This window comes from Phaethon lepturus, unplaced genomic scaffold (assembly GCF_000687285.1).
Source record: "Phaethon lepturus isolate BGI_N335 unplaced genomic scaffold, ASM68728v1 scaffold12551, whole genome shotgun sequence".
In the NCBI taxonomy this organism is placed as follows: Eukaryota; Metazoa; Chordata; class Aves; order Phaethontiformes; family Phaethontidae; genus Phaethon; species Phaethon lepturus.
The window spans coordinates 1-61,059 of record NW_010518491.1 but is presented as its reverse complement, the minus strand read 5'-3'; the positions used below and the strand labels follow the sequence as shown (position 1 = coordinate 61,059).

General features: G+C 37.9%; 1 protein-coding gene across 1 annotated transcript; it reads left to right on the top strand.

Annotated features, from left to right (window-relative positions):
- Positions 1-467: 467 nt before the first annotated feature.
- ATXN10 (ataxin 10) lies at positions 468-52,843 on the top strand (the record flags this gene model as incomplete). The annotated part of the gene is made up of 8 exons (XM_010296749.1): positions 468-655; positions 3,699-3,781; positions 23,702-23,798; positions 24,738-24,902; positions 38,212-38,292; positions 44,128-44,293; positions 49,271-49,379; positions 52,674-52,843. Coding segments are annotated over exons 1-8 (1,059 nt in total), but the record flags the coding sequence as incomplete, so codon positions are not given.
- Between the last annotated feature and the right edge of the window lie 8,216 nt (positions 52,844-61,059).

The window sequence follows — 61,059 nt, the reverse complement described above, 5'->3', positions numbered from 1 at the left end:
TGTCATGCTTCGTGACTCTTTCCCCTCTGCGGAAATTTGTGGCAGGCTATTTTATAACGGAGCTTCTGATACCTTCTTCTGAAACAACTAGTGCTAGACATCTAAACTGTGTTCATTAATTAAATCAATTCCGTATTCTTAAAACAATATGCAGCATCATGTGTAATCATGCTAGCTCTATGCATTAGGGAGACTTTTTGTTTGCTTGCTTTGTAGATTCCGAAGAGCTGTTGGAAAGCTGTAGGAATGCTAAGGCAACACAACTCCCTCACAGCCCCTTTTCTGAAAAGGCCGGTGGGACAATTGTGTGCATGTATTTTGGTTTTTCTACTGGAAAGGCCTTGTATACTAAGAATAGTTATGGATGGATGCAGGAACATTTTTGGGTTTACAATAAGAAATGTGTCATAATATGATGCTTTTTTCAGCACTTGTTTTTTTTTCCACTACAAATTTATTTCAGAGAAATGGCGGAAGAAAGTATATTTCGGAATCTCCTGGAAATTCTGATGAGTGCCTCAAGTGAAATTGAGCAGGCCTACAAGGACTCCTGTGAATTGGTAGATCTAGACACCTGCCTGCTGCTCATAGCAGAGTGTTTCAGATGTCTGAGGAATGCTTGTGTTGAGTGTGCCAAGAATCAGCATGTCATAAGGTACAGTTATGATCCATTTTAACCCATACAAAAATATAACCTTCTGATGTTTGTGTGGTTTTATATAGAGATTCTTATTTTACACCGCTGTGTTAGTTGATTTATTAACTGATATTTCCTGCTTGATCCAATCACTTGAAATGGAGTATTCAAAGAACAAAAATAGCTGGCCTATTTGTAGGTCAGAGTTTGGGGTACTGCTGAATAATAGAACAAAGCGTTTGTGTCCTTAGTATGAGTTGATTATGCAAACGATACAAGCCTTTTGGAAGTCTGACTGTAGAACTATCCTTTTTTCTTTTTCAGTTGTTTTAAGTTTTTGGATAACATAATGAATAAATAGTCTTAATTATCAGTTACAGGATTAGTATTTTTTTTTTAAGGTACATTTAGATCTGTCTGGAACTCATGGCAAAGTATAGCATGTAGAATTGTGCATATAAACCCTGATACATATACAGGTAAGCTGATACTAATTGATAATAAGAAGTCAGCCTGGCTCCTTAAGTTATTTAGCCTCTCTTTTTTTTTGCTTGTGTCTGTTGCAACGTTGAGGGGATGCTTGAGATAGGACCAGCTGTAGTTACTGAAAACCTGGTAGTCTACCTGCTGTTTACCCCCCCCCCAACCAAACAACAAAAAAAACCCCCAAAAATAACAAACACTCCTCCCCCCAAGAACCCAAACCCAACCAACCAAAAAAACCTCTCAAAAACCTGTTACAAGTTTGTTAGATCACGAAGAATTGTTGTGGAGTACAATTTTAAAATTTGATTTCTTGGGGCTTGTCAAATTTGGTTTATTGAACTAATTATAATTTTGAAATGGGACAAAGTCACAAATTCTGTGCTGGGGCAGAATTTTGTTAAGGCCAAAGGCAGGACTTTCTGTAGAAGGCATTTGTTTTAGAATAAGGTAAATCTAAGTTCAGCCTCTTACCTTTTTGTTCCTGGCAGTGCTAGCACTCATGATCATGTTGTGGGTCAAGGAACTGGTCTGACAGAAAATTTACATGCTTGTTTATAAGTTTTTTGCTGGGTGGATGTTCAGCCAGAGAACAAGGGTTCCTTGCTGTAACTTACTGTAGCTCCATAGTTACTCACGTTAACAAAACGGGGGGAACAGAATTGCGTGGCTGGGAGTTTGCAGGATTGCCCCTTTTTTTCAGTAGCATGACAAATACAACCTTGTTATAGGTATCTGAATATTTCTTTCTAATGGAATTCAAATACCCAGCCTGCTTCTGAACAAAAATGTGCTCTGCACTGGTTATACCTGTGCTGCGTAATTGCCCTCACCAGGCAGTTAGCATAACCTTGCTCATTTAGGAAGCTGGATGCTAATAATGGTACTTTCCTTTTAGACTGCAGGGGCGGGGGAGGCCTGTGTGTATAGAAAGTTCTGACCATGTTTGTGAGGACTCAGTGGGTCACTCATTGGACACTGTTTTGGCTTTGTAGCAGCGTAACAATTTTAGGTTCCTTTTAATACTGCTCCGGGTGCTTTGAGACAGCTGTATATTAGCCATATATCTGTGTTGTGCATTTGCAACCGTTTCAAATCAACTTCTTTAGGAATTAAATGTCCTGAATGATCAAAAGTTGTGAATGGTTTGAAGTGTGCAACATTCAGATATTAAAAAAAAACCCACCCCAAAATACGAATTATTTGATCAAACTTGAAGCTGATTTTTTCTAGGAAAGAATGCAAAAATTGTAAACACATGGATTGTGTAACAGCTTTTAAACTATTGGGGAATATGAAGCTTTGTTCCTTCCGGGCTCAGTTTTTCTGCTTTGTGTGCTGTGAAGAAATTTGGTGTCTGAAGGAATGGGAAATGTTTTGTTTTTAATAGATTGTATGTATACCAGTGTGCATGTGTGTATTATATATCTATAAATGTATCTTTGGCTTCTCTTCTGTGTTAGAACTTAATGGGAAAGAGCATATGTTTGTCTAGCAAACATCTGCAGAAGACAATTATTCAGCATTCATATGTGATGATGTATTTTCTAAGTAACTCATGCATGGGTGTGGAGGTTTGGTAGAGGTGATATTGCTGTGTTCTGAAGTTTCAGTCACTCTATCTTGGCCGATCTCTTCTTAAAAAGCTTCACTAGTACAAATGAGTTAAAAGCTGAAAAATTTATCTGTTTATACTGTATTTTTTGACTTTTTTACTCCTGTTGCGTGTGCATCCTGGCATGTATGTTGTCTACCTCCAGGACTGCCGATCTTTGTCTGTAGAATTATTTTTGTGTTTTTGATTCCAAATGGCTTCGCTTCACTGGTTTATATTCACTATCACCATGTTTTTCCATGTCTGGAAGTGTTCAAGGTCAGGTTGGATGGGGCTTTCAGCTGCCTGGTCTAGTGGAAGTGCTCCCTGCCCATGGCAGGGGGTTTGGACTAGATGATCTTTAAAGGTCCCTTCCAACTCAAACCATTCTGAGATTCTACCTATGATTCCTTTTCATGGGAGAAAGGATAAATGATTGCTTGACCATCCCTGCTTCCCTCTGAGAGTTTTGTATGTTTCCCTTTGAACTGGCCTTGTTTTTCATTTGATGGCCCTCACTAATCACTTTGTTGGTATTTAAAATCCTCAAAGTTTATTACTAAAGTAATGTACATTGACACTTTCCCTGAACACTTGAACTTCAAAAAAAGCGAAGTTTTTACACAAATAAACCAGTTTAAATTACAGGAATAATCTGCTAATACTTAACATCTGATTTAGAAGAATAGCAAACAGAGAGGAAAGGGTGCTTAGCTCTGGAGGTACTGTGTCCAAAATAATTAAAATGCAATTTTTTTTTACAGCTGATGCAGTAAACCTGTTGCTTTTGGTTCTGATGATAGTAGTGTGGCTACTGGTAGTTAGGTGCAGTTAAGTAGGAGAAACGGCTTTTTATTTCAGAGTTTCTGAAGGTATTAAAGACTTGCTGTTAACTTTAGTGAAAAACCTTTTCGCTTTATTTAAGTGAATTTCGTATCAAGTGATTTTTTTAATTTATTTTTTTTCCACCCAATTTAATAATAGGAGCTTGGATCTCATCTCTACATCTGTCCATTTGATCAAATTGCTTCATGGAATACAAATCAAAGAAGAATTGTCATTGACTGGTAAGGCTGTGGATTTTGTTAAATATATAGCCTGCACTACACTTCTTTATTTGGGAAGTCTTGTGGTGGTATAATGTCACCTTACTGATGCATTTTTTCATAAATAAGCTTAATTGTTTCTTGAATGCAGTTAAAAATTGGGGGGGCATTCTCTTAAGCTGCTTGAGAAAAGTCTTGGCCCCAAGCCTAGTCCAATTGTATTTTCCCTCAACTGTTCCCTGTAGATTGGTAAAGGAAAGATACATGGAAACTCCTTTAAAATTAGCCAGCATATTTGAATTGCAAAAAGGAAAAGTTCCTGTAATACCTCCATTCAAAATATGATCTGCTGCTTTACTGTCTTTTCATCTAATCTGCAAACATAGTGAAATGAAGAAATATGCCTATTTTTGTTTTGATGACACCTGAAATAATTTATCCGATTCCAGGAAACAAATTTTGGCTGTGACTTTTTAAAAATTATTTTTTAATTTTTATTTCTGTACTGTGGTTGCTAGCCAGTCAGGCTAGTATCTGCCAAGAAGTAAGCACTGGTTTGAGTAGTGTTCACATTTCCTTAATGGATGAGTTTTTTCTTTTCATGCAGTGAAGAAAAAAATCTGACTATAGTATCCTTCCGCCTTAATGGTAGTTATTGCTACTTATTTCTACCAAACTCATTTCACTGGATATTGAGGCATTTTCAGTAATTCTCTTCACAATCTGTGTTTCCTTGTGTGTGCATGTGGAGCTTGATACAGGGCATTGGACCCCAGTCTTTACCATCTGTGGTTGCAGAGAGTAGGGAACATTTGGTTTCTCTTGTTACTTTTATTTATTTTCATTTCCATTACTTGGATGAGGTTTTTACTGGGTTCCTGTTGCTGCTTTTCTATCACTTAGTGAAAGCAAGTGAAACTACTGTCATACAGTAACTTACCCTCAAACACCTTTATGAAGCTGGGAAAGAGCAGTGAAGTCCAGGATACTGTTTTTCCTTTTGCTGCTATACTTGGCTCAAAATGAAGCCTTTCAGGTGTGTGACAGTATTACACTTAAGCTATGTTCAATCCTTCACCGGTTACTGGAATCCTCATTCCAGGGAAGGATCAGTGATACTAGCACAGCCCTTTGGCACGGGAGGAACACAACTGTGGGTGGCAAAAAAGAGGGCTTGCTTAATGACCATAAAGAGGCAGAACTGATAACACATGGGAGTGACTCTCAAGCCGTGTCACAGGGTTGGACAGGGAGAACTGGGGAAAAAGCATGGAGGGCAAGAATGTCCTGCCCCACAGTTGTGAACCCCTTTGTAGACCAGTAAGAGAAAAGGAAAAGCGATGGAAACTAAAATGCGGGTTTTGTCCAGTCTGACATTGTCCCAACTAGGGTCCTTGACAGCAGTAAGCTCGAAAGGCTGTCCTGGGAAGGTGGACTTCCCACCCCTCTGCCTTATTCAAAGCATCAGGAGTTGCGGTGCGAGAATACCACCTTTCAATGGTGCCTCCCGGCATCTGCATGAGACTGAGCAGGATGTACCCCTTGTTGGTTACATGCATGGCCTGAAGTTTTCCCGTCAGTCTTGTGGCTGCTGACCCCTCCTTGATGGGTTATCATATGGATGTGTGCTGTTCTCCTGCTGCTGGGATCTGAGGAAGCAGCAGTGAATGTTACTCAGCAAAAAAGGAAGGAGGGGGTGGAAACCAGTAGTTTAATCGCTTCAGACTCCTTTTCCTAGCCAGAGGATGTTGTAAAATCTCTTTTTATCACCATTGAAAATCAAGGGGGAGCGACATTCATCAGAAAGTTTTTAACGGTATTTCAATAAAAAAATATTTTGTGACTGTTACTCTACATAGCTGTTCAACAAATGAGTTTGAGTTACAACCAAAATGTGATGTATTGACCCAGCATAGAGGGTTCACTTGATACTGTATGTAGTATTGATTTCATTGGGAAGCATCTGTGATGAGCATGGCTTAGGTATTCCGTTTGTGTTAGTACAACGAAAAAAAAATTATAGACAAGTAAGTGTTGCTAATTCCCTGCTGAGTGATCCAATGAACTTTGTTCTAAGTGAAAATTAAGCTAGTGCCTAGAGCACCAGCTCCTTCTACAGGGTATACCTCAGAAGTTAACAGTTACATTCAGCTGTGGATTATTGTATTTTAAAAAGTGAGGCAAATTGCTAAATTGGACTTGGATAGCAGTGTTGAAACAAGAAACCCATGAAATTAGGAAATGTTACTATGTTTATTAACTATATTTCTGCTTCATGATTCTCCTTATATTTCATGTTGGAAATTGGGTCACAAGGCTAGAGTAGCATGTGTATTTTGTTCTAGCAGATAATTAGGTGTTAAGTGGAATAATTCAAGTTGTTCATTTGGATATGTGCCCCTTTTTCTCCTTTAAATGGCTACTTGGATTTGATGATTCCACTCGGTGCCTGTTTATATCCTTAAGGTATTTTAAATACCTTCATGTTGCTTCCATGGAAACAAAATACAAGGATGAAGAGATAATGCCGTATTGCAGAATGAACAACGTTGAGTAACGTTTTGGTTCATGTCGCTGTGAGAAATTCCCAGAGCAAATCATTGTAGGCTAAAGATTTCTTTTCAAGTTCCAACACTATAGTATTTATGAAGCAGAGAGATTGAAAAGTCTTCATGCAGACTGAAAAAATATTTTAACCTGCTCTGTGGTGTGTTTTCACTCTTTTATCCATTGGTAACTGTTAAGACTGGTAAGTTTCTGAGTGTTGTGGTAATTTTTGTAGGAAAGTTCAGTGTAGTACAATTTAGAATGGATAAAACCAGAAATGAAATAAAAGTATAAAGCCACTCCTGTGACCAGTTTGGTGGCTGTAAGGGAGGGGACAAACTGCCTGTTCTAACAATACATTAGTGATCAAAGCAGCAAAAAAGGAAGTGCTGCGCACAGTGTTGTGATTAAAAACTGTTGCTAAGATTCATTCAATTTACTCCAGACCTGCTTTGCATCTTCTCTGCTAGGAGAAATACTCTTTTTAATAGTTTATTGTAGGCCCAACTGTTATATGCATAGGTAATTTGGCTGCTCGCTTCTGTATATTTACTGAAACAAATCTACCGCAAGTTTTCAGAATATCTCTGTGTTGTTGGTTTTTTTAATGCTATAAAAAGTTAGATTAATTCCTGTGTGCTTGTAATGTACTTTTACCCAGCCAGCTGTGGAAAAAGCTGTTGTTTCAAGTACATGATATGCCACTAAGGGAATGGGCCAGGAAAGCTGAAGATGAGTTAGTATGTCTGTCCTGGAATAGCTCTTTAAGGCTTTAGATAGGTTTAAAAATAACTGGTTAATTCATCCATATGGTGTATAAGGATTGTCCAACCCCACCTGCAAGCCAGCCATTCCTGTAATAATCTTTCTTTTTAATACATACGTTAAAAGAACATCTTTAGGCCTTTCCTTGTATGGTGTTGCTACAGATAGCTGTTAGTCCACACTCTTCCTCCCTTCTTACTTCCCAAATTAGTTGCACTCCATAGCCTAGTTTCTCTTCTTGTAACTGTTTACAATACGTTGTAGTAATTTGTCTTGAGCAATTAATATTTTGTAGTACTTAGAGCAGGGAGTTGCACAGTGAAAGCCAGCAGCTAGATGAGTGCAGGGGGTTGAACAATGATGCTGAACAAGTGTTTAACAATTTGTAGCTCTTCCGGGCATCGTCAAGACTGATCTGTGTGAGGTAAGTTGCACATACTTGTAAATGTGCTCTGTCGTCTTATTGCCCCAGCAGTCCTCCCTCCTTCTCTCTGCAAGAGAGAGAACTTCCTAGTTGAGTAGAGAAAAATGCAAGTGCTACGCTTCTTGGAAAATATTTGGAAACTTGACTTGTCCTCAGTGTTCTTAAAACTATGCACACTGAAAGTCTAGGAGGTGGCAGTTGTATAAGGAGGTACTTAACCTTTTAGATTACAGAGCTTGGATATTCCTGGTGGGAAGACAAACAAGATGACATGCTGCAGCCCTCTCCCCAGTTCAGAATTAATTTAATAGCTATTGAAGATATAGCAATTGTACCTACTCATGAGGAAATGTTGTGTGCAAGAGGCTCCATTACATTTCCGTATTAACTGATTTGAGACAACACAGTCTTCAACAAATAGGAAATAAGATACTCAAGTTTTTTACTTTGAGACTTAAGTCTCTGCAGAATATAGATTTAATAGAATTTTCATAGTATCCTTTCAACATCCATTTTGTTTTAGTTATTTTTTTTATTTTAAAAAAGCACCTCATCGTAACATGCTCTTTTTTTTCTGCTGTGGGTACAAAGACCAAGAACACTTGCCAGAGGAGCAGGCTGATGGAGTTGCCAGATGAACTTTAACTGAACTTAAAGCAGACCCAGATCTCTTAAGAGCTAAGAAGTAGTTCAGTATGTTAGGGATTGCAGCAGACATAGGAAATACCCTTGTCAGAAGCCCAAGGAGAAAATCTCTTTCACTTCATAGCATGTGTCTTGGTTTGGTTGGGAGGTGTTGAGTTTGGTGTTTTTTCCTTTTTCCTATGGCAAATCTTAAGCTTTGCAGCAGAATCTAGCAGACCTGTGGGAAGGTATGTTGAGGTTTGTAAAGATGATGGATCTTTAGATTCCAGAGTGTGAGATTTGGATTTAGGATTCATCTCTGAAATCTAGAAAAAACAGACAGCGTTGTTTTTCTTTGATAAATTGCAGCAAGGGCATGCCTGTTTTGAAGTAAGCTTATGTTCAATAGGCTGTCCCCCATCTGATCCTTTCATTGATTCCAACCCCCACACCATCCTGGACAGAAGGAGCTTTAATCTTTTTGTAAGTAGATCTTCTCAAACCTTTCACCGCTTCAAAATATTGCCGATGCTGAAGAATGTGCTTTGAATTCCAACATAATTGCTTAAAAAGTATTTATCTGCCAAAATACTTTTCTCTCCTCTAGGATGAAAAGGCATTGAATGCCTGATAGGTGCCCTGCGTGGGACAATTTGTTGTGCAACTTCTCTGAATGAGTTGATTGTCCTTTCTGGGCAGAACTGAGCGTAACTGCACTGTATCAGCAGCAGAGCAATACTGTGCTATTTGTGTGTGCCTGAGAGAGGTGCTCTGAATGCTCTGAACTCAGCATTCTGCAGTTCCAGGCTGCTGGTGGTACTCGAGCTAGCTTGAAACCAGGTAGCATGGGTATTGTTATTGTTATGCTGTGCTGATGCCATGCCTGTCCAGTTTTTAGGGTTTTTAACCAACCAGGGTAAGCTGCATAAACATGCATTAATGGGAGAATATTAACAGCATATGTTAATGGGTTCTCCTGGCGATCTCAGTCAAAATCAGGGTCCAGATGTGCTAGCTGTACAATACAAAGGTTTAGGTCGTTCGCTGCTCTTAATGTTATGAAGTCCAAAAACATTGGGTAAATTACAGTTCATGATAAGCTTCAATCCTTGAACAGGAATTTGAATTTGCTTCCAATTTTCTGAAAAGTGTTCAGGTGTAGTTAAACTGCTACAGATACCCTATTCAGAACAGAACTTAAAACATTCCTTTAAAAGCAGTGATGAAAGATGACTCTAGATTTTTTTAATACTGTGCTTAATATAGTAACTTGAGCATTTTCTGATAGGATATTCTGCAACATGAATATCATGTGTCTAACACCTGTTCACACCCACTTTCTTGAGGGAGCATGTGTGGGAAAATAGGGAATATCTTGTTTTAAACATTTTTAAAGTATTCCAAATGCCATGTACTTACAAGGGAGCTATCAAGAAATGTTTCTTGCTTTGAGCAGAAGAGGAGAAAGCGTGTGATGCTGTTCAGGTAAAGATGACCACAGTGAACGTGAAACTTCTTCCTCAGTGCTCTTTTTTTTTTTTTTTTTTCCTCCTCCTCTCCTTTCCTCTGCCTGCCATCAGCATTAATAATAACTCGGGTTCAGTTTTGGTCAGTTTTACTTTCTTCAAGTAGTCAAACTGGTTTGGACTTGATCAACTATCATGTGTATTTCCTTTTAGTTAATGAGAAAACAATTGCTCTTGACCCATTGCTGCCGTATGGGTTGATCGTGGTCTAGGAAGAAAATGTGTTGGAAAGTACTTTTCTGCATTGACAGATTAAGTACTCTGCAGAAGAATGGCAATAAGTAACCTTGGAGTTCAGAACTCTGTAAAACTGAAAACATCACCACTCCTTCAAAGAGATTAAACAAAAAAAGGCATAAGTGTGTGTGTGCTTCCTAAATAGGAGGCAAGGAACCTAGGCTAAATATAGTTTTCAGAGATACTATTTCTTGCAAAAGCCAGATGGGTTGGAATAATTTCATCTTTGATGAAATAACAAGAGAAAACCTTTCCCTTGAGGTCTACAGGGGAGGAACATCATAAGACTGAGCGAAGAAGGAGGATACTTGATTTCTTTGTAAACTCTTGAAGGTGAAGGCATGCTGTCTTAAAAAGTCACTGAATCATAAGCTGTAGGAGTTCACATAGTATTAGAAGATCATGTTGACATTTCATTATGAGAAATCGCTGAAGAGAAATGGGGAGGAGATCAGAAATGCCCAGGAGCTGCATCGGGTAGCTTATCCCTTCTAAAAAATTGTTAATTCAAAGTAATTTTCAAGGGCTTACAGAAAAGGAGATGTTTAATCAAATGTTTTTGTTTCTGTGAAGAAGAATCTGACTAAAAGAGTGAGCTTTGAGTTGTTATGTTTGCAAAAGTATTTCTGAAAACAAAAATGAATGAATACCAGTTAAGTGATTCAAGTGATTTCTACTTCCTCAAGAGAGGTTAATATCCTTCCAGTTCTATCCTCACTCTGTGAAATGAAACATAAGATATTTCTTTGCTCTGATCTGTTCCTAGTTCTGCACTCAAACATTTGCAAATTGGAATTGCGCTGGAAAACAGAGACAGGCTAATTTTGAGGGTATGCGAAAGCAGGGGAAGGTGACGTTCTCAAATCTGCCAAAACCCACTAAATTGATTTTCCTTTATTCTTTTTTTAAATGGGCAGCCATATGTCCTTAACCATTTCTTGATTCTTGTCAATATTTATTTATCTATCTATTGATTTTCTTCCCCTGGAAGGCAATGGCAACAGCAGCACTGTTACAATCTTTTTAAATGGGACCAAAAGTATCTTGGCAATAGGAAAATGAGCTAGCAGTAAATATTCAGACCTTTTCAGAACACGTCTGAGTAGTACCGTTGCAGAACCAGTTAGCTTGAAAGTCAGGGCATTTAGGGCTTATGTACTGGCATAAGGGGTCTAACTGTGGCCTGTTTTTGATACTTTCTTTTTTTCTTTACCTTATCATTTGGAATGGCTGGTCATTCAGTAATGTATTTTAAATTTACAGGAAAGAGAAACAGAGTGGTCAGCTGTGGAACCTAAATATTCTTTAACAAATGCCAATATTGACCAAGGGAGTTGTTCTCTTTTGTGTTTCTCTCTTATTTCCTGTTCAGTATCTTTCATGTTTCTATGTTTCTGCTTTCTTCTTTAAAAAGTTTGCATTTGCTTTCACTGCTTTTTGTAGTTTTTTAATCATGTAGCACTGAATGGTTTAGTTTCCAAATTACTGCTTGTATTTTATATAAGAAAAATAAACATTTTAAAATATGCCTGGAAAGTGTGATGGAACAGTAAATTTTTACTAGACAGACATCATAGCAGAGCCAATATCCAGAGCTCACCCAATGCATTTGGGGAAACCATTGCTAAGTTTTATTGCATATAAACAGAGGTCTCTTTTGCTGCCGGAACAAGTGTCTCCACACAGGCTTGCTTATATGGATTTGATTGTGATGTGACTACAGTTGGAGAAGATGTAACTTCTAAATTGTATCCTGGAGACTCTCAAGCACAATGGCTACTAAACTTAAACCAGGACTAAGGAAGGAAAGTTAATCCTTCCTCTCTTCCCACATCAGTGCCCTCTATATTTATCTCTGGTGGAGGAGGCAAGCTGTTTTGTTCGGGTTTTGTTTTGTTTTTATTGTTGGCTTGTTTTTGAGTTTTTTGTGAGCAAATACTGTAAATTATTACAGTGGAGATTTGTTGTGAGTCATAAGTTATGTGCTGATTTACGTGGAATGAGTAAGTGATTATAAAGCTTGAACCATTTTACTTGTCATACAGAGTCAAAACGTTATGAACTGTTAATAGGTGACATTTGTCAATTTAAGTTCATGTTCATATTACCTTTTCTTTTGGGGGGGCTGGGGGGGAAGTGGGAGAGAGCAGTTCCTGAATGGACCCACAGTTCTTGAAGTTATCTCCCAAAACGCAGCGTGAAAGGAGCATGCCTCAGTTGCTTGGAGGAAAAGAGAATTTTAAAATCTTCACCTCCATTTATTTTTGTATTTGGAGTTTCCTTTTGCTTACTGTTAGCATAATTAAACTATTTATGTTTTACAGCTTAAATAAACACACTTTTTTTAGTCATATAAATAAGGGACAGCCCTGATCTTAAGAGTTGCCACTTTCCATGTGTGATCTTTGCTTTGTCTGTCTAGGCTTTTTGTATGGGGGATTGGTGCCAGTACTTTGCTGCCACCGTTAAAGTAAAAACTATAATTACATTGTCAAAATAATATTTATAGTATTTTCAGGGAATAATTGTGGGAGTGTGACGAATATATTATACTCATCAAACTTTTATGTAGACATAAGCATGAGTTTTTTATTTGAGTTATTGGTGTTGTTTTTGGCCTTTGTGTTTTTCCAATCTGTAAAAATAATGTTGGGATTTTCATGGTCTTTGTAGCATTTGCAGAGTGTATGCCCTAACAATCAGTTGATACACTATCTGGTAGAAGCAAACTGCTATTTGCACTTGTATTGGGATTTTGGTTTCATGTTTCCATAGCTTAAGAAAATCCTGTGTTTTTTTGAGTTTTGCTATCCCCTAATTATTATAGCTCAGAGCATTTTACTACTTGGCCAAACAGGAAAGTTTCAAGTTATTGGTTTGTTCTCTTGGTACTATTTGGGGTTGTTTGGGGTTTGGTTTTTTTTGTGTTCCTTTGTGTTTAGCTCGTTAGGTTTTTTTAATTTATTTTTTTGTTCGAAAGTGAGCCTGAGTGCTTTTGAAAGGTGACTGTGAGCATCTCCCAGAAATACTTATGCACGGAAGGAAGAGCTAGGTTTTCTAACAATAGACAGTTGCCCCTTTGCTAGTTAATGGTATAGACAGGACTTAGGCATTCTTGCTCCTGTGTGATGGTAAGTTGCCAGGTAGAAAAATACTTCAATCCTGCCTTATACTATACTGCGGTTTTATCTTTACAGTTGCTCTGTCTGTGCTGCTTTGGTGAATATTGCCACAGCTTTTTAATGAACTGCTTGTCTTCATAACACCTACAGCAAGGATTACATCTGTGCAAGCTTCACCCTTCCAAAATACGTCAACCTGATGCCACCTTCTGTGGATAAGAAGGTTCTCTTGGTCCTCATAGTTTGGTCCAAAATCCATTGAAGGCCTTAGAAAGACTCTGATTTGGGCCGGCTTTGTTCCAGGTCTTTCTTCTCTGGCCTTTTTTCAGAAGCTGCAAAACAGGGAGCCGGCTTTTCTACCTCTTTCAGCTGTCCGTAGGAAAAGAGATGAACCTGGACTAAGGCGAGTGAAACGATGAGTTGTCCTGGGTACGCAAACACTGAATTCTCTTTAGGGGTTCTCTTTAGGGATCTTGTGTGTGTAGTATTGCCCCCGTCTGCAGTAGTTAACTTTTGCCCCATGTACTGAGACTCCCACACTTTGAACCTTGCGCAGTGCGTACAGGCACAACGAACTGTGCACTGCTGCTGTTCTGCTGGAGGGGTTGTTTTTTTAGTAACTGTGCCCTGCATGGCTAGTACAGTAAACTATGTTTCCATAATACAGCAGTAGCTGTCATTTTGAGTAAATGCCAGTGTTAACTATTGTTTTCAACCTGACACATCTGTGTTCACGCAAGTGGCTTGTCTGTGACTTCTGGTATTAATACAGAAACTTTACACATGCTTTAATTTCTCTTTCTCATTTCATAACATCCGGAGTGGAATGGGGTTTGGGGAGATAAAGTTCCGATCCATTGAAGAAGGGCAGCTTTAGGACCAGGGATGCTATTTAAATGCAACATATTTTTATGTTAATGTGGGAGAAAAAGGAGACAGAGGGGAGTAGTAGTGGGGCTTCCAACTTGAGAATAAAAGCTTGAGGAGGGCCTGCATCATCATTACTAGACCCTTGATATCACAGGCAAATGTAGGATCTTGTGTCTGAAAACAGTAGGCTCTAGCTTTCTCTGTTTACCCCTTGTTAGTTCTGTGGAAGATTGTTACACTCCCAACTTAAAAACCTTTTCCTAACTCTTGTCGAAATGTCCTACCAAGTTTGAATCCTGTGATTCTTGATAGTACTTTTTTCCTACCTCAGGCTTTATTCCCTACTTGAGTCCTATTGCCTCTGCAGTGACTGACTGCTTTAAGCTGTGCTGAGTTGAATTACTTTATTTGCCATGAACTGTGAGTATGAAAGTATTATTGCAGCAGCTTGTTGAGGTACAGTTTGAACTATACTGGATCCTGGCTAGCGAAGCTCACCTGTCTGATGCTGTTGACATGGATGGCATTGGAAGCAGACTTTGGAACAGTGACAAAAAAGCTGCTGCTTTCCAGCAGTTTGGTGTTTGTTGCACTGATGGTCAAAACTGACCTTTCCATAGTACTCATGGAATAATTTTTTGATTGCTGTACTGGGAGACGGAGGCGGGTGACTGTCTCGGAGTCAATGTAAATCATTCTGCTCCTTCTAGGGGAGAGACTAACCTAATATCCTTAAGTTGTAACAATTAGTAGATCAATGGGCTGCCTTGTAGGGTTCCCTTTTCTAGTTGCTGATACTGCTGTTAGGCAGTATGTATAGCTGTTTTGGTTTTTCTTCTTTGCTCCTGCAATTTGGAGGCTTTCTAGTACAGCCTGCCAAGATGTTGCTGATTTATGACACATGCATAGTGGTTTTATAATGTGGACTGATATCCACTTGGAGCACAAAGGAAATGGGAGTTTGCTGATGTCTATTTAATTAGAATGGTTTCTGGTTACTTTGGTTGAGGCTTGAAATGAACAGTAATGCCTATATTTCTGTTGACCTTTAAATACAGTGTTCTATAAGCCCTTTCCTTCCTTCCTTCCTTGCTCTTTGTTGTCCCTTGCCCTACCAGCAAATAATGTCAACAAGATTCATAATGAGGGAGGTTTCTAATCTACATAAATATATGTCAATCAAAACTTGCAGAAATATCTGTAGATTTAAGATGGTCACCATTGGTTGACTGTAAAGGGGGGTGTGTGTGTGTGAAATTCTGTTCTATTATGGATGGAAAACTTGTTGCCTGCCTTTTTCCTTTGATGTAAAGGCTAAGTTGTCTTTACTTTGCTCTGACATTGTGTGCTGAATCAGCAGCTGCATAGGGCAGCTCTGGTGTGAGCAGGGCCGTTATAATTCTGATCATCTTACCTCACAGCAGCTACTCAATGGCTGTTTGTAGCTTCCCTCTTCATCAAAGGCACGAAGGGAAACCAGTCTTTATCTCATAACCTGCTGCTAGTCTTCGGCCAGAAAAGGGCAGGTGTCCATTGGGTTTGCTAATTAGTTACTGTCCATAATAGATCCTGTGTTTATTGGCAATGATGGGTGTAGTGCAGGTCACATGCTTCTTCCCTGTCTTACGGCTGTGATACAGGAGAAGGAAGAGAAGAGATAAAGAATAAATAATTATAAAGATTACATTATATTTTTACGGTATATGACCAGACCTAGGTTGGTTTTGGTTTCTCCAGTAGGGGTGTCAGGATTATAAAATCAAGGTGGGAAGAATGGGGCAAACAAACATTTTAATACAGAAAGCTTCCTAAAGACAGGGCATCCTAAATTTAATGTAGAAAGAAGAAGCTTAGCTGTTTTCACATGTACTGAGAGAAAATGCTTGCCCCTACTAAAGAGTCTCCCACAGAGGCCCAAGGGTGCTATAGTTCTTCCTCCAGGGAAAGTGAACTTGGAAGGAGGTGAAAAGGAACTGGAGGAAGAGCCAGGCAAAGAGAATATGAGGCATCTGCTTATCTTTGGGTAAACTGTTGCCTCTTTGGATCAAAATCCAAGTACTTATAATTATGTAAAAGATCACCATGGCATTCTTCCAACCTTTTGATTATCATCACCATGACACAACTTCAAGATTCTCCAGTTACATGAGCATTGTTTTGATGGAAAAAGAGGGGTCTATCTCTAATCGTGGCTTTCCAGACACAAGCTACAAGACTTTCTTTTTTTTTTCCATTCCGCAGTATCCTTTTTGCTAGCAGGTTTGGACTGGCAGAGAAATGCCTTGTGCCTGTCCTTCACTTTTCAGTGAGAATTTTAGGGAATGTTGCCAGTGCAGAAAGGAAAAGTTACAAGATTTGTGCTAGGAGACGTCAAGGTGTTTCCCTTTCTTCCATCCTCTGGACATACATCAACTGTGATACAGAAGGAACCATAACAAGGCAATGAAAATAGACAAGCTGCCTTTAAAGATATGAAAAAATAAATGGTAATGCTCAAAAATGTGGATGCTAAAACTGTTGCTGTATATTAACGTGGATATGCAAGTAAATATACTAAATGTAGGTTTACTTGTTGATCTTTGTCTATTGGAGAAGGACCATGATCTATTATTAGCCAGATGGAGAATATAAATGGTCCAAGGGGAAAAAGAAAGTCTGCTATCCTTTCCACAAACTTACAGAAAAAGATCATTAGCTTTTCTATGGAAAAATATAAGCACTTCAGTGGAAATTTTGGTTTAAATGAAACAACACCCACAGTATGCCATCAAAAATAATTGGAGAAATTTCCTCATAATCTTGGTTAGTATTTTACATGTTAATTTTTTTTTGTAGACCTGTACAAGGTATCATGTAGTAGTGTGTCATATGGTTAGATACCACGAATAACGCATAGTGGGTGGCCAGTCCTTTTTGTTATTTTTCTTGGTTTCCTGGCATGGTTTAAGGCCAGGTTGAGACTCCCCAGTACTTCAAACTTGCTGATTTTGCTAGAGCAGGGTCTTTAAAGAGACATTGTCTGTTAGATTTAATCTCAACTTTTAGGTTGATTCAAGAAAAAGATTTTACATCCTAACGCGTGCAGGAAACTTATAAATGGAGTACCCAGGTCTGCAAGCACTTACACATGTTTCACTTCACATAGGAGAGTAATCTCAGGCACGTGTTTTTGCTACTTGTGGGGATATAACAGGAGTGCCATTTATTATGCCTTTAGACTTTAATAGATAATTGATTAAAGAAATGAACACATGTATGATGTTATCTTTCTAAAAATAAAATTATGCAATTAAAATACCAGAAGATAAAGAGAACAGTCCTATTACTGTATTTAATAAGCATTGCTACTGCTGTATGAATTGGGATCAGTATGAAACTGATCTAATGTTAGGCAGTGGGCTGTCAAACTGACTCTTTTCCTAGTAAGTGTGCAAATACTTTTTTTTTAAATTATCATCATGAGATCTCATGAGAACTTAATTTGCATCAGAGGTTAATTTGATGCGTGGTCTGACAGTTTCTTACAGCTCCCTTCTAATCCACTTGTAACTCCACATTTTTAATAGCGTGGTGGGGATTTTTCATGCCTTTGAGTCAAATTCTCTTTAGTAAGAACAAAGTGTTGATATTCTGCCTAGACGTTTATCTTCCAAGGGCAGAATTGTTGTCCAGTCATTGCACATAGTGTTTTTGTTAATATTAGAGTTGGCATTTCTGAAGGGAAAGAAAAAAAATTCAGAGTGTTACTTTCTTTTGGTGGTGGAGGAGACGAGGAGTGGGAACAGAAACTTATTAAACACAACATTCTTGGTATTCCACAGATGGTAAAAATGGGTTACTAGTCTGCACTGCAGCAAGTGCAGTATGATCAAGGCGGAAATATAATCGGTAGCTAGACATTAATTTTATTTACAGAAATAAAATACTAAGCGCTATTTTAATAACTTTAAATGACAGAGCCCATATATGTATTGTACATTCAATTTGAGTAGTCTAGACAGACTGTTTTCCAAGGAAAATACATTTTCATCAGTATTTGTGGTATGATTCATGGTGGTGAAGAGGCAAATAACTCTTTTTATGACTGGAAGTTGCTTTAACTTTCAGCCACAAGGAAACAAGTCAATGGCCGGATGATAGTGGTGGAAACTAACGTTTTATACTAATAGAGGTCTACACCTTATGCTGAGTTGAAGCTTTTATTTTTCCAGGGATGGCAATATATCACAAAGTATTCTGCCATTGTTTACAAACAACCGTAAGTGGTCTGTGTAGCGGCTCGCAGTCCACAATTTAGATTTAAGTCACCTGTGAGCTTTGCAAAAAGTGTACAGTCTGTCGGGAGGCTGTGATTTGGTCTAAGTAGTTGTAAACCTTTGTGCATGTCCCCAGTGTAGAGGGGGCACACCAGCTGTATCTTTCATGCATAGTTAATGGTTAGCAAAGCATTACAGAGAGATATGCAAATTTGCTAGTCTTAACAGTTGCAGTACCGCAAGTGATGTTGTACGGCTTCATACATGCTTTGATTGGATTTATTTTATATCTCTCTGTAACTGCAGTAAAGGCAAAGGATTGTACTTATAACTATCTCTGTGCTGTCTGCCTCGAATAAAAAGAATGGAAATCTCTTCTTAGGGCTGTTGTAAGCCTCTGCAGCTGAGGTCAAGGATTTTTCAAAGCATTTGGTGAGCAAGTTCATGGGCTCCTATTCTTGACTAGAGAAATTGGAAAATTAAGACTGGTTATCCACTAGGAAGGACTCGTGTTCTGAAAAATGTGTGTGAATAGAAACATGTAAGTTATATACAGTACAGCAAAATATGTTGCATAATAACATAATGGTTGTGTCTAGCAATCTAATCAGGAAAGATACTGGTGGGGAGAAATTGCAGTTAACCTTGTTTGTAGAGGCTTACCAGCAATAAACTCTTCTAACTTTGGTACTGGAACTTTAATAAATTTTTTTTTAAATATTATCACCTAATCCTGTGGAGCAGAAGGAAACAATGTATTGTGTTCTTAAATCATAATGCTCACAATCTTTATTCTAATAACTTCAAGGATTAAGTTTTCATCTAATACACAGTCTGATTCTGCAAATGACACTGTGTGAAATTATTTCTTCATGAGGAGCAAGATGCAGGGTCAGGTCTGTGAAAGGTTCATGTGTGTCCTTCAGACCATCTGGGTAGTAGTGCAATATAATTGTTAAATCAAAAGTGTGTGCTAGAGCTTGGTTCAGTTACCGTGTGATCATAAGAGAAAGAGAGGAACAAATGGATCTGTGATCTTGAAGGTACTGGACTGCTGGAGTGCTTTTAAGCCATAAAGTAGTATCAGCTGCCTCACCTTTTGCATGGGTGGCATTGAGTGACTCAAAAAGACCAGCTTACATGTAGACAAACATTTAGGTACCAAAATTCATTAGAAGAGTCAGTGTTTCCCCTTGTAAACGTTGCCCTATTGTATAAATAGGTTATTTTTTTTGAACCTAGAAAATTCTCCATAACCAGTTGCAGGCTTGTGAAGACAACACGTAATCTGAGTGTTTGCATTTGCTAAAGAACATCCTGCTTTTATAGGAACCATTGAAATCTCAAATGCAGGGGGAGCGGGAGAATCTCTTCAGCTCTAGGGTCAATCTGTGTGTCAGAAGTTACATCTTAGTACTTGTAATTTCACAGTGGTTGACCATCAAGTTAAAAATAGTCTTGTTGACCACACACAGTGTTACATCTTTTAAATTAAAATTTAGCTGTGCTGATAGCTACAGAATTATTTGTTAAAGTCAGTGCTTATAGACACCAGCAGCTAGGGGGTGGACTTAAGATGTTAAATACATCAGTCCTATGGAAAGCACATACTTTTTTATAATTGTATTTCACAAATACTCACTAATGCAGCCAGAAAGAGTAGTTGACAATTATTTTTAGCTTCATAAAGATCTGTAAATTTTCAGGGAAGAAGTGAAATAGTCTTCTTGTCATCTTTTTTTCTTTTCTTCTTTTTTCCTTCCTCTTTTCAGAAAACACATGGCTTATTGAATGGATGGCAAAACACTTTCAGCAGGTATACTCTGCAATGAAGTCTGTCTTAATCAGCTTCTAGATTTTCTTGCTTTTGCGCTAAGGACAATGAAATTGTTGGAGAGGAGAAAAGCAGTATCTGTATTCTGCAGATTTCTAACCATAGTTGAATCATATGTTGCAACAGTCAAGTCCAATAGAGGTAAAACAAAAAAGAGAAACATGGAAATCGAATGCTAGGAAGATGCTTCTATAGTTGGGAATGCAATGCTTCAGTTTTATTGTAGCATTTGCATTTTTAACACATACATACCTTGCTGTGGATTAACAGCTCTAGTTGGATTTTTTGAGGGTTCTCTTGTAAAGCACAAATACCAAAGTACAGATTTCCAAAATTCAGATTTATCAAAATTCACTGTCACGTGGTAGCTTGGCGCTAGGCTAGTACATTCTATCTGGAATCATATTTGGAGAGAAACACTGCATATCACACATTTGCATACTCCAGGACCACTGGGTACACCTGTGGGGTTTTGAGTGTGTGGAATATTTGGGTTTTTTTAAGCATAACCATGCAGATACTATTGTGATGTGATTCAGAGAACATGCTGTGATGCGCTACTCTAGTTATAGTGCAGTAATGATTTTTAATGCTGTTTGCCCCTTTTCATCATTGGCTTTCGGTCTATGACTGCTGAACATGGCACATAGAATCATAGCATGGTTTGGGTTGGAAGGGACCTTTAAAGATCATCTAGTCCAACCTGCCTGCTATAGGCAGGGACATCTTTCGCTAAATCAGGTTTCTCAAACCCTATCCAACTTGACCTTGAACACTTCTAATGATGGGGCATCCATAACTTCTCTGAGCAGCCTGTTCCAGTGTTTCACCACCCTCATCATAAAAAAATTCTTCCTTATATCCAATCTAAACCTACTCTCTTTAAGTTTAAAACTGTTGCCCCTTGTCCTGTCACTACAGGCCCTGGTAAAAAGTCTCCTTCCATAATTTTTATAAGCCCTCTTTGTATATTGAAAGGCTGCAATATTGGTCTCTCTGGAGCCTCCTCTTCTCCAAGCTTAAAAACCCCAAGTCTCTCAGCCTTTATTCACAGGAGAGTGTTCAAGCCCTTTGACCATTTTCATGGCCCTCCTCTGGACCTGCTGTAACAGGTCCATATTGTTCTTGTACTGGGAACCCAGAGCTGGATGCAGTACTCCAGGCAACATGTCACCGTATAAGTCTGTCCAGCTTGTTGGTGAAAATCCTTTTGTTCCACTTGATCACGTGAATCTCATCAGCTCCCAGCAGACCTGGCTTCTCCAAGGTAGATCCATGATCATAGAAGCCACAACACAAGTATTCACGCTCCAGTACACTAACAATATTTGGCATATGTCATTGACCTGGCACAATGATCACACTAAGTACTCTGAAATGAGTTACATATTTTTTGTAATATAAATTCCTTTTTTGTTGTTGTGTTTTGTTAGGGAAAATGAGTTGAGGCACTGCAGTAGCAGTGCAACAGTTGCAGCATGGTCGTGACAGAGCACATGAATTGATTGGAGAGATTGTGAGCTAGGTCCTGTTGTGTGTAATCTGTACTTCTGGCTTGTCTCAGTTACCTCAGGTGTTTGTAGAATTGTATTGTTCCTGAGTTGCTGAAATTCATCACATGAGATTACTTGCATGGGGAAATGTTGCATTATCAAGACATCTTTTTCTGCTTAGCTGTGAATACATACAGTCCCTTTTGTCTCACAGATTATCTGCTTGCCCATATATTGATTTGTGTCCTCCAGTTAAACAAAACAATGTTAACCATTACTAGTTAAAATAAAGAATTTACAAAGAAAATTTTTTTTTCCATGGTACATCCACAGAATCATGACCTTTTCCTGGATCTTTCTTGCTTGTTCAGGACATCATGTTTGAACAAGGCCAGTGTTGGTTGTTTTCACAAATACTGAGACTCCAGTGTGTGATTAATGGAGAATTTATAGATACTTATTACCGTCCTGCAAATGTGTTCATAGCATTTCATCGTTCTTACTATAAGAATGGCAACTTTTAAAAGACCTTTAACTTTTTTTTTCCCTAGTCTTTAGTATTTTTTTGACAGCTTAGTCTCTAACAACAAAAATGTAATTGGTAGCTGGTAAGGATCAAGCCAATTTCAGGTAAAGTTTGGAGTGTAATCAACCAACCTCATGTCTCTGAGAGATCTTTCTCACAGTACAGTAGGTAAGGAGTTCACCAAGAGAAATAATAAGTTATTCCTAGGATTTACTGCCTTGTTATTTTTTTTTTTCTAGCAGGGAAGTATTTCCGTAAAACATCTGCTGAAAAAGCAGCATGCCCATGCTTGTTGTCCTTCAGAAAAATTCTGAGTCAGCAGGATGGGAACCAGATGGAGGGAAAAGCGGAAGCATAATGGTGGGCAGAAGATAATAAAAAAGTACAGATGTTCAAGGAGAAAAAACAGAGATGTTAAGAGCTAAAGCATAAAGGAGAAGATGATTCAAAATGCATGTGGAGACAATATATATATTTTGGACTTTAAAAACATATATGGGAAGAAAGTTACTATTCCCTAAGTCCAAGTGACCTCGTTTTAGACTCGTTTTCTTTTTGTTCCCAAGAGGACATATGCCCAGACCTCTGTATGAAATCTGGCTGCCAGCTGGCACAGCACCTTTCAGAGACCTAATTTTATATTTTCAGAACCTGGCAATATCAGCCATCTCCATCTGTAATAGGCTGCTGTTTGTAATATCTGTTAAACTGCATTTTAACATTTAATTTTAAGTTTCTTTGCCAACCTATTAGTAAGGGCCAGGCTATTGAGAGCTGTCAGTACGGCCAAAAAAAGTGGTTTAATTTTCTGAGGTCTGTGAGTTATGCTTTTGTTTTTCATGAATTTACATCTTTTGGCAGGCTCTAGGATATTAACTTGTGTGATGAAATATCATCTTCCCATATTTTAAGTCTGTACTGAGAGGAGGCTGGAATAAATCCTTTATAGTAATAATAGAAATCTGCTGTACTAAATTCAGTGTTAAAATTGGAGGCAAAGTTACTTGAAGTACAAGTTTTAATTTTTTGGGGTAGAAATCAGAAAGTATTGAGCACATCTTCATATTTTATAATGATTTGTCCATCTAAACAGAATTTAATGTGGGCAATGAGGGAATAGATTCAGTTCTCTTGCTCTGGCTCTACCTGCTGCAACAGAATTTTCAAGCCGTCTCTGGCCCGTTTAGGGAGGGTGCCTGGGGAGCTCTCCTAGTAGCAGGCAGAGCTGCTCTTGTAGGGTTCAGGTGATGATAGGTGGCCTATTTGTATTATTTTAATATAAGGAAGAAAGCCACCTCAGATCCAGAAGAGGCGAAATGGCCCCTGCTATGTGGCAGCCACTGGTTCAGCATGGGTCTGCTTCGATTTGTGCTAACAATAGCTCCAAGCTTTCATTGATTTCAGCCTGTCTTAATCCTTGACAGAGTCAATTAGTTCTTGTAATCACTAGTAACCAATGTTTGATATTCATTTAAGTCTAACAGAAGAAAAAAAATTATTTGTTTTGGGTACAGTTCCAGAATACTTTGTAAAATTGTTTGTATTAGAAGAGAAAATGCAAATATTTATGTACAGTAGCAGTGAAATAATGTACCCAAAGCTTAGTGGAGATGGATTGTGTCGTGTATAGCTGTAATGTTGAAGTTTGTCATTTATATGGAATTTATTAGCGTTTCTTTGAATTCCTGTTAATATATTTTCTGGGTTTTTTTTCCAGCTCTTCGTTGTAGTCTCCAGTTTCTTGGAAACATTGCAGCAGGAAATGGAGATTCCCAGAATAGCATTTGGAAGTGTGCTTTCCCAGATCTTTTCTTGTAAGCATGGATGCGGGTTTTTTTTCTAATGTAATTTCTGTGGTTATATTAAAATCTTTTGTACATGATAGTTGTGCTTCCACTAGCACCATGAAGCTTTGAAAAATAACTTTGGTGAGAATAGGATGGTTGAGACCATATCCTGTAGATGTTCTGTTTTGTTAGTTAACCGCAGGGGTCAGGGCCTTTAAAAACCTGCTTGTTCTAAACTAACAGTAAATTGATTTCATTTAATAGAAACTGGAGAAAAACCCTCTATTTCAAGTTATGAGCTTCAAACATAAGCTTTATTTCAGAGATGTTTTCAAGTAGTTATATTAATTTCCAAGAACATAACTTTTTCTTTATTCACTTTGCTGCTGTGCAGACCTGTCAGTATTTGTGGATCAGATGGAATCTACAACAGTAACTTAATCTTTGTATTTTCCAATCCTTTTGCTCCCTCTCCTAACCTCACCAGAATATCTTCCTGGATGTTTGATGACATGTAATGAAATACTACGGAAATGATTTTGTGCAGACACTTGACAATATTGTTGATGTGTTTGGCAAAATTTTTCATAGTGAGCTAGTAACAAAGGCACATTCATTCAATTTGATAATAATTCTGAGTGTGTTTTTGGAGCCCGCTTGGATGTAGAAAGACCTTATGATAATAGAAGCAGATTATTACGGCTTCACCTAATTTCTAGATTTCTGGTGAGCTCCAGTTTTGCATTAGTTTTGTAAATTGTCTGTTAAGTTTGACATTCAGTTAGGAGTTGAATGTTTTTCTTTACAGATGAGTTCTGTCCCTCTTAGACAATGACAAATTCATGATTTTCTAAAAGACAGCAAATAGTCTGCAAAGAACAACAGCTCAACAAGCTGAATGCCACTAGTCTGTTTTTCCAGGGTCAGTTTTAATGTACTCTCTTAACTCCTTATTTTCTCTTGAAGGACATGCCTAACATACAGTGATGAGAAAATTGTTGCCTATTGTTGTATGGTCCTGTTCACCTGCCTTAATTCAGAGAAAGTGAGAGAACTACTGGATCCTGGGAACTTGACTGTGGCTTGTCATGTCCTGAAAGTCTACAAAGAGCAGTTGGAGTCTGAGTGGTCGTATGTATCTTTGAATTCCTCCCCTCCTCAATTAGGTGTTTTTCTAGTGTAAATATCTGTATTAAAATGTCTAAATTTGTGACACTTCTAAGTAGTAAATGAAAATCTATTTAGAAGTTAGTGATTTTGTATAGAGATAATTTTTAAGATAGTTTTACTGACTGTTTTGATTGCTGCTAAAGTAAGACTACATTTTTGTTGAGGATATACGCAAGAATTTTAAAATCATGGTTTGTTGTTTTTAGTGAAACAGGGTTCTAGAATACAAACTAATTTATACTTGTGTGCTGATTTGTGGAGATTTTTGAAATAAAGTTAACACAGTATATAGTCTTACAGACTTTCGTTATTGCGTAATGCTAGGAAGACTTCTATGACTAATGCTTGCACTACATAAAATGTGTGTTTTTTTCTTTATTTTTTAACAGATCTTTTGTGTAGTGCAAAATGCAATGAGTTTTATACCAAAACAGGGAAGATGTTTTGTTCGTGAATTTTGTGTGTTTCATTTCCATAATTTAAGAGCATCTGCTCAGTGGTTTTATTCCATTGAGCTTTTATATTTTTTTGCTAATGACCATTCTTGTAAATGTTGTTGTTAGTTATGCATTTGAGAAATGTTCTGCCGTGCATGAGCAAGGATACACGTTCAGTTAATTGTTATATGATGTATTGGAAAGGTGGGAGCGGGGGGAAGAATAGTTTGTATGTTTTTGTACCATTCTTTTGAAGGTCATGTTTAAATTCAGAATTTAATTAGGAACGATTGTTGGGGGTTTACTAGCTATTTGGAAAGTCTCTAAACAGAATTAAGATGATTGAATGAAAAGCAAATGTCATTTAATAGTTTGCTTTTGTACTGAGAAAATGACTGGGTTTTTTTTAATCTGTTTGTGGCTGGGCATTTTTCATAACCAGGTCAATTTGCTTAGGACATAAATAGTTTTCAGAAAGCAAACTTAGTTTCAGTCAGGTGACCAGACTTCTATTTCAAAAGTGACAAACTGAGTCTTTAGTTTTGGCATCTGTCAATATAAACACATGTGTAAAATTGCTTTTCAGATAATTATCTTGATTGTCCTTAATTTTCTTTATGTATTGAAGATACGCTGAAATGTATTTTGACTGAAATATGAAAGCCAGGGAGAACTGGAAGAGGTTGTCATGGTGTTAAATTTATATTTTGAAGGTAATTGAAGAATAAATGCAGCATCAAAATAAATGCTGAGGTATCCATTTCGCTGATCTTTCTAGTCTGAAGTGCATTCTGTTGGTGTTATGATGGAAATGTCTTACCTGCACTATGAATGTTAGATGTGGGTGGGAAACAGTCTCTCTTCAGAGTAGTCTTGAAATTAAAAAGTGACAAACTTCTATACAAGGCATAAGACCATGATGAAGGAAAAGAGGTTGGTAGAAAAGAGTAATCCTAGTCCTGCCATAAGGTAGTTACAGAATGTTTGCCCTCTTAATTCCTCATCAGAATGATGAGTTCCTCATATGGGGAATATATAAAAAAGCATTGGAATATCTTCCAGGCATTAAGAATATACTACTTTAACATTAGCTACTTAAGTCTCAAAGCTCATTATCAGTTTTCCCAACTGAAAGGAGTTTATAGTATAAAGTTTCTTGGCATTTTGTACAGTTTTCTTGAACCAAATTATAAATTGAAGTCTTTCAATAATGTTGGCACTGTTTTCAAGTCAACACAGGTAAAGTGCATTCACAAGCGCAAAATCTAAACCAAAAAGTGTATTGCAGCACTGCAGTATCAAACATTGAATAGCTGTTCAAAGAGCACTACCTTGGAAGTGAAAAAGATAATTTCTTGTTAGAAAGGGACTAATTTTTCTGTCTCCTTGTAGCTCTGGAGCCTTTTTGTGATTCACCTTGTACCTATTTCCCCCCATTTCTTGATCCTCACTTCATTTATTCTTCTAATACTCCATTTCTTATATCTCCCATCTCAAGGAACACATTTACTCTCTGTTTCTCCCTCGTGTTCATCTGTTCTTATTGTAAGATAATATTTGTCATGGCTGAGGGTAATATAAATAGCAAAATATGTTCTTTCTTTGTACTAGATTTTTTTTTTTAAAGTGATTTCCATCCTGAAAGAAACTGTGATATTTATATATTAGAATACATGTAGTATCTTTGGACTACTTGGTGCGAAGGGGGAGGTAAGAAAGTAACATTTTCACATCCTTTTTTATTTATTAAAAAACAAAGGTGTAAGAGGTCCATTTTTCATATTTTCAGTGGAAATCTGCTAATGTGTACCATTCCTTATGCAACACTGATTTAAAGAAAGTCTCTTTTTCCTGGTTTTGGTTACGATTTTTCTTTCTTTTTTTCTTTTTTTCTTTTTTTTTTTCCCCTTTTCTCCCCTCTTCCAGTTAGCCATAGATCAGTGTGTTACAGTAGTGTAGTGCTTTTATTTTAGACCATGCAGTATGCAGAGGTAGCATGGAAATACACCTAGAAGCTGTTGCATTGGGGTAGTTGTAGAGCAGCCTATTATTGGGTAGGAAAGTGGGGACATAGAAGGGAGCAGATAGAGCATTTGAGATGGGGATAGGGGTTTCTGGCAAGGGGAAGACTTGAGATGCACACAGAAAATTTTTGGTATGATAGGCCTTTGGGCATATCTCATTCCCTGAGGAAAAAGTGAGAGCTTAACCCACAGTGACAGAAGTGAAAAATTGGTCCCTGCTATAAAGGAGCCAAGTAGTTGCAGGGAATCTTTGAAACAGGTGGGAATATAATCTCCAGTTAAATTATGCAGGAGAAGGGAACAGAAAAGAGTAAGGAGCTCCTTTGTGTGAACAGTGAGTTTTATCCACTCCCCCAGTTGCTATTTAAAACAATATGGTGGCATGACTTGCAGAAAAAAAAAGTGGTAGTTTTGGAAGATTCTTCAAGGTAGAGGTTTCTTTGGTTTTTTATCTATCTATATAACTGGTTCCTTTTTATAACTTCATATATGTTCTTTCCAGAATTGTTCATGTTTAGAATATGAATGTGTTCAAATAAATTTGTTTTAGAAAATGAAATAGAAATATTCTATGTTATGCTTGCTATTTGCCATTGTTTTTGTGATGTGCTAAGATAGTGTTTACAATTCTCAGGCTGTGATTTTGCAAAACTAAAAAACAAATAATCAGGGAAAAAATTTGAAGTCTCTCATTCAAGATACTGGTGTACTTTTTTTCCTTTCATGGTGGTTGTGGTGACATGGGTGTTGATCTCTTCTCCCGAGTAACTAGTGACAGAAGGAGAGGAAGTGTCCTAAAGTTGTGCCAGGGGAGGTTTAGACTAGGTATTAGGAAAAATTTCTTTACTGAGAGAGTGGTTAAGCATTGGCACAGGCTGCCCAGGGAAGTAGTGGAGTCACCATCACTGGAAGTGTTCAAAAAAACATGTGGACATGGCACTTGGGGACATGGTTTAGTGGGCATGGTGGTATTGGGTTGATGGTTGGACTTGATGATCTTAAAGGTCTTTTCCAACCTTAATGATTCTGTGTGTGTGTGTCGTGTATATGGTGTAGTTAAGTGTTTGGAAGAGCCTACAAAGTTAGTAGTCTTGGTACAAGTAGAACAATCATTGTAAAGTTTTGCAATATCTCTTTTTTTTTTCTTTTTTTTGCAAATTATCGAGAGGTTTTTTCTTGTTATCTTGGCAGTATTAACGCAGCATGTATTTCATAAGCAAGAAGTTGTTCTTAGTTTAGCTTTTTACAGAGGATATTAATCCTATGAATAACTGACTACATTTTCACAAGGTACCTGCAGGTTGTATCTTGGATTCTTTGCATTTTTCTATCATTATTCCATTTCTAAAGCATATACTGTAAGAGTGTTTGAGTATTACACCTGATGTCATGCAACTGAACCTCCCAGTCCAAATAGTTTTCTCTTTTCTTTTAGAATATTAGAATTGGTTTGTTTTGAGGGTAGTCTTGAGTTGAGTCTGAAAGCCTGTTTCTTTTATTAGCACTAATCCTTCTACTGTGAGATAAATGTGGGTGGATACTATCATGTAATGTAGTGATGATACCTTCTATTGCTTGCTTGCTTTCTTTCCTTTTTTGTATGGCTGAGCAGCAGGAAGCAAGCTCGCCAGCTCATATGATGACTTTCTTGTGTCCTGCCTACTCGACCGGTTTTCTCTGCTGATTCTCTGAATTTAGGGAAAAGGTCTCCTGAATCCAGCCATGCTGCATCAATTTTCTGTAGGAAACTTGTGAACTTTTCACCACTGTCTATTTACTAGTGTAAAGTGCTGCTCTGTTCCTGTGATCAGACAGAGCAGGCAGTGTCCGGAAATAGCTTCTTAACACATGCTTCGCTGTGAACGGAAAACCTGAACAGTAAACAGGATTTCTTATTTTGGTAGAAGTAAAGTTATTTACTTTGGCTGATGAAAGCTGAAGAATCTTGCCTTGAATATAAGAACATTTTTTTGACAACACTAGGTGAAAAGGTAAGCTTTGTCCTTGGGTCAGTGTTGGTCCTGACGTACAGTAATGCTGTGTCTTTAGGACAGCTTTTGAAATTGAGTAGGTTTGCGTGTGCCTTATGCTGATAATAGCTATTCTTTCATTAGAGCCTTCTGTATCTAAAACATTTTTGGTATCAAATGCATTGCGGTTTTCTGCAGTTAGGTGTGTGAAAGACAAACACAGTCATTGCTGCTTTGAGGATATCTTTAGAATAAGTTTGGACTCTGGTGGATTGCTGCTTTTGCTTTGGTGTCCATTTTTATCATTGCATATAACCTTCCTGGTTTGAACTAATTCTTGGTTCATTACTAAAGCACTTCCTCCCCCCCTGAATCGAAGAACTATGTTACTTTCTGATATGGAAGAGTATATGTGAGATATAGTCAGGTAGAAGAGCATGAAAAGATCTGTCCCTTTTCTTACAAAGTTGAAGCTAAGCTTTGGACGCCTCTCTGAATGGACTGTAGAAAAAATATTTTGTCAGCAATTCATTGAAAATTTGGAGCTGTACTTCAGCTCTCACTGAAGTACATACCACTACGATTACTTAAATGAATTTACATAGCTGCGGTATTTGCAACAGAGCCAGTACTCTGTTGTAAAGATTTGAGTCCCTTGCGCCACAGCTAACAACGCGCACGGCAACCATTTTTAAGTGGCTGTTATGGCATTATATGGCTGAGCCAAAATACAAACTACTCTTCTTCCAGGAAGCATAACCAGGAGGTTATGCTTACTGCTGGACTTACAAATGACTGAAATTAAAATGTTCTTACTTTTAAAAATATTACTTAATTCCTGCCTACCTTCTTGTCTCTCAGCTGGAGCATTTGGTTTCATATTACACTGAAAAAAAAGTGAATGCCACGTGTGTTTATTCCTCATGGCTGGACTTTCTTGCTGTCAAATGCTGCTTTTAGGCATTGAAAATCTTTCTTTGAATAACCAGGTGAGTTTTGGTTATAGGCAAGCTTTTATTCACTATTTTATTCCCTTTTCATTTATTGTGCACTGAAATTTATGACTTAATGTTCCTGTCAGTTAGTATCCAATGAACTCCACAGAAAAACACTTACGATGTTCAAGTTATTTTTGCAGTTGCTGCCATGAACCGTTAGGACAGCGAGAGGACATCCAGGACAAATATTTGGATTTAAGGCCATTGGCTGAACTGTAGTCTCTCCCATGGGGCCCTCACTGTTCCATTCGGCTAGCGCATGTTGGGTTTTCTACTCTTCACCCATCACAGGAAGGCAAGCACATCTTTAAAATCTCTCTCTCTCTCTCTTTTTTTTTTTTTTGGGAGGGTGAATTGGCAATTCCTCCTCTGCTCATGATCCCACACTCATGTTTAGAGTCCAGTTTTCCATCTCCAAGCTGGAACTTAGAGAAAGTTCAGGAGGAGGAACCTTTTTCTGAGTGTGATGCCTTTGGCTTCTCCCTCCAGTCTCACAGCAGTTCTGTAGGTAGATTTTGTCAGAGGAAATCTGAGATTGTTCTGAGCACTTCTTCAGAGCTCCTTTTTTAAAAGCAGCTGTTGGTAGTGGACCTTTTGCAGTTCCTATTCTGTCTGCTATAAGCCCCTCTCTCAGTTAAAGAGAGTGGAGGAAGCATCTTTAAAGGCAGGACATAGCTTTCTAGAATTTTCCTGTCACATTTGCCTACTTCTTGAATCAAGAGATGTTCAATAGAAGACAAGGATCTCCTGTTGGGGAAGAGGCAATGTCTGAAGTGTCGGCTTCCTGAGAGGGGTGGATTATTGGGAGATAAGGCCCTAGTTTAGCAACTTCTGAATATAATCATTGGTGGAAAGCCAAGTCATCGACTTTCTAAGCAGTTTTTGAAACAAAGGAGAGCTATTTTGCACATCAGCATAGTGAAATTTTGAGACTATAAGCACTGGTGCATTTTTAAAATGTTTGTAGATTGACAGCATAACAAAGATTGCCTCAGAACTTGGAAGAAAGAGAGGTAATAGTGCTGTGATACACACCTAAGTGTGTCTTCATGAGGGATACACTTTTTAAGTATTTTCTGTGGCATGCTATGAGCTAAGAAATAGTTAATAAATTTAAGAAGTCAGTCAGTTCTATAAGGAATGCCCTGGTCAAATTTTGTATTCAGTCCTTGTATGATGATGTTTATCCAGACCAGATGGTCTGAAGGCTCATTTCATTAAGCTTGTGGTTACTTGTAAGCACCAGATATGCTTCTATCTCTGAAATCTGTGAAGTTACAGAATGTAATTCACACATTCAATAAATATTCTCTTGATTTAAGAACTGATACCTCCTCCTCTTTCTGTTTTAGAAGCCTAATCTTCTAAACAACTCCGAGATTTTTTTCATGTTGCCTTTGCCATCTTTAATACTAGATGCTGACTGGCATTTTAAAATAGTATTAATTAACATATATTAGACAATGTATTTTTAAATTGCCTCTGAACTTCTAGTCAACACAGCTGCTGAACTTGTTTCAGGCTAGCAATCCCTGTATTCTTCCGAGGTTGCTGCTGCTGGTCTAACTCCCAAGAGCAATGATCAGAGGAGGCAGATTGTGTATCTCCAACTGAGGTTCTTTAAAACATTGCCTGACTGGCTGTATACCCCTTTGTTTTGTAGCTTTTGGCTAAAATCTTAGAGCAAGAAGAAACTAGAAGTTTTCAGGACTGAAAGCCGTTGAAACTTACCTGTCTTGTCCTGAATGTTTGGATCTGTAGTTGGGCTTGTGAAGAGTGCCCAGAGCTTGCTGCTCTCAGAAGGTTTCAAGGAGTATGATGTTACAGAATATACTTCAAAGCATATGTCTTTGCAAAGACACTGGCTCTGCAGAAACAAGTTAGTTTGCTTTCTTTGATTTGATTTATGGCATGCACTAATTAAATGATCCTATCTCCTTGATGGTTCTTTGCTGTGCAGTTGTCTTCTAGAAAACATGTTCTTTGCAACATGCAGCTACTATCTAGGGTATTAGCTTAAGAATTAATACCCTATAACTTCGGTGAAAAATTTCCATGCTGCTACAGCCTGGTGCATGAGTGACCCATTCCTGTTCTATCTTTAGTCCTGTAGACCTTGTCCTTTAATGTAGGCTCCCCATTTCAGGGATTGGTTATCATCTGTTGCTTTCAGCTTGCTTTACTCATGATCACAGTTGTGGGATTAGCATTCCCTCTAAAATACTTCCTTGCACATGGAAAGCTTTTAAACCTCTGAACTTCAGTGCTGTTGCTTCCACTCTCTTGTGATTTTTTTTTTCTTTTAGTATTACTTAGTTCTTTTCTGTCTGTTCCCTAGCAGCAGATCTGTCTCTTAAACTGTGATCGATCTTTCTGCATTACGCATCTTTTGGTTCTGCTTCCTCTACCACTGTGTTCCATCTTCTGTTTCTATTCAAAGGGATGAGCATGGTTTTAAAGCCTTTGTGAGACAGTAATTTATTTTCTGTGTATCTTCAATCTTTCCAATATACCTTTCTAATGGTATGCTGATTTAATTCTTCTGAAGTGTTGACATACTACATTGAAAATATCTTGAACATGTAAGCAAAGATACTTACTCCATAAGCTAATTCTCTTTTTACAGTGCTGCTTTCTTTCAACAGCTGCTGCCTACCAAAGGATGCTGTCAGGGAATTGGACATATCCTACCTTTAGGAAACAAAGCTGGAATACACTGTTCAGTAACTGAAATGTATTTCCTACTCACTCTTTTTCTATGTGATTACTACCAAGGTCTGAAAAGTCCTCTGTAACAAACTCCCTTCCAGTTCCAAAGGAAGAAGAAAGCACACGCAGTATCCTGTGTCATATGTGCAGTATGCTGAAAAGGCTTGCCAAGCACTGCCTTTTTTTTTTTTTTTTTCCCTTCAGTAAAAGCTTTTTCTTAAGACATGCAGAGAGCTATGCCTTAGGCTCTGGAAAATTGTGGAGCCTTTAGAGCCTTTAAAAAGTCATTCCCCTGTGTTTCCCCACACATCCACATCCACTCCCTTTTGTGTTTGTATTAATCAACAGCAGAAAAGTGTGTCACACAGTTTAGAAGCTACTGTATTTAGAAGATAAACCAGCACAGAATGCCACGAGATCTATTTTAGAATATTGAACCTGCAAACATATGTGTTTTGTAAAATAATTAGGAAAAAGTAGTACAAAATTACATTATAATTTATCCTAACCGAGACCAATGTGTATTCTAAAAGCTGTTTATTTTAAAAATACTTTGGTGGTTCCATTAGAGATGGGAGTATAGCTTGTGTCATCAGTTTTTCCAAGTGTGTGTATGGGGCAGCGTAGCTACTATGGAAAGAAAAAACAGGTTGTATTTTTGATTCCTGAAGAGCAAGGAACAAAAATCCTCCACTTTAAAATAAGAGGCGTAATATGCCTTTTGGCTTCCAGAAAAACGATATTAAGAGTGTGGTCAGCTGTTTGGCATTGGAAGTAAGATTTTTCTGAACATCCGCTTTCTCTTTTTGAAACCACAGCTCAGTGATGACTGTAAAGATTAGGATGTGGGGCTCCCCCTCCCCATTTTTTGCCTTTGGTTATTTTGTCCTGGCTTATGGAAGGGAGTGTGGACAGAAACTAGTGCTCCTGTGGCAAGGAGTCTGGCCTACGGGCACAGATTTAAAGGCAAAGATGGAGCTCCTCAGTAGAGCGCTTGTAGCTTAATTGGAATGCACGTGGTAGAGAAACCAGAAAATGTTACCTTTTTTTTTCTTTCTTCATTTTGGGCTGGCAAATCTGTCTCTTCTCTCTGACGGTTTAGGGTGTCCCCCACCCCCTTCTTCTACTCTTCAGAGAGTAATTCTTATTTTTAATTCCAGGAAAGCTGGAGTTATGTTGCAGGTTCCAAGTTCAACTGTGGTTTTAAATAGTACTGACAATTGGAAAAGTTTCCTTAATTGTGGAGATCTGAGTAGATTCTACTTTCTATTTGCAGTAGCAGTGTATTGGCACAGATTTCCTTAATCTTTCAAAGCCCAGCCTCACACATTTGTTATCTTGTCACCTCTTTCTTCTTGTATATTTTGTGGAGAGGGGGGAGCAGGAAGTGATTGTATTGCGAATTATCTTCCATTTTTTTCTTGGTAGCTGTCCAAACAAAAACTACTCCAACTTTGCGCATAAGTAAAAATAAATCTCTTTTTAGTGCTTTTTGAATGTAGCTACCAAATTGAATGGGAGTGTCTTCTGAATCAGAGAAATGTTACAGATAATCTGACCTCAGTCTTTTAGACCTGAGAGTTGACTTGGTGGACAGTCTTGTGGCCTGTAAGGAGAATGTATTCATTATGGGTAATGCCTTTTTGAAGACGGAAGGGTGTTCTGCTTGATTCAGCTCAGGGGAGGAGTATTGTGATACCTGATACTTGGGGTTGAGCCTTAAATAGGAAAATGTGTTTTCTTATTCTTCTTTTGAGTGAGAAGTGCAGGTGTTTTAGTGGGATGAATTGTCTAGTTTCTAGAGGTCTCTGTGACAGTATATGGGTTCCATTTGTTATTAAATAGCTTTATACTTGTAATTTTTTTTTAAATAGTTTTGATAGGGCGCTTATATTCTTGTGCAAGGATGAAAAAATACTTCTGCTTCTAAAATATGTTCTGGTCCCAAACAGTTCCTCATGAGGTATATTGCTTTTTTAGCATTTAAAAAGGCGGGTGATATGGCTTTGAAATGTTAGCTAAGTTGTCGACTTTTTTCTTCAAAATTTGTATGATATGTTATATTTGTTTGTTAAACTACAGTAGAAGTAGCTACTTAGTTCTTACTAAGATGATAGAGTGGCATTATTGTAGGATGATGAAAAATGCTTTTGGTTTTGAGATTGGAAGAGAAGTTTGCTGATAAAATAGAGAATTGCCATGTCTTTTTTTTTCTAAAACATTTATTGGGGGGGTTCTTCCTCATTTTCTGAGACCCAGGACACTGTTCTCTAAACTTGCTAATGGGATCAGATCAACTTAATATGGAGCATGACATTTGATGATAAAGTTTATTGCTTACACCCGGCTTTGATTGGAGCAAGCTTAGCGGTCATTTGGACTATACTGAGAGCTTATACCATTTCATCTTGGCTGCTTCTCAAGTTCAATTTGGTACAATGCAGCCCTTGTGCTATTGTAAAGTCTTTGAACTGAACATCAGGTCCTGTATTTATCTACTATGTAAGCACTTGATTTTTTTTAGGATTTTAGCCAAACAGTTTTTAAAAAGTCAAGAAAATTGGCATATTTAACACTGTTCATTTGTTACTGTGTTATGCTTGCATAACAACTTTAATTTTCACCATTTCCTTCAGTAAATTACAGTGGTCCTCAGTTTTATCCCAGTGGTTCTGCTGTTGGCCCCCAAAGAGAGGTTAAATCTCCTACCAAAGCCTTTTGTGTGCATCTGAAATGACATGTTCAGTCAGTAACCCAAAACTGAAGGTCTTTTTTTATTTCAGAGTTGTGGATGGTCTTACTTTTCCTCTTCTTCTCGCCTGCCCCAAATGAAAAACAGGAGAGCTGAGGACTAAAGATATTAGATTTAATTTGCTGCATCCTTGCTTAACTACCACCAAAATTTCTGGGCATGGTAGCAAGAGCTGGAAGTGCTTTACTCCACTACTAATTCTTCTGTTATCTCTTGGTGATGCTCTTGTAAAATATATTAGTGCTCTATTCTTTATGATACAGTAATGCCAGAAGTGGATAAGGGAAAAGAGAAACTTATATACAGAAGCAGAAATTTCTGAGGTGTTGCATCACGTCACAAAATTAAAAGGGTAAGAAGCATATGCAGAAGTCTATGCTCCTTTGTAAGCAGAAACTTTTCTTCTTAGATACTGCAAGCTCCTCAAGCAGTAGAGCTCTAGCCCACAGAATGTAAAAGATGAGTCTACACTCTGGTATTTGTTCACACACAAGTAACGACTAAAATACAGGTCTTCCACTTTGCAATAGTAATCACTATTGTGCACCTAGTAGCATTAGATCTATTTGTAATAATTATTGATCACTTTTAACTACAAGGCAAATAGCCAAGATTTTGCCAAAGTAATGTTACTAATTAATATTTAAATTCATAGTCCTAACTGTAAAATCAAAAAATTAGGCTTCAGATTGTCTCCTTAAATGCACTTTTACCATTCTTCATTGTCAGCTGAAATTTGTACGTTATGAGGCTAAGTACTGTGTTCTGCACAGCTCTGATTATTATGCTTTTTTCTTCTGCAGCTCCAAATAAAAGCCTTTGCTTTTACTCAAACCCGTGAAAAATAAATTCAGTTGTTACCATTCTGAAGGTTTAACTGCGGATGGCTCATATGCTGTAAATTGTTGGTTCAGGAAATGTAGAAGTGTTCCCCTTGACTGCCCTGATGATAGCTTGATTCAGTTGTTATGGCTGAGTCTACACTGCTCAGTTGGAATACATTTGTGCTGTTGACTTTAGGGAAGTCTGTAGGTTCAAATTTGTCTTGAGAAACTCTTGGATCAATGCTACGCTCAGAATGCCAATTTTAAGTTGAAGATTCCCTATGCCTATACTATTTTTTTTCCTTGAATGTGTGTACAAATATCAGTAAAAAAAAAAAAAGCACAGCACAAAATAGCTTTCCTTCTCCCTCCCCTTTTAAAAAATGTCTAGTTTACAGTAACTGAACCAGATGCTGGCTAAGTCCATGGTTACCATTAGAAATATAATAGCTATTAATCTTTTGAACCTCTTGTTCTCCTATTTCCCCAATCATCATTGCGTATTTGTCCAAAAAATGCTTTGTTGCAGCTGGAAGGCTTCTATGTGATCTTCCTGTTAGCTGTGTAGTGGATTACAGATACACAAAATAAAAGGCTGTCAGCAAAGTGAAAAGTAGGGAGGAGGAATATTGAAATCGCTTGGTTTTCATATTATTTTAGCTATTCTTTCTCAGTGGCTTCATGAGCTCAGAAGATGCTCTGAGATTTTACCTGTAATTATTTTATATTTAATAGGTAGACATGCTGCTTTAAAAATGCATAGTTTAGTGTGCATATACCTATGCAGCATATATAACACTGTCAGTACTCCTAGGAATGTAATTTCAGGAGAAAAATACTTTTACATACTTTTGTTTTTTCCCTGTAATGCTGAGATTACATCTCTGGGTTGGAATTAAGTGACTAGTATTTGCTATTGACAGCTGTGAATGGCGCTTGGCAAAGTGATCAGCGTAAATACTGGCATTAGCACAAGGGTACACTGACCATACCTACTTGCCTCAAAGAGCAAGGAGTTAGGTCTGGTTATCAGCTTAGGTTCCTGTTACACAAGGAGGGTATTTTTCGTAAGTTGAGAACAGTATTTTGCTGCCTTGCATCTGGCAGACATTTCCATCTGCTTTGACGCTTTGTTAGAATTTTTATAAAAGAGAAATTATTTGGGACTGGTGGGCTTAAAAACAGTGTTGTGATGAGTAGCATAATAGTTTTCAAGCTTTGAACTTTGCATTTTTTGCTGAGATGCATAAACAATTGGATGAGTGTTTTATTATTTGAATTGTGGTGTGCCTTTTGTATAACTGGCAAAAGTCTCTAACCATCTTTCTTTCAAGCTTTTGAGTAAAAGTGTGCTGAATTGATGGGAAATGGCCATTGCTGTATTGGGAAAAATACTGCAGAACAACATGCAATTATTTTGTGACGATTTGTATCTATTAGCAAATAGGACTGGAAGCATGTCACATGGTCATCTAGAAGTGAAAATAACCAGCATCGTTTGGAGTAAATGTAAATGCTGGTTTTGTAGCACCAGTAACACTTCTTTTTTTCTTTAGGTTCTTGATTGTTACAGACCGTTTGCTGAAATGTCCAGAGTTGGTAAAAGCCCTCTATGCCAAACTGAGCAATCAAGAAAGGTAACCCCAAAAACCAATGTGGCTTTTAGTATTTAGCATTCCATATAGAGTATCCTGTTCACATGATTGAAAAACTGTGTGGTTTTATAGTTGGCACAAAATTTCTAAATACATGTTTCTATGTCAGTAATGGTTTTAAATTGGTTGGTTAACATTACAGCTTAGCCACAACTGGCAGTGATTTATGTAGGGTTGCAGAATCCAGGTTGGCGCCATTACTTGGTAAAGAAATACTTAAAAAAAAAAAAAAAAAAAAAGAAAAAAAAAAGAGAGACAAGATTTCATGCCTGTGTCTTGATTTCATAAGAGCACCACACCCTTCAGTGTTTTACAGCTGTATTTGAAATGTCCTCAGCTGTTTATACTCCTGTTGTAATTACAAGAAATTAAAAGGAAGCCTTTGCTAAAGTTGGAAGTGTGTCTAATACTGGTTAGCAGAACCTGAAAAATGTGGATGTGCAGATGCCCATGATTACTTAATCTTTTAGTATTTTCACTATTGACAATATAAAATGCTTCAACAAACCTTCACCTTGAAAGAAACTAGCTAGTTTTCCCTCAAGCATCTGAGTAAATGTATGCTGAATTGATGGGAAAATGCCATTGCTATAATTGGGAAAATGCTTATTTACAATTGCTTTAATAAAGAATTGGGGAAGATAAAAAAATATTTTGTTAGAATAATCAACTTTGGGAAATCCTATACTGTAATTCCACAGCTCCTCCAGCTGCTTGAAGATCTTATGATCTTGTTTATGTATTCAACAGGACTACTTTGTTCCCATTTGCTCAGGGAAACTGCAAGTTACCCTTACAGTTTTTGCAGGTGAAAGACAAAGCAGTAAACAAAGCAGTCCCTCAGTGGTTTTTTGCATGTGTTTTTTGCTGTGACTAACGCCACAGTATTATTCCAGATGGGGGTACAGATGCTGATCAGCGTTTATAAAGAAACAAAAGAGATGCCAGGCAAAGAAAGAGTATGATAGGTTGAGAACCATAGATAAAATATCATTAATGTATAGTATGGGATGGAAAACAAGTGACAGGAATGATACGGAGGGAAATACTGTCTTCCTCCTTTATTCAGGCTGACCAAATGGAAATGAATATGAGCTGTGTGCTTACTGTGCCTGGAGATAGGGGCTCCTTAACAAGTTAGCAGAAAAGATTGTTTTAAGTGAATGAGCTAGATTTAATTACTTTGGGAGATATCATGATAGGCAGTTTGTTTGTATGTTTTCATAATCCCATTGAGGACAGCCAGGACTGGGTTAGGCTGTTCAGTTGTACTTAAAGCAATAGATATAATCAGTTTCTAGAAAGGTCTCAGCTGGATTTGTTGCACACATTGTGCTACAGACAGTGCCTGGCTACCTCAGCTGAAAGGTTTTTGGTGCCAGTATCATATGGATGATCATATACAGGATGGCTAGTCACAGCATATTCACTGAATTTATTATCAATCCCAAGAGTTCTGCAAATCAAGTAAACTGAAGTTTTTCAAAAACACAATCACAGTACAGTTTATTATGAATTTGATGCTGCTTAAGTTACTGTCAAACATGTGGAAGTAAGTGGTGTAGCAATAGTCCTTTTGCATCTGAGCTATTGAAGAAAACCCCACCGTGGCATCTTCCTGTATAATGTTAGCATACTTAAAAATGCATTCTTTTGAAATACACGAGGAGACGAATCCAATTCAGATAAAAACATTTTGACTGTCATTAACTGGAGAAAAAAGTAACTGCATAAACCAAAGCATAGGGAATTCATTGTTTCAAAACGAGACAAGGAGCCTTTACCGCAAAAGTTGCCGCATTGGGTGTCCAATAAGGCTGACTAAGTCATATAAATGAAGAAAGGACAGATGTGGTATTGAGGTGTCTGGGGAAAGCAGCTTGAGCTCATGAATATATGGTAACTCTCAGTTACAGTATTCTCTATCGTGCACATTAAATACACTTACTTTAAATTTATTTACTGAAACGAAATTAACTATGCTGAGAAAGTTTGCGAATACATACGTTAGTGGTGACTCTTAAAGTTGGCAGTTGCCTTAGATAACCAAAATATATGCAGTTGCATAACCGCAGTTATTTGCACTATTCACAGTATTCGCACTATTCAGAGCATTTCCTGTAATTCATATCTAGTGCATTTGTGATACAGTGGCCATGGTGAGTGCCATGAAGTAGTTCTTGTTGTAGAAGTGAATCTGGAATCTGAATTTGCAATTAAAAGACAAATTCCTGACTTCTGGACAACTTTCTCTTTCAGTTACAACAAATTTAAGCACTTTGGTGTTGCACGTCTGAGTTTGCAAATGGCCTAAAATAAATACTGTGATAATATGATCAGCTTTTTTAATGGTATTCTGGCTTTGAAAAGTGTATGATGATGTGACAATGCCTGCTATTTCTCTGCAAGTGATTATTGCAGAAACATATGGATACGGTATTGAGCCAAAAGATTGTAGATTCTTGAATTCTTTGCCATGTTTGAGATTTCCCTGCACGTGCATGCAGGTGTTTGGCAGAAGTATTTAGAAAAAGCTTGCTGTGCTTTAACCCAAGTTAGCCTTGAGCATGGACAATATAAATTGATGCCTTGATAGTCTTAATTACATTGCAAAATCTTCAAAATGAGTACATCTGTGTTGTGCCCTTTAAGAAGGGGTCTTGCCTTAACAGCAATGAAAATGCAACTGAATAGCTTCAGGTGTTTTTAACACACTCAACTATTTGCACCTTTAGTTTTGATTTTTGTGTTGCTTCATGTGAAGTGTTCTCAGTGAATGATGTAGCAATTGATCAAATTACCAGCTGGGAAATGGGCACTCAAGCAGTGTAAGCAGCACCACTTCTTGCTTATGTTCAGCTGCAGGGCTGGTAATGTCTATCTTGTGGTGGGTTTTTGTTCTTCATAATGCTTACAGACACAGAATAGATGAAGGTACATTGGATTATAGTCCTTCACAAGTTTACCAATTTTCATTTAAGAGGATGCTTACACATATTGTTCAAAGATGAAAGAATGGGAAATTCTGAGGAAGGACCTAGTGTGTTTCATAGAATCGTTGCTGTCAGTGAAGTGTTTCAGGGAAGAGAAGTCCCAGTCTCAGAGAAAGAATGTCCGAAGTGTCTGGCAGTTGCTAAGAGGTGATAAACCAAGAATGTTTGATACAAAAATTGTTTGATGGTAATAAAATAGAATTTTACAATACTATTTTTAGACAGGCTTAGCAGGACTTTGCTTTATTTTGTAATAATGAACTACCAGATTTAATTAGCACTTTAATGCTGTGGTTTATTTGCAGACTATAGGGGAGAGCAATGTGTTTTACTGATGACTGCAAATACTTTTATAGTAGTTGTTGTGAGTTCTTGCCAATTTGGTCAGCTTCTGGAAGAACTGGTTTAAATTTGAGTAGAGGGAAAAAAAGGGGAAGAGATTGACAAAAAGTCTTCCCGAGCAGTGTCTAAAGAAAAGGAAGATGACACTTATGGCATGATCATTTCCAACTAAAAATATAATCATAAATATAATGTACAAAATTATATTTTACATATTGAACTGTTACAAAAAATCATTGAGACGTGCTAAAAATGGTACTAACAGTTGTCATATCTGTTGAACTTGGCTATAGGCAAACAAGTAGGAACAAACTGTCATCTGAATGGCTAAACAGCTGTGAGATCATTTAAAAGAAAGGAGCGAATTGCATTGTGTGGGATAACTAACTTGGAAAAATGCGGGTGAGTCTTGGAAGAAAACTGAGAGAAACAATAGAAGAAAGGAATGTAAGGGAACTTGCACCAGAACAAAAAGCATTGCTCTCAGGAAATTGTTGGCTGAATGGCAAGACTTGCTTGAAATTCAGAGGAAAGATGGGCATGTCCTGAATGACTGTGCCTGGAAGAAAACTCAGGAAAGCAGTTTTGACATGAATGCCTAAAGAGAACAGAAAACTTTAAAAGAAATTACATACAGGTGGTGTTTTAATGTCACTCCTGTTTCTCTGGAAGGATTATAGTTGTCTAAAAGGGCACGCAATTATATTGCAAGAGGAATAGTAATGCAAAAAACTTCCCCACTGGCAACAATTTCATTTCACTAATACAGTTTATGGAAGTATGTGGTGACCCTCCAACTTCTTTACAGAAGGATTGCTTATTATTTTTTTTTAAATGTGTATTATTTGGATTATTGGTGCAAAAATAGCTGACTAGAATTCTGTTATGCAGGAGATAATACTTTATTGGGATCATTCCCGTAATCATAAAGCCTGTGAGCAGCTCGTTTTCTTAGCTGAGCATGTGCTTGAAAGGCTCTAAGCTTGGTAAAACTTGGCCCTGTCTTGGGAATGAATGACACGTCTGTGCACTTAACGTGATTTTTGTATAATATGCCAAATCTGAAGGCCTTCATTCAGTTAGGGATGTTGGGTAGCTGGACTCTGGTAGTTTGTAGATGGCAAGCGTGTGGTACCCAGTCGTAACCTGCAGAACAAACAGAACGACTGTCCTGTGTCAGTGCTGTGTCATATATGTAAGTGAAGCCTGTGAGAGAGGTTACCAGTGTTTGACAGCCTTCTGTCTGGAGTCCACCCTTTCCCAAATGTGTTGAGCGCATTTCTGTGCCGCCGTGTTGAAAAAGCTTTTTGTCCTCATTCAGATAATTGTTTAATGCAGCTGTATTAATGACATTGAGGGTTGAGTTTAGCAAGAACTGAGTAGCTGTTATGTGATTAATAGGGGTGGGTTCCTGGAGGTTAATAAAGCAGTGACCGTGCTTTTTCCACAGAAAAAGACATTTCTCTTCTCCTTGTGACAACCTGCTCGGTAAAATAAAAAAAAAAAGAAAAAGCATTTGAACTATTCCACATGTTTAAATGTCAGCCCTTCCATCTGAATTGCAAATATTTTAGTGAAAGAAAACCCTAAACCTGCTCTTGAATTCATTCAATAAATAGCGCGCTTTCAGGTTGAGAGAATTACAGTGGGACTTCACTAACCCATGTGCTCCTCTGCACTGGAGTTGAACAGGGAAGCTGTCGGAGGGCCTCTGCCATGTTAAAGTCCTGCTTCCACAAAATACTCCCAGTTTGCCCTAACAACATGAAGGGATATCGGAAATAAAACAACATTAAAGCTGTTAAAATAAATGACCCAAGTACATTTTATAGAGAGCTTTGTTATGTATCCACTTACTTGCTGGTTCAATACACTGAATAACTCTTGCTGGGTATATGAGTTATTAGCTTAGATTTACTGTAGTCTATCTAGTGGCAATTATAAAACAGCTGTAAAGAACCATGTGTGCATATCAATTTTTATTTCCCCTGTTTCTGCTTAGAATTACTTTGGGGTTGGGGAGGAGAATTAGTGAAGGACTGCATGCAAAGTAGAGGCCATGAAAAGCTGGTATTTTCAAGTGGAAGCTGTCAAATAGTCTGTGTTTGTTTTGCTGAAGTTAACAACAGCTTTTAAGAGCTGTTTTGGTGGAAATTTTAGACATATGGAATATGCAATCCCAGTAATATTAAGTTAGGAAGTAAGAAATTAGAAATTGAAATAGACTTCAGAAAAATATTGACTTGGCTGTCTGGCCAGATTGTATTAATTGAATGATGAGTTAAATTAATGGTGGGCAGAAATAAACCAGCAAACAGGAACGAATTGCCAGTGTTCGTAAGACTTCTTAATTTTTAAAAGTCAGCTCTGTTACTAGCATGCTAATTGTTTGTATAATTTTTAACAACTGTATCTGCTTATTCTACTGATAATTCTATATGGCTTAGTGAATTTGGCTAACAAGCTCTTTTTCTGATTCTAGAGTTATTTTGTTAGAGCTGATAATGGCAAAAGTATGTGAGAAGAACGCACTTACCAGTGAAGAAACAAATGTGTTCATGAGACATGCTGACTTCCTTGCAGGCTGTTTCCAAGAGAAATGTGAAGCTGTGCTCAAGTTAACTTCTGCAGCAGATGCAGAAGATGAGGTATGACTGATAAAAAACCATTACAGTACTGGAATCTGAAGTAGTGAATCTTCATTGCCATTATTACCCAAGCGGGACTTGTGTACATTCCCAGTTTACTTTGTATTGGGAAATCAGTGACAGAGTTCACAGGAGAATCTGTAAGACAACAGCCCTATTTTGCTTTTAATTTGAGGATAACAAAGAATATGGTACTTTGAGAGTGAAATAAATCTACCACATTTTTAAAATTTTGAGAACTTTTAACAACATTCTAGTTTCAGATGTTTGGATGTTTTATTGCATTCTTACTAAGGATCAGTTCTATAATTTATTTGGGTTGTGAATGATACTTTATTCAAATAAGAATCAAAACTTAAAATATTATTTATAGGTGGGAAGGAGCAGCTCTTTTTTTTCTGGGGGGGTGTGCATGTGTCCCCCCCCAAAACTGAGGTAAAAAAGTAGTAAATGTTTTTTTTCCTAGCAGTACTAAAGTAAGTAAATCTTGGTTTTCTTTTGGTTTTTTTTGAACTTAAATAACTGATGATAACTCGGTAATTAATACATCATTAAGGTCCTAAATACTATTTCCTTGAAAATACATTTGGCTAGTTGTAAGACAGGTGTTCCTGATCTGTTTAGGATCTGGAACATCAAGGAGAGAGCTATGGTGTGTATGTGATTGGCTCAGTGCAGGGGAGCTGTCTGAAATGTGTAGCAATCCTCCCTGCAGTTGCGGGCTTTTCTTACTGACTCTTCCCCATTTCCCAATGATTTGGGGCTCTGTGGCGGACCTTGCACGGCTCTGGAGAGGTGGCACTTCCTGAGGCCCGCTAGTGTCCACAGCATCAAGTTGCAGGGCTTGCTGGGCTCTTAGTGGCAGACAGCTCCGGTCTCTAGAGCACACGGACACTTGCCCCAACTCCAGTCCACTTGGAGGAAATCTGTTATTGCTTCAGACTTAATGAGCTGGTTGTGTTGAGGATGGCCACAATGAAGTCCCTTTGCAAGCTAAATAGGAAGGCTTTTATGGGTCATAGATGGCTTCTGGGCTGCACTTTGGGAACCTCTGATGCAGAGATGAGTCCTTATAAAGTATCCAAGAGTTGCTGGCTACTTGCCATGCCGTATAGTGCAGTAAGGAGGTTTAGGCCATCTAAGGGTAGAGATCTTTTCAAATAATTTGGTGTTCTGTTCTATCTCTTACTTTCAACAAGCTGCTTGAAGATGTAACACCTTTGGGAATACAGAAAGAAACCTGCACCATAACTTGCAGTGACCATATTTGTGCTGTGTTAGGTCATCATATTGTGAGCAGGGAGTGCTAGGTCATATGGATCTCAGTTCTTGATCCCTCTCATGCAGATAAAGTTCTAATGTTTTCAGCTGATTTGGGGGTGAGTTTGTTGGGTTTTGTTGTGTTTTTTTTTTTAAAACAACTGGCCAGAAAACTAAAAGCCTGAGAAATCCAATATGTTTTACTCAAAACATGGAATTAGTTAGTCACCGATTCTCACTGATTAATCACGCTTAGTTTCAGAAGTGTAATTAATGTATTTTCTTAATATCTCAAAAGGGTATTTTAAAAAAGTCACATCTAGCTTTTATCTTGCCAAGTGGCCACAGTGGTATGTTGAAATTCTGTTACTCAATATATATAGAGTCGGAAGCACTTTACTGTTAAAACAAAATTAACCTGTAATAGTTTCATTTGTAGAAACTGTTGAGAATGGCTGTCATAAATAATCTGCTATCAAAGTGAAAAAAATCTTGATCTTTAAATGGGTTTATATGATCATGTTACACAGCATTGTAGTAGGTGAATTTTTTTGGTTTTTTAAAAAGGCACTGGAATTTTAAATGTATGTTGAGAAGTGTTGTGAAAAGATATAAAAAAATCACTGTATGAGCAGATGATAGTTGTATGCGTAAAAAAAAAACAACAAACCCAACCACACAGTGATATCTTCTTATCTGTCCAAGAAGCACAGCTTCCCCCTCCCTCCCAACTTCTTAGGCTAAGTTATGTTAGAAAACTTAATTGATTATTACTGGAAAAGGTGTCAGCTTGGCAGTAAGAGGACATATACTGAGACAATTTCATCTTTCCCCCGCTTTCTCTCTCTGTCCTTGTCTTTTTTTACCATTTTCTCCCCCCTCCGCCTTTTTTTTTTTTTTCCATCCTGTGTGGTTACTTTCCAAGTATTCTGTGGTTTCAGTTCTTGGAAAAAAACATTTGTTTGCGCCTAGCAGGAGGAGGTCTCTGCCCAGCTTGAAGGTCCTGGGACAGCAGTATTGAGAATATGACTGTACTTGCCCTGCTTGACACTGACTTTTTATCCTTCGCTCACATAAACACGACGTATGATAGGTTGAATATCACTATTTGGTGGGAAACATGGATTATTTAATGACCACAGCATAGAAGTCATAACAGCTGAATAAATGGAGAGCGATGACAAGAATAGTTTTTTAAAGTGTGTGTATGCGTATCGTGTGTATACATTTGTTCATAACATATGCTTGCTATGGGAAAACAGAAATTCCAGCTTAAATTCATAAAATTGTTTCTCTTCTTACTAGAAATTATCAAAAATTGCACTAATTTCTCCTCAATTATATAAATATTTTAGTTTTTGTGTAAGACTTGCACTTAACTGAAAAAAATGCAATTGTACATGTAGAGTCGGTCATTAAAAATGCTTTAGGGAACATCTGTGATATTAAACTAAACCCTGCCTGGACTTTTCTGTGGCCCTGAAGCCAAATGCCTTGGTCAGGCTATGTCTGTACTAGTAAGCTGTCTTAGTCTCCAAAACTGGGAGGCCACATAGGAAAACTGCCTTTTGGGAACAGTCTTTGAACTGGCCTGACTCCCAAAATGTTGTCTGGGTGTCCCATCCACTGTTTGACTTATATGTAGACACTGCTTTTTTTCCCTAAGGAGCCTCAGGTCTTGTAGCTTCCATCGCAAACCAATGAAAAGCTAATCATATGCTTCTTCAGTGCTTAAACCAATGTTTAAAATAGCTTTCCATTGTAAGCCTGACTTCAGCATCAGTTTGCTTTCGCTAACTTTCAACTGTATTTACAAAATAAAACCCTTCCCTGGATTTTAAATTCTTTTTTCATCTCTTTATAAGGAAGACCTTTTCTGAGTCTCTCTTGACATGTTCATTTAAAAACTCTTCAATTATTTCCTTATTTACTTTTCAGATTATATGTACATCAAGATTGCTGTCGGTTTTCAAAATATTTTGGGGTTTGAACAGTATCTTGTTGCTGAACTTAAAAAGAAAGTATTCTGCTTTATTGCCTTTCTTTTGTACAGGTGGAGGGTGAAAAAAATAAAAATATTGGAAAGTTGCAGGGGGGCACACAACCCAAGAGATGTTTAAACAGTTTTTTGAAAGTATCAAGTTTCAAATGTAGATAAGAATTTGGGGATTCACCTGGTGCTTTTAAAATAATCTGTTCCTCTTCTCAAATCTAGATGGAACAGTTGCTGAACTGAGTCAGATGGTGGGGTAAGAGAAAGGGAGAGATGGTAGTGCAAAGCCCTGGGAACAAATATGTAAAGGATAGTGGAGAAAGGCATTTAAATAAAAAGTGGGGACAGGGGCTGAAAAAGGCTTTGAAAGGAAAAGCCGCACCTCATGGTATCAGCTGCCACAGTGGGGCTCACGTAAGAAGCAAGGGCCTTACTGGTGTGATTTATAGTTGCCTACTGATACTTGTTCGCTTTACCGTTTTAAAGCGTGTAACCTTTTCTGGTACAACAGTAAGTGTTAAGTCTATAAGCTGAAGAGGCTTTTGACGAAGCTACTGTCTTGTAACGATGCAAAATGGCTTAAAAAAATGTAAATACCTGCTTACTGTCTCTGAAATATAGTTGGAGTATTCTTACTTTATAACGGACTATGAGCAATGTATTCAGAGGCTGGTTTTGTGCTATTGAAAGCAATTTATTGAATAACGTAGGGCAAGACCTACACCTTCCTACACCTGTGTGAGGAAAAAAAATGAAAATACAGCTTTAGCACCTGGACCGTATACCGATTTGTTTTCTTCAAGGAGCAAAGAATTGATATAATTGTAATACTTAATTACTGAACACTATTGTTGATGATTTCAATTATGTTGTATTGATTATATGGATTCAAAAATATTGTACTGTTGGTAAGTAAACGACTCTTTGTCCTGGACCAGACAAGGCAGAAATAGTTACCGTGGCCTATGTCTGAGCCTTTTCAAGGCTACTTGCAGTTTACGTACCACACCTTGTGCAGTCACAGTCTGGTTCTTGAGCAATATGTGGTGTTCCAAATTATCCCATAGGCTCTTAAGGTAGTTTCTGTAAGTGGTGGATTGTCATTATAAGCATGCATCAACATCGTCTGTGAGAAAAAATAGTTCTCTGGCTGAATAAATAATAAGCAAATAAAATTGTGTGTCTCATACCTAACCAAAATGCTGCATCTATGATCCCAATCCTATTTACCCAAGAATAATGTAAATTCTCGCAGCCAAAGTTCATTTGACCACAGAACTTTACAGAATTCCTGCGGATAACAAATTGGTGTCTTGCAGGCGGTGTTTGTGTCTTTAAAGTGGGACGCTCCTACTGAATAAACTCAAAGAAAACATTTATGCAGAAATAATTTTCTCAGCTAGTAATTTTCTGCATTTCTGCTTTTGGAAGCTACTGTGTTTTTGTTAAAATTTTATCCCTTATGGCTCTGTTTTGGTTTCCCCATGATTTTTCAGGGCACATATAACACTGTTCGCCTACAGAAAAGAAATTATTGCAGTGTTACACATTATTGCTATTGTAGAAAGATGTCCTCATTTTATATAAATTTATTCTTCGCAATTTAGAAGACCTGCAAAGAACCTGAGGTGCTGAGAGTTCCTGTCCTCTGATTAGATCATCAGTTTTATGTTCTTATGGCATCCTTCATAAGCCATTTTCAGAAATGTGATTTTCATTTACAGGAAGCACTGGTTACAATTCGTCTTCTTGATGTTCTTTGTGAAATGACATCAATCAACAGCCAGCTAGAACATCTACAGGCTTTGCCTGGGTTGCTTGAAACAGCCATAGGTGAGTGAAAAGCCACGAAGTTTATTAACTACTGGCTTGGTCCATCTGTGAATGAAAACATGTTTTTCACAACTGGTGGTAATTATGATTCTGACCTTTTAATAAAATAAGTAAATAGGAGATTGAGTTAGTCTACATTTTCAAATATTTGATTTGTTCCTGGAATTTTTCTGCTTCTCTACTTGCTCTGCTGGTTCCTATTACCCAACAGAGCCTTGATTCAACCGTCAGCAATGTGCTATTTATACAGTAGGAGTTGTGCAAAGGACAGCTGTTTCCTATGTTCTTCCACTGGCTGAATGTGAGTGGAAAAATTTCCTTCAAGAAATAGAAAAAGGATTTTTCCATGCCTGTTCCTTTCTGTTTCCCAGATTCCTGAAAACTGAAACTAAGTACAGTTTGAATGTTCTTAACCAAATTCAGTGACTTCTAAAGGTCGGTTTGAAAGAAGCTTTCTTCTGCTAACAAACAACAAGCAAAGGGCTGTACACAAAGAAAATTTGTGGGAAAAAAAAAGAAAAGCCAGGATGGTCCAGAGAGCTCCCCTATACTCTGGGGAGGAAGGAGGAGGAAATACACATATACTGACCTGTGCCTTCGTAAATCTTAGCACTTTCTGAGACTGATGTATGCCACCATTTTCTCAGAAAATTGTAAATGTCTATGGACTTCAAAGAGAAATATGTACTATTTTGGCTAAAGAAAAAAAATGCTGAAACAGCTGTTAACTATGACTATTTTGAGATGTTCGGAGGGGCCTTGCTGTAATAAAAAAAAACCAACCCAACAAACCAAAATAAACCCAAACCTCTATTTTTGATGACAGGTTCATAGTTTATTGCCTACAGTAAGATGGCTAACAACATTTTGTGCGTGCGTGCGTGTGTGTGTGTTTTGAGGAAGCTGAGTTATGCATTGTGTCATCTGAATGCTTGTAGAAGTCTTTCAATTTAAATGAGAATTTCAAGGAGCTGCACATCAGTTAAGTTTGGAAGCCTGTAGGCCAGTTCTGCTTTCTCTAGCTGTGCACAGACTGACTTTTCCCCACACCCATCTCCAGGCTAATGAAACGGGTGCAGGCTGGAACATTGCTACCATGTGCCTCCTACGTATTTCTGACATACCCTCAGCCAACAAGAGTTTATGAACTCATATAGTTTCTCTTTAAGCCTACCTTTTGGCTACAAGATTCCTTTAGTCCTGGATTAGCAAAAAGGGCAAAAAAAAAATGTATTGATGTGTTGTATCACCTTCAGTATTTAGTTCTGAAGACCAGAAGAATAAGAATAGATTGTGCAAAAGATTTTCATCTAACAGATATTTTGATGAAGCACTTCCTCAGTTTATATCATGAGAAATTTCCTATTCAAAATTACTAAAAGATTGATTGAAAGATCTGAAAAATATTTGAATGATCTTTTAAGTATCAACTAAAGAGTTTGTTCGCTGTTTTCAGTAATGATTGGATTAAGTTGGTCAGTAGTACTGCAGTGTTAGCACTGTTAGCAGCTTGATTGCACAGTGTTTGGGGAATATCACCAGGAAGGTAAATGGTCTTTTGGATCGAGGGGCATTTTGGAAGAGTTGCTCTTTGGGATAATGAGAGAACAGCAGACTGAGGTGTCCTTTAGTTGAGAGCATGGGTGACACCCCAAGAACAGTTGCTGTGTTGTGTTGATGTGCAGTGTTTGTGAGGAGCACTGTTCTCTCTGGGTTGGTGTCATGCATGGAAGGTGGCTGCTTTTCTTCCGCCTTTTCCTGTACCTCTCTTTCCAGGTAGGTGCATTGCTCATTGCATTTTTGTCTGTACTGTAATAAAATTTGAAGAGTTTTATTTACTTTTTTGGTAGGTCTTCTGTTTTAATTTTTCTTCTTAATCCTTTTGTTCAGGAGTCCCTCTTTAAGGGTAGGCAGAAGGTTTGGGAAGACGATGGACTTCCCTCTTATGTGTTTGTGTGGGGGGAGAACATTAGGACTATAAGGCAAGAAAGCACACAAAGTGAATGCCATGAGAAGGATGTGAGATACTGCTGATTTTTATGAATTTACAAAAGCAAACAAATTTCTATGAAAAAAGATTGTGTTAAAAGCTATTTTATGATGACATTTTTTAGGAGCAATCAGGAGATGGCTTGTTTTTGCCTACATCAAAACATGAACAAATACAAGTGGTAGCTTTCATACAGGAGGCTTCTAGGCCCTATTATAGTTTCATATTTTAAAAAAAGCTACCAAAAATGTAGTTATCTCTTTATCAGCACAGATTTTTCTTCTCCTGTATCAACTGTCTGGGAGTGAAACTGTATATGAGGACCTATGAAGTTTCTTTTAATTTAAATCCAGGAAATACAGTGCCCATTCCACTTTGGATGTTGTCACATCTGAGCAGAAAGAGCATAGGGCTTAATTACTGCCCTGTGCTATAACCTTGTTTTGCTATGTCTTTATTGTTCCAATGTAAGTTGCATGAAGCATCTTGGGGACAATGGCATGCCAGGCCATTTATTAGTAATGCAGGTTGCTTAGAGGAGAAATACTTCTTAATTTTTAAATATAGGCACAGCCTTTAGTGAATTGGCTTCACAGCTCAGCTGTATGGGCTCTCAGGTGTTCACATGACTTCAGATTTTCTTCTGGGTGTGGTCTCTTTGTGGAATGTTGTTTTCACAGATTTTCGTTTCCCTTCTCCCTGATTTCTCTGGAGCATTGCAGAAAAAAATCCCAGTTGCTGTAGACTAGCACTTACCGTATTAGGTATGGAACATTAGTATTTCCCAGTTGACAAGATTATGGCACTGAAGAATTTGTAAAGATGTGTCAAGATGCTAGATGTACTTGAAATCTCGCATACTACAGAGCTAGGAACAGACTGGGGAAGAGAGAAAAAAGTAATTCTCTAGTTAGCATCTGTTGCTGTGACAAGTTTGAACTAAAGGAAGTTCTCGAAAAAAATTGGTTTTAGAAATATATTTACAGTGCCAGAATCATCAACAGCCTACAAATTCTGACCCTTCAAGTAGAGTCTGATAGTACCGGCCTTCAGAATTCATGTCTAAACTATAGAAGTGTGTGTAAAAAGGATGCAAAAATACCTTCTGACCTTGGGATGGCCTTTTACGGTTATACTAGCATGAATTAAGAAATTAAGAAAACTTTCAAAGTTCTTTTGACATATTGCTGAATATTTGGACTTATGTTGATGAACTTTGAACCTAACAATTACTAGTAAAGCTCTGTGCAAAGTGATACTAATTTTCATGTGGTAATTAATTAAAATACTCTTGTTTTCTGTAGATACCCTGAGATTAACTCATCTTGCTGGGAAACAGGCTGTAAATATTTTCACTGCCACACATGCTATGACAGGGCAGGAAGAAATTTCACATCCAGCTGTGGGTTTTAAATCTCATCTCATTCGTTTGATTGGAAATTTGTGTTACAGAAATAAGGAAAATCAAGACAAGGTAAGCTTATACATTTTTCCGGCGGAACTCTGACATGTGAGCAGATGTGTATGACTGACCATGACTTTACTGATGGAAATATATTGTTGATCTACAAATAGAGATTAGAACTGATTATGTAAAGGAGCTAAATTTTTTTTTTTAGTGTCTTTGATTTACTCTAACAGGTACGCTGACTTTTTAATAAGTGATGTGTGCCTGTCTACCTTTTACTTCAGTCCTAAAGAATGCAAGCCAGTACCTAATTCCTTTATTGTTTTCACATTTGTACTTTCTGTGAAAAGAAAACATCTGGAACTAAACCTTAACTTCACTTTCAAGGGAAATGGATGGGAATTGTTGCATGAACTTAATTTTAAATCCCGGATTTAGTCCCTCACCCTCCTTAAATTTTTTCATGCCACTTTAAAAATGTAAGTCTACTTCCCTCAAATTACTTTGAACCTTTTATCTTTAGAATTCCTGTATGGAAAATTATTTTTGTTTCCACAATGAGGAAAAAGAGTAAATGGCAGCATCTTGTTAAATATGAAACCTTTTTTCTTAGAGTAATAATAGATGTGGCTTTCCTCCAGGACTTGTTAGACTAACCTAATTTCGGCAAGAAAAGCAGTCATGAAATAATGTTGCCTTAACGGTTCACCTGAACACTTCCAAAAATCAAGTAGGTTACTTTTCTCATTTGGCCTAAGCAAACACGTAGTGTATTACAGTAGTCTCAGCTTAATGAAACCTATCTGTTCCTCTAGTTCTTCCTTGCGAGTTTCTTGTAGAGGAAACCCTCTGCTGATTCCCATATCTTCCTTTTCTCTTAGATGTGTCCTTTCTTATGGCAACCTTGTCCTGGAAGGAAACGGTCTCGAAGTAGCCTTTGTTATTGAACAGGGAAATTTGGGGTTGTTTTCCTTTCCTTACTTCATTAATTTGAATCAAAGTTTTCACCTGCTCTCAAGGAAGCAGTTTATAGGCTGGAAAATTAAAAACATAGAAGAAAGGCTGTATCAAAGAAGGAGTAAAGGAGATAATGGAGTATTTTTACTTGTTTCATGATGTCAAATGAGGCCCATGTCTGCAAGTACTAAAAATACAGTAAATACTGGTTACTCTGCAGGAAGTTACATATGACATACTCTGAGTCTAATTGTGTGTTGCCAAGGAGCTACTGAGACATTGAATACTGCAAATTCAATCTCTGTTAGAAGCTTCTGTTTCCTAAATATTTTTTTGTTGTTAATTACTTCATTTTACAAAGATGATAGGTTCTTTTGTACCAGTGCCATCAAATCTGGTTTCAGCTGCTGCAGTGTCTACCAAGTTAGACTTTTATAATGGCAGCAGGGCATTTTCATAGTGTATGAGGGGAACAATCCCATTTCCTTGGGGTTTTTTTTCTGCAGGGTAGAGAAATGGAAAACCTGAGGAATGCTACCCTCTTTGTCTGACAAATGCTAATAATATGGGCATATAGATGGGAAATATGGTAATCATCCTCACTTTCCCCATTTGTATTACAGTATATAATAAAAGTTGTTCATATTTCTAAAAAATATTATTAATCCTATTAATCACTCTTGCATAGCTCTGGCTTTGTCCTGTTATGATGTAATATGTGTTTATGTAAGTGAAATACATTTTTGTGGAATACCTTATGACAGTGGAGGGGAGGGGGTTGCTTTCATTTTGAAAGGGTTGATTTACTGCTTATTGTTCATTTTCACTGGGATTTTCAAAGGCCCCTGCAGCAATTAGGCATGCAGGCTTAGTGTTTTCAATGGAAGCTGGGTATTAACTTGCCTTAAACTGCCTGCAAATATTATTGCTTTATGCTGTCTTGAAAATTACTTAGATTCTTGTGTGTGATATCATGGAACATTATTTAAGTGCCGTTGAAAACCTTAGAAATGCCAACAGTATGATATCCTGTCTGTACCTTCCGTTTATTTCATACATTTAAATTGGTTCTAATAAATGCACTTGTCATTTTTAAGGCAGTTTCCATACATAAACACATGCTTGTGAGGACAGGGCAAGCAACCTATATCATTGCACAGCTAAGAAAACTCAAGTTTTGAAATGGGAGTGAGTTGTTCAAGTGGTGCATGTGTCAGACCTAGAATTGAATGAAAATGGGGTTAGTTCCTGGGTTCCCACGTCTCTCATCAGAGTAGTATCTCACAATATAGGTCTTACTTTATCTCCATTATTGGGTTTACACAGAGTTTGCTTTCTATATGCAATCAAAAATAATGTAATATAGGGTAGATTGTGTTTTTTATATAACAAGCCAACTGACTGACGCGTCTGAGAGACCTTGGGCTTTACCATTGGCTGTTACTTTTGTGTGACTTGCATGTGAATTGTAGGTGCAAGCTGGGGAGGTGACGTTCTTTTCAGTCAGTTTAGCTGGTTACCTGGCACACTACTAATAATAAGTAATAAAAAATATAGCCCCTATTTTTATAATACAACCTTAATGCTTGGTGTTAGTCTCCCTGACTTGTTCTGAAAACATAAGTAGTCCCCAAAGACTCGGGGCTGAAACAGTGACTTGGTCTAAAGTCCTCCAAGTGGACAGAGTTGCATCACTGTCTTCAGGAGCTCTTCAAGAGCTGAGTGACAACCTACTTGTTCTCTGGGAGGTGGATCTTAAGCCAGTCTATACCTCATGTAGTCTGTGTCTCCTGAAGTATGATGGTGCAGTCCCACTGGAATGGGGCACTAGTGACAGAATTAAAGCAACAGAGAATGCCTCGAGTGGGAGAATAATTGCTCTGCAAAGGCTGCTTCTCCATCTCTGTTTATGGTCTCCACCTGCAATAAGAAGAATAATGCAGGGATTAGTGCACTGGTTTGTTGGCAGCAGTGAAAAATCTCGTAACGCTTTGGTAGAGAGAAGTATGTTACTGGTGCTTTACTGCTTCTTCACTTTCTATCTAAAACCATTCTTTGTTTTTAAAAAGCATTCTTTAGCTCGTACTCCTGTTAGCATTAGCAATGTATTTTTACATCTTTTCTTCCTCATAGTTTTATTTACACTATTGTGATAAGTTCTTAAGATATAAGGAAGCGGGCATACATTTAAGCCTTGAACTGAGATGCGGTTATTAAAATGGTCTTGCCAGGCTTACTGCCCACTTGCATGTTTTGCAAGGCTGGATGGATTGGTATTTGTAAGAAAAGTGTCTGATACTGTTCATTTTGATAGTGTTCATTATGATAGCATTCATTTTGAACTGGTAAGTGTTGGGTACGTGCATGTCCTGAGTTGCACACACTCTTGCATGAAGAGAAGAACAAATTAAAGTGCTGTACTTAGGACACCAAGCGCTGAGGTAGTTCTGTGCTGAACCTGCCAAGAGCCTGCAGTGGATGTGCAGTTCTCGTGCTTTCTCTCACTGTAGGAGGGAGGGCTGTCAGGAGTTACTGTCATACGTGTGGGGCAGTCCTGTGGCTTGTATTTTGTTGTGTCTTCTTCACAATTATATATTGCATTGTATATTTTCATTAAATGCACCGGAAGGAAGGAGGTGGCTTCTCAGGCAGAACAAGGAGTGGAGGTGTTGGCTTGTAATTGATGAATGAAGTTATTGGAAGGAAAAAGTGAGAATTCCTCTATACTCGCCTCACCCTGTTTGTCTTGCCTTCTAAACACCTTAGTCTTATCATCTGGACAGAATTTATACTGTTTTCCTGAGGGGAGGCTTTAGGCACTTATTTTTCCATTCACTTTTAAAGGTATGAAGTGATGAATTCAGTGCAGCTCTTTCTGCTGGTTTAGTATAGTAAAACTTCTAATAAAGAATAAAACTTATGAAAGAAACCTAATGAATGAAGTATAGAGGATATAATCCTTCATTGTAGAAATGAAACAAATATAAAATAGGTCATAGCAATTAATCTGCACCCCTATTTTTGTTTATTTACAAGAATCATAGAATAGTTTGGGTTGGAAGGGACCTTTAAAGCTCATCTAGTCCAATCCGCCTGCAATGAACAGGGACATCTTCAACTAGATCAGGTTGCTCAGAACCCCATCCAGCCTGACCTTGAATGTTGCCAGGGATGGAGCATCTACCACCTCTCTGGGCAACCTGTGCCAGTGTTCCACCACCCTTGTAGCGAAGAATTTCTTCCTTATATCTAATCTAAATTTACCCTTTTAAAACTTAAAGCCATTACCCCTTGTCCTATTACTGCATGCCTTTGTAAAAAGTCTGTTCTCATCTTTCTTATAAGCCCCCTGTAAGTGTTGAAAAGGCCACAAATAAGGTCTCCCCGGACCCTTCTCTTCTCCAGGCTGTACAACCCCAACTCTCTCAGCCTGTCCTCATCAGATAGGTGTTCTGTCCCTCTGATAATTTTTGTGGCCCTCCTCGGGACCCACTCCAACAGGTCCAGGTCTCTCCTGTGCTGAGGGCTCCAGAGCTGGATGCAGTGCTCCAGGTGGGGTCTCTCCAGAGCAGAGTAGAGGGGCAGAATCACCTTCCTCAACCTGGTGGCCACACTTTCCTGGATACAGCCCAGGACACAGTTGGCCTTCTGGGCTGCGAGCGCACATTGCCGGCTCATGTCCAGCTTTTCATCCACCAGTACCCCCAAGTCCTTCTCGGCAGGTCTGCTCTTGATCCCTTCATCCCCCAGCATAGAACTGAAGCATGTTGAAGGACCCTTCAATCACATAACCCTACTGGAGTTAGTAAATAGGGAATTGAAAGGAAGTAGAAAGCTTGACAAAGTTTAATTGCAGTCTTTATTCACTGTTCACTTTAGTTCAGTATTGCCTCTGAGATCAAACAGGGGAATCCGAATTGCCTGGAGGTTCTGTGCTGTGAAAACTATTCCTGAAGGATGCAACGTTGTCTGGAACAAGCTAGATGCAAGACATGAGCTGCTTTCCTTGCAACAGGGGAGCAGCCAGCTGGCAGAACATCGGTGTGCTGAGATCATGCTGTACTGTTGCCTTATGAAAGGGACCCTGAAGCGAAAAATTGTGACATTTCTGAATGCAAAGTTAAGCCTAACTTAGTAAGAACAAAGCACTTAGCTTGGGTTTGGTGCTGTAATCTGGTTGCATTGGCTTTGCTGTCTTTAACTGACTCTTGTTACACATAGGATAGGTAGTTTAATTGCTACCTGCTTACTTTGTCTAGAAATACAGTTAGTATGCTGGGACAGTTTGATACGTGCTGAGAGATCTCTATTCCCTGTAGAATGGTGAATACATACAAGTGTATTTTTGAGATGTCTCTTTTTCTTAATCAGCCGGTTAAAAGCAAAACTGATCCCCTCAGGTAAAGAAAGCAGTCCATATCCATATGCCAAGGATATTTTAGATACTGGGGATGCTGATGGACCCAATGATAGGATATTAATCTCAGAATGTGTGTGTTTGGTAAAGTTGTTCTGTTGCTTATGTAAGGGAAAAAAAAATTTAAATACAGAGTTGTCTTTGGTACTGGCACCTGGCACCTTCTTACCTAAATGGAATCAATCTAATGAGGTGAAGAATTTATGAGGGAAATTTTTTCACATGCCTGTTTTTATTTGAGGTGGCAGCAATGCTTCGTCTAATGCAATTATATTGGTTTTTGTCAATGCGGAATTGAAAAAGGAAGTCTTCTGGGAGAAAAGGGGCGGGGGAGAGCTTCTACAGTTAAAATTAATCTTAATAAAAGTAGCAAGTAAAACATCTGGATACCGTTTAATGTGTTTAATATGACTTGGATTTTTTTTTTATATACATCTAAGCCAAATTGTTTTATATGAGACTAGCTCCCTAATTTGACGACTGTTCTGCCTGAAACTATGAACAAGATTTGACTTGTTTGGAATTCAGTTTTCCATTCTTTTTTCCACTGGGGCAGGGTGTGCAATGAATCCAGTTAGAATACAGTTAGAAAAAGGTGCCAGCATCCATAGATCGAATTGTCACTATTCAGCTCCTTAAATTAATCTTTTTGCTTTAATGATTATAAAATAGAGGATTTCAAGCTAAAGATAAATACTGTGTTTACTTAACAGTTGGCTTTTTCTCACCTAAGGTTTTCAGAAAGACTGTATGAACTTATCTGTTCTTTTTCTTCAGGATTAGTTTAACTTTTTTAAGTGATTGCATTCTTCCTGGCATGGCAGGATTTGGAGTTACTTGCAGTGAAGAGCATCCCCCATTCATCTGCAAATGCTGTTGAGAGAGGGAGGAGAGAAATAAACCACTTTGATTTCTTCATTAGAAACCTACATAATTGAGATTACTATATTTTCCTAGTGTTAAAAATAACCCTAAAATGGAAGAGATTCTTGGTTCAGAGTTGAGCAAAAAAGGAGGAGTCTTTCGGATCTGGACGCTCTGAAGTGGTGAGCTCCTGCACACCTAACTGTAAAGCTCTGCATGGTTCCGCTGTTTGGATGGGGCTATTCTAATGTTGTAACTATCTGTATGTTTTAATGCTTTGCTAGATAAGGACAAAACATTCAGAGTGTTGCAGGACTGAGCCCTTTAATTGGTAAGTTTTGTCTGGGTATAACGCTGTAAAAGTCATCAGTAAAGCTTAAAATGCACTTTCTCACTGAAATGATTTAAAAGCCTAGGTTTTGCTGTGGAAATGAGATCTCTCCCTAACTAGTATAGAGATACCCCAAGAAGAAAAGTGTCTGTCGTTCAAGAGTGTCTTTAAAAATATCTGTGGTGACATATAAGGTAACTGCCTGTAGTCCTGGTCCCATATGGATTTTATGTAGTCTTCAGCTCTGTCGCAATCATGAGTCCTTAATGACGTGCCAAGTTTTTCATCAAAGTGCTAGAGACTGTTAAAACAAAAAAGAATCATGAGATCTCGAAGTGGTGGGACATTATGAGTAATAAAGGGTTGGTGTGGTGTTTTTTTGCCCTGAAGCCAGAGATGGATGCCTAATGCAATCTAGTTTGTAAAGCACCAAATTATTTTTATAACACTGTGATTCATTTGTTCTTAGAGAATAATACAAAACTTTATTCTGTTGTGCTGACCCTTTATAGGCAACAAGTTAATGTTCCCTCTTGTCCTGCTCCTATTACTCCTTCCACCCCACCAATTTTTGGCAATTGATACAGTTGATCCAGTCGTTCCATGTGACTTGTCCAGTTTGACCTATTTCACTTGAAGCCTTGATCGTACAATGCATAGAAAGTTTTCTCTTGCAAGGAACTTAGATGGATGTAGGTACAGTCAAAGTTTCATATTAAAGATAATTTTAATAGTGTGTAAGCTGTTTTTTTTTAATTTTTCTTTAAGTTTTATTTTAAACAGCTTCCATTTGATATTTAAATTGCGCACTACATAGACACATCTCCGCATATGTATCGTCTGGGTATCCTCAATGGTAGGTGAAGGCTGACATACATGTGGTACCATACTTCCCTTCTAGCGTATTATTGGCCTGCTTCATGTGGAGGACTGCCATAATTACCATCTAACAGATAAAGGGGTATAAAGATCAATCTGTATACTACTATGTTCTCATGAATCATAGGCTGAGACTTTGACGAAACCCTGAGTATACATAAACGGAAACTACATTGGCTTCTGCCAATGCGAAGATGTCTGTAGAATGATTTTATGCAACGTACATTTGCCAAAAGCAAGAATAGGACTTCGGCATTTTGGAGTAAAAGAAAGATTATAGGAGGAGGATTATTCTTGTGAAGTTCATAGTGTTTTAAATTAAGATGTGGGATAGCTCTAGAAATTAATTGCTTTGATTTATAGTGGAGAGGGAAGATAGAAAAGAGTAGATGACTAGATGTCTTCTAACATTCAAAATTAAAACAAGCTGGCTCTGCATATATTTCCAAGCAGTCAATACCAACTTACAAGCTTGTTGGCCTCTTCTTGACTCTGAACGGTTTTTTGAACCCTATTTGGTGTTGAACCTTATTACCATTGCGGCGTAGCCCAGGACTTTAGCCCTTTTTAAAGGAAAGCTCAGCATGCTGTTGTCAAACAGCCATTTCCAGACCTTTTCAAGCTCACAGTAAGCACTTGTAACAAGAGTTGAAACTGCATCTATGGCATTGATATATGCCTAAGATGAGCAGCTCATGTAAAAATACTCATTTTAAGCCAGACTGAAATCTAAAAATAAGGTATTGACCTTTATATGGAAGAATTCTCAGAGGTTTTTCCTCCGAGAATTCTCAGAGAATTTCTCCCAGGGCTCAGTTCTGGGGCCGGTCTTAT